Below are 72,089 nucleotides of genomic sequence, written 5' to 3'. Positions count from 1 at the left end.
CCAAGTTGTGTGTGGAGGAATTGTATGATTTCCTCAGACCTAACACTTTAGTGCTGAAACCCTGGCCCTGAATCAAAATGAGGTTTGCAAGCAATATTGAAATGGAGATTCTTATATAATGTATATCTCTGGGAATCTGGGTAATGAATGTAATACAATTTTAATGAGAAATTCATTTTATGACTCAGGATACAAGAAGACATAACTTCTTCTAATATAATTACCTTTGATTAATCTGTGGGAGTTATTAATTTCAGACAAAACTTTTGCTTTTCTGAATGTCCAGACTAATGAAATTACTCTTATTAGTTTGACAGTAGGTGATGACACAGATACAATAGGCACTGAAACAGAGATGTATTGGACAGCTTACTGGAAATTGAAAATTCAACAACTGAATATTGCACATTGACCCATGAGCACAGTGGCCACTTTTTCAACAAGAATTCTTTTATCTCCCCTCTGTTTGCACTTCAACATACACACAGCACAATCTGCTCCAAGCCATCACCAAGCACCTCTCAGAAACACAAAGCAGGAATGAGATGGAAGCACTATTGAAGGAATATTTAAGTATTCCACCCCAGCATATCAACATTATAATTTATATTCTGTTATGATAATGGTCAAGGGAATGAAATAAAACTGGTGTCCATTATGAAAGGAGTTGATCTGACTCACCAGAAAATAAAGTCTGCGCTCACAAAAATTCAAAATCTTATTTCCAGCAAAGCAAAGAAATAAATATAAGAAATCGTGGCAGGGAATTCAAAGAGGTCTCTCTAGGGAGACAGTGTTAAGGAAGGACACAGTGATGGATTGAACTACTCCTTAATCTCCTTTCTTGCAGTCTGATCTATTCTATTACATGTACTGTTCTGCTGAAAAGGGGTGCAGGAAAGAAAGCTGCTCACCTGCCCGAGCTGACAGATACTCCCTGCATGAAATGGTGCTCTCTGGGTTGAGGGGAATTTGTGCCCTTCCTGAGAGCAGGCTGAGTGAAGCAGTTGGAGTGCAGAGACTGGTAAGGGCAGCAGGAAATCTGCAACAAAGACTGAGACTGGTAAACTTCTAGAGAATGAGTGAAAAGATTTCCAAGAACCAAATGCAACCTGCTCATGTGGAGCTTGTTATAGCCCAGAAAGGTTCTGAAAACCACTGGGCTGAGGCTAACATTTTAAGAAAGAATAACAGAGGAATCTGATTTGTAAATCCTTTAATTTCTAATGTATTTTGCCCAAAGGAACTTAGATCTGAAATATCATTTTAAAATTTCACTTTCAAAGTTACTTCTTTCTTGTGTTTCTGTAAACACATCTGTAATGATGGAGAGCATACTGGGTGTTTGTGGTGTGCTCCAAGTCCACCTCAGAGCTCTCACTTACTTCAGGTCCCCTTGTACCCATGCAAAATTTAGGGACAACAAATAATGAAATAAAGAGTTTCAGAATTTTTGCACCATACTTGCACATAATGAATGTAGAAATCAAATAAATTTTATCTATTTTATATATAAAGGGCCAAAGAATCTGGTTAGAGGATGAAAGGCCAAATGAACATGTTACTAGATGAATTAGTCTCTGAAATAAGCTAAATTCTCAAGTTGTCCCTTACACAAATCTTGCACTAAATTTTAACAAGTTTGCCTATAAAGGGCTGGGAGAAAATCAAATATTATTATATTGGATTTAGCAGTGGATGAATATTTCTCATTCTGTCACAATAAGATTATTTACTCACAAAGAGCTACTAAAATAAAATATTATGAAAGATAAATGCTTATATATAAATGGCAAATACTTTCCCTATATATTTTTACTTTGGGGCACAAACATTACAAATATGTCTTCTGTTTTAAGCATTATTTTTCCTCTAATGCTTTTACCATTATTTTCCCATATTTATCATTTCAAGCAAAATCCCTGTCCAATTACATTTGCAGTCCTGGATGCCCTGCTTCCTCCTTAGGTGAAGATAATATGAAAGTCAGGTACTTTTTTTCTTTCTGCCTTTCGTAGTAGAAGCTTTCTTTTAGGGTCTAAAACCAAATCACCAAGAGATATTTTCTGCAGGGACTATTACCTAGATTTATGCTGTTACATGCTTCTAGGTGCCTACAATGAAAGGTGAAACTAACCATCCTACTTGGAAAATGCAAAGATCTTTCATTTCTACCATTTCCCTAATAAACATCTCACTGGCATTCTCCCTCCTGAATTTTAATTATGGGTCTTTTTCAGTTCATAAGCCTTAAACAGATACAATTTCTTACTTAGGAAATACCATTACAAGTGATTCACATATACCTCACAACTTTGTGATTAAAGCAATTGTGAATTTTCCTTGTCAGATTTGAAATAAGCATTGTATAGAGCAGTCCTACTCTGTTTTCCAAATTACAGTGCAATAATTGGCTCGTGGTTCCAAGTCACGACTGAGTTTCTGTATCTCCTACATTGTTTTTTTCTCTCTTTCATTTCCATATCTACAACTTTGCTTTAAGAAGAATTATTCAGCAGCATAAACCAGCAATTTCCCTTTGCTGTAAAACTTTCTTTGACATTTTAACACAGTATTAAAGATGCTGAAAAGTGTGCATTAAAGACTATGTACAGAAAAATAAATCTATTTTGCAGAATTTGTGCCTGTTCTTCCACCCCAAAAAATAACTGAATGGCAACACTTGATTCCTGAATATAGATGGTGAAAAGTAGAATTAGCTGCAGATGATGTAGATATTAGAATAGTTAAAAGCATAAGAAAATATGCTACCTTAAGATATCACACTGATTAGGATGGCCCTAAGGCTAACTCAAGATGATCCCTAATTATAAAAAAAGCACTGCTATGTATAAGAAATCTTAATGAGCAATGAAATTAGACAGTGCAGCTCAAAAGAAAATTATGATATATATGCACAAATCTCATTACGCTACTGGTATGGAACATTCAACATAGAAACATCTGAAAGTGAGAAGGTAATAATTTATCTCTAAGTTTTCCCTTCAAATTAAAACTTTGTCACATACTGATTTTTTAAGACATCCTGAAATGCATAATTGGCATCATATCATCAAATGTGTAATGCCACTTGTTATAAAAGGTGTATAATTTTTGTGTCCCACAGTGTTGCTCTGCATCATAAAATTAGCCAAGGATTTTGTCTTTCAAAGCAAAGGACTGAGCTCCAGCACATCGAAGCCATCTGCTCAAAGAATCAGACAGGAACTGCCACAATCACCAAACCCGAGATACTGCCAGCTTTACCTAAAAGGAAACACAACATGTCACACTCGTCTGACATTCCCTGTTGTCAAAGAATATGGCTTGCATACTGATCCAGCCAGCATCTGAGCAGCTCCAGGCACAGAAATGATTTAGACTGATTTTGTCGTTTGGATCAAAATAGAAGAAAAGGAGAAGGATCTAGGATCAAAGTGTTCCAGCACCAGATTGTGGAGCTACTATTCTCAGCAAAGGCCATTCATCTTGCATGCCTTGGTTCAGGCAAAGGTCCCAAAAATGAAACTCTAAAATAAGTTACAAATTCATCACCTTTGGAAAAAAAAAATCTATTCTGTAGTGGCACAGTCACCAAAGAGAGTCTGAAATAAAAGCACTGCACTGAAAAGAAATTGTCTGGCTTCATTATGAGAGGTTTACAGTGTTGGTTCTTTCAGTTTTGTCTATACTATAGACTACCCATGGCAGAGACACGGAAACAAAGCTGGTCCATACTTATCCACACGTTTTAATGTTGTAGTATTTTTGTGCCAGCTGGCAAGGTTTCCTTGTTAAGCTTGTTATTAGCATCAGTCATGGTCTCTTCTTGTCACTCAGTACAGTCATCCTATTTGAAAGGAGAAAGAGAATGGCTTTATCAGACAGGTATGATCTGTGCCATGCTATCTGAAGACTCAACCCAAAACCAACCCCTTCTTATCAGATGTGTAGCCTTTCTGTCCATAAAGAGAGGAATTGCACACATTGTTCTGTATCACAGCTAAATGATATCCATGTGTTTCCAGGGACAGAGAATCCACCACCTCTCTGGACCACCTCTTTCATTTTTTCTCCACCGTCACCATACAAATTTGTTCCTTGTATTTAGTTTAAATACACTCTCTTTTAGTTTGAAACAATCTGCCTCTTGTCCTACAGCAACACACCCTGCCAAAAACCTTTTCCCTGTCTTTCTTGTAGGCCTCCTTTAGTACTGAAGGACTGCAGTGAGATGTCCCCAGAGCCTCCTCTTCTCCAGGCTGAACAACCCCAACTAGCTCAGCTTTTCTCCATAGGACAGTTGTCCTCTGATCATTTTTGTGCCCTTCATCTGGACTTGCTCCAAGAGATTCAAGTCTCTCTTGTGCTGGGGACTCCGGAGCTGGATGCAGCACTGCAGGTGAGGTGTCACCAGAGCAGAGGGGCAGAATCTCCTCACTCACCTGCTGCCCAGGACAGGATGGGTTTCTGGGCTGTGAGAGCACATTGCTGGGTTGTGTCCACTCTCTCATCCACCAGGTCCTTCTGGGAAGTGCTGTTCCAAATCCCTTCATTCCCCAGCCTGGACTGATAATGGGTTTCTCCAACCCAGGTGCAGCACCTTGCCCTTGGTCTTGTTAAACCTCATGAGATTCTTGTGGAACGCTTCTCAAGCTTGTCCAGATGCTTCTGGATGACATCCTGTCCTTCAGGTGTGTCAACAGCACCACTCAGCTTGATGATGTCTGCAAATTTGCTGAGGGTGCACTCAATCCCCTTGTCAGTCGTTGATGAAGACCTTAATTAGCACTGGTCCCAGTGGGGACCTTTGAGGGACACCACTTGTCACCAACCTCCATCTGGGCAGTGAGCCACTGACCACTACCCTCTGGATGTGACCCCCAACCAGTTCATCATCCACCAAACAGCCCACCCACCAAATCTCTGTCCCAACATGGAGTGAAAGTTGTTGTGCAGGGCCATATCACAGTCCGTGAATGTCTCAGACAATATCTCTGACTTAAGGAAAGTTTGTGCCCAGAGTTTTTAATTTAGAGAAAAAAAAAGTTTCTTGCATTTTCAAAAAAAATATTTCTTATCTGTAAATCAGTAAAAAACTAGAGACTTTTCCATTCCTTATGTATTGTTCCAGTGGCATTGCTATATGTTCTTTGGAAAACAGTGACAAAATGACAGAGCAGTGAAAAATGGCTTTGTAAGACCATTGTTTTTCATCTGCAGCACATAGGTTGAACATGTTGTGTCTAACATGGTGCTGGACTATGTCTTCTGTATTGTGAGCAACTGTTTTCCCCAAGAAAAGAAACAGAAAAGAAGAAGAAAAGAAAAAGGAAATAACCTGTGGAGAAGCATCATTCAAAATGAAGCATCATTCAAAAGACACGAAGCAATGGGTTACAGAACAGTCCAAACCAGGGCATTATTGAATTTCAGGCATATCTGTAGCTCTCAATGGGCCAGTTTTGTACTCTTAGAACTCCTTGACAGCACATCATGTGTCTTGATTTTCTTCTCTCCATACTCCAAGTTTTCTTTTCTGTAGTTGCTCTTCTCATCATGTCAATGAAATAAAAGCATGGAGCTATTGCCACGTGCTGCAGTGCTGCCTATGCTGCCAGCACTATCCTCACTCCCCTGCATAAAGCTCTTGCCCTCACCCGTGTCTCTGCTTGAACTTCAAGTTCTTTGGGGCAAAGATCTCCTATCACTGTATGTTTGTAGAGTGCTTAACATAAGGAAACCATATCATTTATTGGCTGTTAGGCATGACTGTAATAAACATAATAAATAATAATAACCTTATTAACAGTCCACCAATTACCAGAGATCAGAGTAAAACCTTGCAGGAAATGGGAGAGCTGCCTGCCCTGGGGTACTTTCTGTGCCATTCTTAGCACAAATTATGACCAAAAAGAAAATTGTTCCTAATGAGATCTAGATGAAAGTCTTCACAGGGAGGGAAGAACTATACCAGAAACTGGGGGGAAGGTCCCTCCTGGCCTCATCTTTGCTATAGGCAAATGGTCTTGACCTAATTAGATTTTTTTTCTCTTAGAATTTGTCAGCAATTGTGGCAAAGAGCAGTCTAAATGGGATATTGTTAGTAATGCACTCTTCTCCCCTTTGCCCAGTTTGTTTGAAATAGGGTTGTCTTTTTTTCCCCCTCTGTGTTTTCTCGTTTTATCTCCCCAAACAGCTCTTGCCGTGTCCTTTCTTCTTCCCTCCTTGCTCTACTTCTTCCTCACTTCAGTCTCTCACTCTGCACCCCAAAATCATCAATCACACCTCCACTCACAGCCTCCTTCCCTCTGCTTTTCCTCACCAAAGCTCACATACGCCTGCTCTGAGATGGTGTTCCCAGGTGGTGATTGATGAGAGCTTTAGCTGGAGCTAAAAGCTGGGATGAGTGTAGATATAACAAACATTAGTGCAGGCGAGGGAGGCAGAGGCACACGTTTCTCTTCCCCGGGCTGCCAACACTTTTATTATTTCACAGCAACTGGTTTGAAATACTGAGTTCCTGGGCCTCATTCCAGCCAAAGATGCCTAAAGGTCCTGATAACTTCTGAGGTGCAGGAGAAGACCCATATCACATTTTAGGAGAGGATCTACATTTCCCCAGATTGGCCATCGTGTTAACTCTGCAACAGCAAAGGGATTTTCTTACTGTTCAAATGTGACAGAAAAAAGCAGGAGAAGTTTCTGCATCTGATGGTGTGGTTTAAATCCAGCTGGGAACTAAGCCCCACAAAACAGCTCACTCACTCCCCACTGGGTGGGATAGAGAAGAGAATCAGAAAGGTAAAAATGAGCAAATCTGTGGGCTGGGATACAGACAGTTTAATAGCCAAAGCAAAAATCATGCATAGAAGAAAAACAAAACAAAAAAATTCATTTACTGCTTGCCATGGGCAGGCAGGTATTCAGCCACAACACAGCCTAATACTGAATACTATGAATAAAATTAACTTTATCCCATTTAAACCTAGCACAGATGGTAGCAGTCCAAGTAGAACATCCCTCCTTCCACATGCTGCTGCACAGGGCCATGTTCCAGGGGTCTCTGCTGTGGCAGAGGTGCCTTGACCTGCCCCAAACACCCTCCTGCCAGTCTCTCCCAGTGTTCTCATTCAGTGAGCATTCCTGCATTTCAGACAGAAACCACTTAGGTCCTATCATGATGGGCTCCGAGGAAAACGGAGAAGTGTGCAAACTGAACAAGTGACATTTAATCTCCACTTCTGCACTTTTATCTGAGAAGCTTGACAGTATACTGTGATTGGATAATGATTCAGGGAGAAATATTGGAGGGAGAAAGTACAAAGAAATATGTGAAAAGAAAAAAAAGAAAAAAAAAAGCCAAAGAAAGAACTGTGTTCTAAAGTAGATATCCATTAGGGCTAATTTTATGCTGAGCTGGGATGGAAAATTTTAGACTGTTATGAGACAGCCACAAAGCAACAGCTGAGTTTCTGTATCACAAAGAAAAGTTTTCCTGTGGTTGCACTGATAATGCTAAATTAAAGTAAAAGTCATGATGTGAAATGGTTATTTCTATTTAGATATTGGAACATTTAACAGGACAAAAAGCATACAAAGCCCAGACAAGGCTTGCATTTATAAAGTATTTTAGATCTGCACAGTTACAGAATATCCTAAGTTAAAATAGATCTACAAGAACTATAGAATCCAGCTCCTGGCCCAGGACACCCCAAGAATACCATCATGTGCCTGAGAGCATTGTCCAGCACTTCTTGAGCTCTGTCAGGCTTGGAGCTGTGTTGACTTCCTTAGGGAAGTTCAGTGCCCAATCACCCTCTGAAAGATTAACCCTTTCCCAACACCCAAACTAAATTTCCCCTGATAGAGCTTTATTCCATTCCCTTGTGGTTTGGCACTGGTCACCACATATTTGTACCTGCCATCAGGACTAGGGCCAGGCTACACTAAAGCTGTTCCAGTGTCCACTGTGGAGAGCTTGGTGAATAGCCACACTGCCCTGCCTGATATTCCATCCAGTTTATATCCAAATGAAGACAGGATATGAGTCAAAGCACTAACTATTGCTCTGGATTGCTTTAATTTGACTACGTTAGATACTCTCACATAAGTTCTAATCTTTTTTCCCCTATATCTATAGTTGTCATATGTGTTATTGGCCTCTTATCTTTGCAGTTTGGCCTCTCTTAGCTGACCCTTATGCCTCATTTTCTTCCTTCACTTGCACTCGACACTGACTTTGGAACATGGATTTGAGATAAATGAGAACTGAGCAGAGATCAGAATCTATTGTACTCATTAAAGAAACTTTCTGGCTGCTTTGCTCTTCAAGTAAATAGTGTATAACAAGTTGTCTGCTAAAAGTTGAAGGTCTGGGATAATGGAAGACCTTGTGCTGTTGTGAGAACAGTCAGCAAGATGATGAGTCAATGTCCCAGCCTGATACCAAAGGACACACACTCAGTTTAGTCTTAGTCCTTATGTCACAAATCACAAACGCTCATGGCTCTCCCAAGGCTGATCCTTAGGACAGAGTAAGAGCCAAATTACATCCTCCTTAAGGAAAGGTGTGATGGGGTCACTGCAAACCTGGCCTTATTATCCCAAGTAGTGTAACATTTCTTGTCCCCTGTGAATGTGTCTGGATTGATTCTGATGTCATTTTGCTTTCCTGCTCCTAAATAACCCCATTAGGAGACGACTGCAAAAGGAAACCTGGGTGTTTGGGGCTCAGACTCCCTCTGCTCCAGATGTGGGCTGGATGCTGTAGCTGTGAGGGTCCAGGAGGGCTGAAGAATTTCTCTACCTTCTGCTCTAGAACTACTGAGTCTTTGCTACTCCTTAAAAACAGTCCCTTCCTATGTCCCACTCTTCAGACTGCTAGCAGAGGGATACTGGGATAGGAGAGGTCAGGAAGACAGGGAAATGGGTTAAGCATTACCAGAGGAGAAGATTGCTGTACTCTTCCTGAGGAAGCCACGGCCTGGCTTGAATCTGCAGGGAGGCAGGGAGAGGGAAATTTGGGAACTTCAGGGCCTATCTGGAGAACTGTGCAGTTTCCTTTTCTAATATCAAGTTTTTTAATCCATTTAAGGTCCAAAACTATTGAGAATGGTCACCACCTCAATTAAAATGCTTTATTCCCAAAAACTTCGCTGTGGAATTGTTCATCCAGTTCAGGAAAAGAATTTCTATCCAAAACTGAGAAGTATGGCCTTTCCAGAACAAATCTCATGCAAAGGGCTGTACAGCCTCAGAATGCTTTTATCTACATAGCATTTCACAGATACTCTGGTGCCTAAAAAAATATTTCCATGATTTTATTTAGACACATCTCAATTTAAAATCTGAATCTGATGGAAACATTCTCTTCAGGGCAGATATCTCCAAAGCACAGCTTCAGCCCAGTTGGATAATTTAGTTTTTCCCCACTGAGTTATATAATCTTTCTAATGGAAATGTCATATCCACCTTAATTGTTGCAGCACAAAGAGATTACATTATCTACCCATGACAGCAAGTAAAATCTACTAGGTTTAATAGATGGGAATATCTATTTTCTAAGATGATTGACCTCTGTGATAGAGGTTCTTGGCAACATCCAGTTCTGGAATTTTTAACAGTGAATTCCAAAGAAAAATAAACAGAGAGGTAAAGCCTTATTTAAGCATTTGCTTTTGAAGAATTCAATCAAAGACACAGTGTTTTAGTATTTGTTAGAATCAGACACTAAAATTCTTCAATCTTTTCCTTATGGCTTGAACCTGTTTTTATAAAATCTTCTTTTTACTCCACTGTATATCCATAGACAATAAATATCTACTTTTACTTATTTCAGAGCCTAAATTCTGCCCCATTTTATTGTTCCCTCCTTTGTTTAAAGACAATGGCAGATACTTTTACTTATTTTATAATATTATTTTATATTAATTCTTTATTCTTTGAATATTGCTGATTTTTTTCCTTCTGTCTGATGTAATTTTTTTTCCTTCCAGTATTTCAAGCTCAGTGTTTCTAATCACATCTTTTATCTTTCAGATTCTTACATTGCAATTAACCTTCCCCTCAGTCGTATAAAGATGTAACAATGCTGGTTCACTTTGTCCTTCTTCATGGACTATTCATTCCCGACCTCAAAAACCAGCCTGAAGCAGCTGACAAAATTGCCCCTTAATGAAACTGCCCTATGAAATTACTCTAGAATAAGCTCCACAGTCATAGGAGGATTCAAGCTTTATGAGTGTTTTGCGTTAAATTTATTTTTAATGTGAGCATTTTAAATAAATCATTAAAAAGAGAGCAGTGTATGGGAAATGGAAACTGCATTAAGGTTCGACGCTAGGAGAGTCATCCGACCATAGTAAAAGAAAATCAGCTCCTACTTTTTTGTGCAGCTTTATTAATCAGTTATTTGAATAACCTATATCAGAAGCAGCATATTGAATCTTTACTAAAAAGGTACCACAGACAAGCACATTACATTAACTGACATAGAAGATTCTCATAGATAAATAAATATTAAAATCCAATGGAGATCAAATACTACTTTTCACATATGTATAACTTATGCTTATTTATTGTCAGTATACAAGCTCTGCAAACAGGAGAGTAAGTTTGGGCTGGACACAGTCTGTATGGTTAGTTTCCAGCTTACGCTTTCAATTTTCCTAGATGGTAATTATTTAGACTTTTTCCATGTCAGGAAAAGAGCCATGCTTCCCACTGGAGAAAACACACATCTTTAAGAGGGACTTTGAACTTGTAAACCATGACTTCTCTCAGTCACCTTTCATGACAGCTATTTAGGAGTAGTCCATCAAAACACCAGGTTTCTCACATCAGAGGTTTAACCCTGTGTGCAGATGTAGTTTAATGAAAAGGCTCATCTAACCTAGAGAGTAATTTTTAATTGGTTGAAACCAAGCCATTAGCACCTATGAGGAAAGGTTAGTAATGGCTTTTTTTAGTATTATTTAGGGGTTTTTTTGTTTTGTTTTTTGGGGGGTTTTTTGGGGTTTTTTTTGGCCTGCTCTCCTTTCCTGAATTCCCCTTAAATCTGACCTTATACAAGGAGACAAGCAAGATATCCTTCCCGTTATCCTGTTTGCTTTGCACTTTTAACAACACTTCACCATGTGTTTGCACTGTGGGGGCATATCAGGTCGCCAGTCTATCACCTACTGTGCTGAACAAAAAAAGAAAAAAAAAATAAATTGTGCCCCATATTTAGCACAGGTACAGCACAAATTACACCAGGTATGTGGTCTGGAAAAACAAAGCAGGCAACAGAAGAAATGGCAAACAGAATAATGAATAGGCTGTATCTTCTTCTGTCTGCTTGATTTCCCCTCTTGTCTGTGCAGGTCTCCAAACATTGCTAAAGAATAAGAAAATAGGATTATGAAAACCTGCAGAAGTTGACTACAGATTTTAATGAAGACCTGTCAAAGCCTGAAATACATATACAACAAGCATGGGTCAGGTACATAAATATGAATGTAAAAGACCACGTACATCTTTACACAGGATTTTCAGAGGTAGAAATAACAGGTGCACTCTTATTCATGTGCACACACTGCTGTACCTTTGTGTGTATTTACCAGAGGAACTAACACAACAGATATAGAAAGTTCTCATAGACAGGCATTTCAGTGGCCTCTGTGCCTGCACTCCCAATTTATCCTGCAATGCAGTTAAAGTTGTACCAGCAGCTCTGTGTTATCATCTGCTTACTGGTGAGTAACAGAGACACACTCTTCTGGCTGTTCTTATACCCCCTGGACTGGAATATCAGACCTGCATGTTTCTGCTTGAAATGCTTGAAATGCTGACAAATTGAATCATTATGAACCACCCTCAGGAATTTCATTGCCTGAGTCCTGACAGCTGCTGGTGACATGCAAGCATTAACTCTAGCAAGAGGTGTTTAAATGGTTTTAAATCTCCAGTTCTCCCTCCTTCTCACTTGAAATATAAATGGTCAGCTGAACTTTAGTGCAGACATAATCAATAGGAGGCGAGCAGAAAGGGGGAGGCTGTGGCAGAGTGGATGGACACTTCAAAAGAAGCCATGTCAATATGCTTATCTTTTCCTCACACTGCACAAAGACCAATCTCCCTCATGGATAACAAAGTATTCTCCATCATGAATTACTGTCTCTTATAGTGTGCTTCAGCACCTTTTTGCTAGTGCTGTGATAGTGTTTGCAGTCATGCTTGTTTAGCCTTTGAAAATAGGGAGCACGTACGTGCTTTGTAACACTCCAAGTTTCCTGAAAATACTCAGTTGAAGCTTCAGGCACTCTCACTGCAAACAGAAATCTCCAAAACTGTGGACAGTTTCGAAGAGTGTGGACTGTATAAAAAAAACCAGATGAGCCAGTCTTGCTCTTTAGCTGTCAAAGGATGTAAAGTTTCTCCTTTTATATATCTATGTTTATTTCTACCTGTCAAAATCACTTTCCTGCTATACAAAGAGATTAATCTATGAGAACTATTAACAGGAAGACTTTCTCCCATGTTCCAGTTGGACATCCATTGAAAATGAGGCATGTTTGGCATATGTACAGAGGCAAGAGAAAGTACCCTTCAGTGGTTAATGCAGGGCAAAAATGTTTCTGCACCAAAGGCATCATCCAAAGCAGCTCACCTGTAGATCAAGGTGTACAAAACCGCTGTAGACCAGAACAGAAAACTGAGAGATTTTCCAGGTTAAGGATAACAGATCCTCTTTTTTCATCTGCTCCCTGACCAGGCAGAATAGTTTTTTACCAAAAATTCTTTCCTGTTGCTTGGGAGCAGGCTACAGGTACTCTTAGCTTTCCAAATGCTTCTGAAAGATGAGTTATCCTTGCACTTCTCCCTTCCATGTTGCCAGAACTTTAAAGTTTAGAATTCCAGAAGACAAAATTAAAAACAGCTAAATAAGAGCGAAGTCTAGCCTGAATTGATCTACATACTGCCTACAAATGGCTTCCAGTTTTACCCCAGCATGGTTATCTGGAGCTTTTAATTCGGGCTGTAGGTGTCCACCATAACTGGCTGGGCAAGTAGTGAAGTTCATAAAATTGCCAATATAAATGTGAACTGGTTTTTCTCTCCTCATAAAGCCTTAATCTTCTTCCTCTTCAGTGATCTCATCCTCCAGAAACATAATTTTATCTTCCTTGATAGTCTCTCCCATCTAATTCTTGTGTTCCCTGTCAACAAATTCTTCACAGTATCCAAGTCACTCTAGCTATTTGTAACATCTTCCTCTGGGGAGAAAATTTCCAATATATTTTTATTATTTCTTCATTAATAACAGCATATTTGGAAAATTACCCAATCCCTCCTATTTAATCTTGGCTTACTTTTCTCCTGAGAAAGGTGACTGCATTAGGAAAAGAACAAATGAGGTCTCTCTGGCTACCCTGCACTCCATCCAAAGCTCAGACTGTGCAATGAGAAGGACTGATCTTCCACCAGTGAGAGATAAGGCCGTGGAGGTTTCTCTGCAAAGGGCAGGACACGAGCTTTGAACACAAGAGATCAGCGTTTGATCTTCCCCTTTCATGGTTTTAAGAATGAGAATGAAATAAAAATGCAGGAATGGCTATAATGGGTCAGACTACAGGTGTGTCTGGTCCAAAATTCTCTGTCCAACAGTGTTCAAGAAAGACAGGGACATGCAGAACAGTATAACATGATGTTGCCCAAGTAGAATTTTACAATCTCTAGTCCTTTGTAAGTCTCAGACTGCCTGAGACAGCTTACTTGCATTTCATAATCCTTGATTTCTGTTGGTGTTTTTTCCACTCCTGTTAATTTTTCCAGTGGTTTAATTAAATTTTTAACTTTTATGATCAACACTTCAATGAGGAGCTCCCATACTACAGAAATATTCAGATTACTTTGGTTTCTGTCTTTAATCTGTGAGTTCCCTTTGATGTTTCTTACAGCACTCAATGGAAGGCACAGTGAACACCATTCATCTTCTCCTGCCACTCATGGTTTTACAGACCTTTATCACACTTGCTGTAGCTCACCTGCCTGCCAGCCTGAAGAGCTGCCAGAAAACCCTTTCTCTGAGTGACGCAAGTGCTACTGTGACAGGAGCAGAGAAAGGCAGGGCCATGCTGGGACAGAGGTTCCTTGGCACTGGGCTGTGCCAGATGAAGAGCAGGGTGGGACTGAGGCAAGGCACAGCTGAGCCCTTCAGCCAAGCTGGGGGCACAGGGAGGAGCAGCCCAGAGGGGCTGAGAGGGACTGAGCACAGCCCCCATCCCATATTTGCCCATTCCATCTTTGCCCATCCCATCTTTGCCTGTGTCTTGAAGCATGAGATTTCTCATCCTGCTTCCCCCCAGTTCCAAGGGAGAAGGGCAGTGAGGGAATCCTCAGCCCTTAGCCAGGGTTAACAACCACAAGGGTCAGGATGAGACCTAGTGAGAGGAAATCATGTCAGACAGAGGCTGGGATGGCTGGGAAGAACCCTGGGGAAGAGACTGTTCTCTTCAGTCTGGACCACAATGGGGTTTGGCACCCACAGGAAGGGATGTGAGAGGCACCAGGTGAGGCAGGCCAGGGCCAGCATGTCCTGGGAGCGCCCTCAGAACCAGGACACACGTCTTGCAATTTAATATCTCTTGGAAGTAACCCAAGCCATGGCCTCAGAGCTCTGCCCAATGCAAATCAAAGGGCACTAAGTGGAAAGAATGAGGACATTTTCTTCAATGACACACTCTAGATGCAAATCTGCTAAGGTCTGCACTCCAAGATGTTTGGATATGACCTCATCCATCCACCCAAGTGCAGCCACAGCACCTCCCAGCTGCTCTGGCCAGAGCTGTGCAGTTTGGCACTAATTCCTTACTCAAGGCTAGGTTTATGGAGCATCCCCATGCCCCAGAGCTGTTCAAATCCATTTGGAAAACCAAGCATGTTCCCTTAATCTTACCTTCCCTAACAAAGATGCAACATAGTTCTTCAAAATAAATTAAACAAGACAGTAGCAGCAACAACAAAATCATCAAATATCAGAATAAAATGGAAAAAAAAAAAGAGAAAAAACCAAAAATATACCACAACACAAAGCCATTCACCAAACACTGCCCTGAGAGGGAGGATAAGCAAACAAAGAACTCATGAAAGGTAATGTGCTTCCCAGTGTATTCCTGGGAGACACTCATGCCACAGGGAGAGTGGTCTGGATGCTGTGGCTCACACGCCTGCTCTCAGCAGAGGAAAAGTGAGATGATAATAACCCCTCTCTGATGTATAGGCAAGGGACATGAGCTGACAAACAGTGTGATTCATGATCCTTGTGTTAGAGGGGAGTGACAAATGATTGATAATATATTTCCACATTGTTTCTGACAGGTGGCTTGTGGAAGGAGAGATCAATCCCTGGTTCTGAAATGCACAGAGATCTCAGCACAAAGTAAGAAGGCAGCAGCTAACACGTGAATTATGCTCCACAGTGCTGGAGATTGTCTGAGCAGCAGCTATGCTTCCCTTTGGGCATTTTATACAGTAAATGCTCTATTTTCCAAAGCATTCAGCATCCTCTGCTTTTCCCTGATGCTCCTGTGTGTTCAGGATATTGAATATCATACTGGAATGGACCTTCAGAAGACCATGCATTTTTTAGCAGGGATTTTCAATAATTCACAGGATCAGGCCCTAAGTATGCACGGTATTAGACAAGAAATTTTCCAGTCTCTTTACCACACAATTTCAAATGCAAAGAGCCTCTGGTTTCCATGTAGTAACAGTGTTTCAATCTCTCAGCCATATAAAATGCCTGGCTAATTGGACTGGTAGAGGAGAGGGGGATTTTTATGTTTGATAAATTAATCAGTGAGCACTGCTGCACATTTCCCACTAAAATCCTTAATTAGACATAAAATGCGGAAGAATGAGATTCTTTCTTCAGTTTTTAATTGAAGGGATGACTTTTGATCCTCCATTAGTGAGAAGAGAAGAAAGCTTTTCAAAAGGAAGTGGCACCCCAGCTGTTGCTCAGCGTCTGAGAGGTTCAGCACTGCACTTCCAGGATTCCCAGGAGCCTATTGATACTTAGCATAAACATGCTAAAAGGATCAAATTGACATTCACACAAACTAGAGTCCACAAAATCACAAAAAGCTCTTAATCCAAGCCTCTGTGTAAAAGGATCACTTCTAATTACCAGTCTAGACTAATCATCAATGTTTAGTTAATAAAAATGAATCTATCAATAACAAAAGCAAATTCTGAAATGCTGGTAGAGTCCAGGCATAAGCTAGAAGATGATTTAGTCATTCATTGCAGCATTTCTTTCTTGCTCAGTTTTTTCAGCATTTCCAGGGCTTTTGTTACCAACGAAGATGGAAATCCCTGAGGCTTCATTGGTTACAGGTTTCACACAAACACACACACACAAAGGCAAGCAGGGCAAGAAGCAGAACAATTGAGGATATCCTGTTAGAATTCTCTGTAGGTCCTTGCTCCTGCCCTGCACTGCTCAGATGGAGCTAACACTTAGCTGGACCCTTAGGCAATGTTATAGGGCAGCTGCAAGTCAAGGTGAAATGCCACTTCTGCTCTTTCATTAACCCTCCCGGGCCTGTCATTAAATATGGCAGGCTTAGCATTCTTCAGTTCAGATGGAAAAGCACTGCCAGTCCCAGGAGGCAGAATTTTTTCGATGCCTGAATTGATGAACAAGACAAGGTCAGCAATTTTCAGTTTATTGACAGAAGTCTATTTATCTTTAGAAGTATTGAAATGGTATTTCAGGTGCCCTGGAGCAGAACTGTGACCAAACCAAAAAGAGAGGGTTTATGAGAACCAGTACCACTTAATACCTGAAGTATTGTGAGTGGCTTTAATTTACCTTGCTGCACTGGGACTTATTTTGTGATTAGAAACATATTCATAAGAAAAGAACTTTAATAAATGAAACAACACACGATAGATGGAGACAAACACAGAGAAGCAGAATAATAAAGAGCAGAAACTGCAGACAGCCACCCATTTAAAGTTAAATATAGGTTCTGATGCAAAAATTGTGCATGAGCTTTGTTTGAGGTTTGTTTGTTTGTTTGTTTGCTTAGCAATGATTATCACTAACAGATCTGACTGACTAACTGATCTAGATCTCAGTGAGTGAAACAGAACTGACCATTTGAAATCTGACCATCATCACAGCAATTCACTCATGACTACTGAAAGCCACAGCTGAGCTCCACTTTTTTTAATAAACCTGAATAACTTCAGTTTATTCATAATGAACAATAATAATACTGAGTAACATACTGTTGCAGGAGCAGTTTGCAAAAACTGTATTTTCCCCTTTAACCATTGCTGGAAGGGTGTTGCACTGAAAGACTCTGCCTTCAGCTAGAAAAAAGTGTCTTTTTTTGTCCCCCCAAACAACTGCAGATTATCTTAAAGTAGGCCAAAAGAGAAATGAAGGTAATAAATGTTTCTAGCAAAGACTAGAAAGTCTAGTTAAAATCTGGAGCCTACTGAATTTAGTTCAGCCCACTAAATCAATGGCAGACAGGTCTGACCTGAGCAGGGGACCTGCAGCAGAGATGGTGTGACTGCAGCTCTGCCACTTGGGCTGCTTCATGAATGAACACTTAGCCTTTGTTAAAACTGAAAATTAAACTGTTGCCTTCCTGGATTTTGCTGCAAGTGAACTAATTTCTGCTAGTTAAAATGAGTGAAGTGTTCCCAAGGAAGACAGAGTCTAAGGACATACCATCTTTTCATTATACAAACTTTATATATTTAGCAGGAAAGCCAGCTGGGATCCCACAGTACCACTAAGCTAACTTCCTTGGGTGAGGTTTTAGTTTTTGGAGAGATTGTGCTGCAGACACCCCAGGTCTCCTAACAGAAATGTTCTGGTTACTTAGACTTCGAAACAGGCAGCATCTCTGCATTCTGATTAAGTCCTGACATTAGAATGTCTGGGGAAAAAAATAAAAAAACAAAACTCATCTGGGTGCCAGCAGAGAAAGCAACACCAAAAGTGTATGGGAAAGTAGCAGGGATTGAAGCTCTCAAGGCTGAAGCATGATTCCAGGGCTGCTCTTCTGCTTCTCACAATGATCAACTACCTTAACTGGGGCTTGAAATTAATGTGGCTGCAGGGCTGCATCTCCAACAGCATCCTCAAAGCCGCTGAGGACATTCAGAGAGAAGGATGGGTCTGATGAAATTCTGTAGAATCCAAGCTGCTAAGAGCCACCAATTTAGATTTGCACAGAATCAGTAATTTCTTGCTGAAAATGTAGGCTTAGCAGGCATTGAGCACCCAGGGAACCAGAGAACCTGGCAGGACTGCACTTTTCCCCAGTTTGTTTGCTTAGGAATGATACCCCTTCAAGGACCCCAGATGGTTCTGAGTGATGTGTATGCATGGAAAATGCCAGTTGTCAATTAATCTCAGAGAGATTTCTGAGGAGGAAAACATTACTTTCATCCTGCAAAAGTAAGGATATTAATGATGTAAACTGAGTTTCTAGGTAACCCTTCAAAGTAAAATTCTTATAGTTCCTCCAAACTAGATTTGCAATTTTTAGAAAGTGCTCAAAGGATCAGTACCCGAGATGTGTGCTTTGAGCAGGGGGTAGCTAAGATTTTGTTGATAATCCTGGTTTCCTGATGACAGTTTCCTTTATGTCAATGATTCATGTCAATTTTAGCTAATTTCTCATTCCATTTACCCTAGAGTACATCTGTGGACTTAGCAAGTCCATGCATTTTTCATTATATTTTTCACATGTGTATTTCACATGAGCCTGCTCTCATCTGGCTGCAAATTTAACTTGGCAGTGCAAGTGTTAGCCAGCAAGTGATGTTTTTACCAGAAAACATGGCCAGCATCCCTCCTACTTCCTGACTCCTCTCCTCCTGCTGCATCAGCCTCCAGTCCCCACTCCCAGCAGCTGTGCCCTGGGTAGGAAATTCAGTGGCACCTTTAGGCACAACCTCTGTGCACAAGGATGGCAGGTGAAAGGCACAGTATCTCACAGATTCATTGATGTTATCTCAGCATCAGCCCCCAAATCAGCCACAGACCCTCATCTCTCACTGCACACAGCCCCTGACACCTTCACCCCAGTTTCCAGATGCTTTACTCCCCTCACCTCTTCAGGCATGTTGGTGTGGCTCCATGCTGTCCTATGTAAATTTCAGTTCTATGCAAATTTCTTATGGTATGCAAATCAATGCATTAAATAACTAACATAAAGTGACACACACAGAGATGTGCATAACTTGGCAGCTGTAAATCTGGAATCGTTCCACTGACGTCAGTGGTTTCACTTCAGATAGGCTCCAGCATGGAAGGTGTTGAAATCTGGCCCTGTGATATTTTCAGTTAGCTTCTAAACACAAACTCAGGAATTAATTATTTCAAAGGTGTCATTATTATTATTGCCTGTGGGTTTTGTTATTATTTAGGTTTGTATGACTGAACATACACCAAAATGGGGCTGCAGAATGTATTTAATTTCAACAGGGCTCACGTGGATGATAAATAGATCACCTGTGGTCGATCAGAACTTCAGGCAGTTGGAACCTGATCCACTTTGGTCCTAGTGGTGTAATAGTTTCTATTTTAAAGTAGCCAGGGCTTAAAATGTAGGATTTATGCCAAAAAGTCTTCAGAGGCAGATGTACACCCTAAAGTATTTCAAATCAATTTAGAATGGGGAATGAGTATAGATAGTTCTGTGCTACATGCTGTGTATTTTTGATCTGGGACTGGGAGCCTGGAAGCATATGCACCATCTTGTGTAACCACCCCCTGACAAGGATCTGCTGTTGTTGTGTGCAGGGAAAGCAGAACATGGTAAAGGTTAATGCTGCACATGGCAGAACCACAGTGCTGAGCAGGGCCCTGGTTGTGACTGCTCCAAAAGCGCTGTGCAGTCATTTACACATTCGCAAATGTCGCTTTCACATGGCAGAATTTCCACCCACTTTTGCCTGAATGTAAATGACTTCAAAAGATGCCAGGCATTAAGTGTTCTCACAACTGCCCCCAACATCCCACTGCTCAAAAACGGTGCTTCAAAACACTCCTAGAAAACCCTGTAAGACTTTCAAAATAAATCTGTTTGTGTTTCTGAGCCTTCTTGGTTGCTGGTGGGGCTGGGCTCAGATTTACCAGGATATACTGAATTACAGGACATGTGAAACGATGACAAGGAGATCCAGCAAAGCCTGATAATGAGAGACTGGAAGAGCCAAGCTCTGCTCCTGCTGTCTATTTGATCTGTTCGACTCACCATAAATTCTGTTGCACACTGCATGGGTAAAAAGCTACAGGAGGTTTGTATTGCATGAAGAAGCTTCCAGATTTCTTATTAGACAACTGAAATAACATCAGAGATTATGGATTTAAATATAGAAGCAATCTAAACTGGAAATATCTGTACCTAACTGTACAAACAATGCAACAAATGTGTATTATGTTTTTATCAATATTTTCTTTTGGTTTTGTGTATCGTTCTGGGGGTTTTCTTTGCTGACATTTTAATCATGGTATCTGCATGTTTGTGTTGCTACATCTAACTTCAACTGACAAAATTAGAAATGCCTATTATAGCCATTACTCTGGGAATGCTTTTTAGTTTGTTTAGGTTTTTCTTTTTTAATCCTAACAGTCTCCCTGCAGACCTGAACTGACATCAATTTACCAGTGTCTTGACATCTTAAAGTTGTTTCTTATAAAATTTGCATTGGTGTCATTTTGTTTCAAGCTGATATTGTGACAATGTCTCCCTGGATTTATACTGACAATTTATTTTTATTTTGACATCATGTCATCCCTATAGCCCTTCACTAGCTTCTATCCTAAGTCTGTGGGTTTAAATGAAAAGTGGTTTCTTTGTGCAAACTACAGTAACTAACTGAACTTTTTCAGTAGCTACTTTTCTGACCTCAATATCTAGCTATTGATTGCACTTGGGTTTTTATAGAAATGTCAAAAGTTCCTGCCTAGTGCTTTAGGCAGCTCTTCCATATGTACCAAATAAGGAAATTAAACCAAAGCTCCCCTTGAAACTAAAAAGTAATTGCCTATAAAAAAAAAAGGTGACTGCATGTTTATAACACCAACATCAAATAAACAACTGGGCCCTGTTGGTGGCATTGCCTGGAGAGCTGCTGATCCTCCTTTGCTTTCACTGAAATGTTAGAAACACCTTTTTGGGGCTGCACATAACATCTGCTTCCAGGTATTTCCTTGGAAAACACAAAATTATCAATATCTGTATATTTAATATACTGTTGCTTCTTCATTTAAATATCAAAAATGACATTAGGCAAGCTCTGGTTTGGCCAGAGGAGGGGAGATTTCAGGAAAGTTCCCATGTGATAGTTATAGCTTTGAACTTGGTTTATTTTTTCAGCTCTTTCATTTTTAAATTCAAAGAAGCAAGAAGGATTGTGAGCAATGTCACAAATGCCTTGTGACCCTTCCTGAAGTAGAGCCATTGCATGGTAGAGGTAAAATTCCTAAGGGGATATTTGTAAATTATAAAGCAAAGTCCTGCCAGTGATTATTGAGTGTTCCAAGGATTATCCATGATCCTGACAGAGTGGCCTGTGTATGTGATTTTGCAAAAGCTATTTTTCATCAGAGTACGTGCATGGTTTAATGAGATATTTGCAGCAGTAACATCATTTCTGTATTCTGGTATAAATGGTTCAGCTTCTATATATCATACCTGGTAAATCAGAGTATGGGTCCAGAGAAAAGGAGCCTTCAACAGCAAAATTTTCTCATTTTTATTGGATCAGAACATCAATTCTGAGTGATGGTTATGGTAATTTGCTTTCATTAATGTCTCACCAGCAGTGCCTAGGCAGAAACCCCTCATGGTTTAACCAAAATGAAGAACTCAGATGTGAATCTTACGTGTGTGGGAGAGTTTATTTATTCTGCCCCATTTCACAAAGAAGAGTGAAATTTGATTGTCTGAACAGGGTAATCAGGCATCATTAGAAAAAACTTCCAGCTCCTGTTGTAAAAGCAGCCAGGTCTGCCAGAGGTCCTGTGTGATACCTGTCAGCCTCACGTGGAGGTTTGGAAACCACAGCAGCAGATCTCACCTCCAGACAATGAGATCAAGACTAAGTATGACAACACCAAGACAGGAGACATTTTAGCAGCAGTGGAAATACAGACCTGAGAAGACAGTGTGTGAGGCTGGTCACAAAATTTATTTTTAAACTCATCAAAACAATAATTATGACTTCATTATAAGTTTAACTGACACCTTGAAAGTTAGATTGGAATTACTTTGAACTTTATCACTAGAATTCAAAGGGGAACCTTGGGCTTGAAAATACATAGACAAAAACTGAATGCAAGACCTGCACTAAATGTGGACAAAATTTCAGATATCTATAAGAGCAGCATCAATTTCTATAAATTATTCAGATAGGGAAAAATCATAGTGTATAAAACTATCAGTGAAGTTTCTTCTAAATCCTTAACTTTTTATTAGGTATTCTCTTTGCACCCTTCCAATACTGAAATATGTTGCTGCTGCTACTGTTAGAATTAAATCTGTATATTTCTGTTTATCTGCAGAAATACTCAATCTGCCTTTGACTTCAGCAGAGTTTCATATGTAATTAAACATCTGTCAGATCGGAATGTCGTTTTCAATAATTCTTTGGGGAAGGGAAAGACCACCACTGGAAATAGCACTCTGTGCATTAAGCATGGCAATAAGCACTCATATTAACCTTGCATTTTAACTCTTCCAAGCACTTTTTACCTGACTTTAAAGCTGGTCTTACTGGGTAGATATTTTGCAACTAACTTTTGAGTTTTGGTGTCTGTCGTGTGCCAGTTTTTCACATCAATCCATCAGTCAATCATCCCTGAGTGATGTTAGCTCTAAACATGGTTTGGGGACTTCAGCATATTGCTCAGGGTGTTCAGAAATGTAGGACCTTTTTTGAAAATGTAGCTTTGCTCAACTGATATTGAGCTTTCTGCCTGTGGACCATGGTTAGTAATACTGATGTAATTGCAAAGGAAGCTCTGTAATACTCTGCATCTTGCTACGACCTGTATGTGTCAACAGAAACACCAAGAAATTTCTGGTATAAAAACCAGGGATTAGAAACTTGGAAAGTGTCTCAAAAGGTATGATTTCCTGAAACTTGGTTTTTCATTGCCTTGAGCAGTTGCCACAGCCAGACTCACTCTACCAGCGCTGGAGCAGTTCTGTGCATTCAGAACTGGTTAACAAGGGACCACAAATTGTGAATAGTCTGAGATCTGGGTTTCATACCTGTGTGACAAGATACAGGTGAGGCCTGGTCTTGTTATGCTTCCCACAGAGATTTATCCAGGCTTAGGGTTTATTATCCTCAAAATACACAGCTCTAGAGATTACAGTTAACTATTAATTTGCTGCTCTAAATTGGGAGTCTTTCTCACTGGCAGAAAAGAGCTGACAATGGTTTGCTTATCCTCTCTGCAGAGGATACAGTTCCTTTATAGAAATTCCATGGTGTCCTGTGAAGTGAGACACTGAGAGTTGCTGCTGATCCCCACGTTTGGATGAGTTTGACTACAGATTTCTGCTTCACCAAACATGAAGGGTCAGTCTGCTATTAAACCGAGGGCTAACACCACTGGCTGTGGAGGGCTGCTTGATGACAGTGGTTTGTAATGCTTGAATAAGAACAGAAGTGTTGCTGCTCTTTACAGCATGAAAAATCCAGACATGTACAAATCCAAGTACATACTCATACAAATGAGTATGCACACTGCACATCTGATGGTCATGTGATAAAAGGGAAAATCAGCTGTGAAAGAAAATTGCAGAAGGTGAGTTTATTTTGATGTTCAGACAGGGTTGGGAAAAATATATTGAAACCTTACATGCTAATTTCAATATGTAATTGGTAACAAAGAAAGTTTATGATGACCCTTTGAAGATCTAATATTTTTTGTTATAATTTAAATGTTAATCATAATTTTCAACCATTATTTATTACATTTTTAAGATGCATTTGGTGTTTTCAGCATGCTCTATCTTTTATTGATATTTAAGTAAAACTTAACCTATTTCTCAAGGATCTACATATTATACTCCATAAGTTTTAACCTTGTGAAACTCCTTTTTAAAATGTCAGCAAGCATCTCAGACAATGTGGAGGAAGAAGGGGAGTGTAATCCAATTCTACATAGTATCACTTCAGCTTCTCCTTATTCCATTACTTAAAAACTCAGCATCAATTAAGTGTTAAGAAAATATAAATGTCTTGGTCAAGAAGAACAAAATCTACAGTAATTAATTGCTTCAATATTTCTCGCAGCCATTCCCCCTCCATAGGAAATTAATTTTCATTCATGCTTCAGACAAGATACAGGACATGGTGAACATGGGGATACAAGGGGAGAAAATTAATTTGGTTGATGTCATTCTGTAGTTTAATCCCAGCATTAATATCCTTTGTATAGTGACTGGGAATGATATCTGAATTTAAAAGCAATTCTGTGAAATTTGAGGCTTTACAGATTTGATATTGTTCTGGGAATGAAGATGTTGCAATCTTCCTGCCATTTGCAAAAGCCAGTAAAAGTGAAGAATCAAATGAGACCTAAAATTCCTGTCTCCCTCTCCAAAAAACACAGCTGTCATCATCATCTCCCACTCCCCTTTTGTAATGATCACACAGACTTGCCAAGATAGTCACGTCTACGATTGTCTGTGTTTTGATGGATGAGCCCTTAAAGTAAAAGAAAAAAAGCTGAAATATGCCTGAAGGCGAAAAAAATAAGAACGTCTGTGTCTTTGTGCAGAACTTGCACTGGGCCCTAGATGAGAGAAAATTCTGACCAGAAGAGAACTTCAGAGATATCTGAAGCATTTTCCAACCCAGGGAGGGAATCAGGAGAGATGGGTTTGGGATCTTACCTGCATCCCAGTCCAAAGAAGCTTCCTTAGGAAGGGAATTCTCCCACTGCTGAGCAGTATCTGAGCAGGTGATGTTTTGCACCATGCTGGCCTGATTAACACTGCGGTTTGCACCTCAAGAGTGAAAGGATTCCTCTGCAGGCTGCTAGTGTTAGGCTGGGGCAGCCAGATCACAGAGGGGAAATGGGCTCCAGTTTTAGTACTTAAGAATTTTAAATGCCCCACCACTGAGTTCACCAGAAGCTTCATACTGTGAATTTGGTGCAAACTGATGAAGCTTTCTTTTCTTAACTCTGAAGAGAGCCTTAGCTCGGACTTGAGTCTGCTTTCAAATCCATTTATTATAAAAGCTAGTTTTTGAAGGGTAACTCTAAAGGGACATCACTTGTATTTGCTGAAGAGATTGGTGTGTCTGCTTCTGACATTCTGATTCAAAAATCATCTTTGGACCCAAGGTATCTATTTCTGTGTTCCTTTTATGGAACATTATGGAGAATAATTGTTTAGTGAAAGCATTGTCATTTACATTATTGTATGTTATTCGACCTTCCTCAAGAACAGTGGGACACCTCCAAGCACAACACTTAGCTTTGAAATTGGCACTTGTGAGCTTGTTCTTGCACTCTGGTAAGATGATTAATGTACCTTGGAAATTACCTAATGGCTCGATACACCTTCTATCCAGCCTCTTGTAAGAGAAAAACAGGATAATGTGAGATACAATTTATGGGTACGAAATGGAGGAGTTGAAACAGAGAAACTCATTCAGAAGTACTGACAGGATATCTGTAGTGCTGAAGATCCACACAGCAGAATTTAAAAGCATGCATGAAATAAAGTGCTGTTGGAACACATCCCAAACAGATGGAGACACCTGGTTGACAAGGACATTCCCTCTTTAGAGACTGGTGGAAGGAACATGGATAGATTTATCTGGTCAAAATATTGACATGGAACCTTGCCTTTTGTTAGAAGATGTAAAGTATTGGATGTCTATGACACCAAAATGTCCTAAATTAACTTTATTGGCCACTTCGAAGGAAGAGATAGGCTAAATGTTTGGAACTGTCATTCCTCCTTTTTGGACACTAGACTAAGTTTTAGCAGAAGGGAAGGATGTTGTCTGGCCCACATTCTCATTAACAGTGTGAGTAATGGCTAGAATACAACTGTAATGGATAGAATACAACTGTGTTTATCTGTATATTTCATTTTTATGCTGAGGTTCATGATCTCAATGGCATTTTTATTGACATTTATTAATTTGAGTGGCTCTAATCCTACAAGTTTATAATGGTAATATAAAAACATCTGTTCTAAGTAAAAACATATTTCTGTGATTCATTTTTTAGTATTAGGACTTGACAGAGACTGGCTGGTTATCTGCACACTCTGGATGTCCTTGATGTAACTTCAAAGTACAATTTAAGTGCAACAGTACAGTAAAAAAATATTCCAACAGGAAATTTCAATCTCAAATCTCTCATGTGCTCAAAATTTTCCCCACTGTTGCTATTACAGTTCCTGTCCTCATTTTCAAAAGCCTAAGAGACAAATGAGCTTTTGTTAAGTGCCCTAAATCATCACTTATTTGCCTGAAGGTGTTAATGGTAGGTCACATTCTTTTCACACACAGTGTAGAACATTATTTCTAGAATTCTCCTATTGATTTTGGTGTTGGCAATATACAATGATTGCCAATGAAAATTTGTCACTAATCGTAGAATCTCCAATTCTCTCTCCATTGTTCCAAAAATAATATCTTGCAGGAGTGCTCATATCACTGTCAGTTTATGGAAGAACAACTTCCAATTGAAAAGCCATGAGATGTTATTAGCTTATATTGTACATGAAAGTTAAAAGTAGTGTGTCATCTGGAAGGCAGAATACATTACACTCCAGCAGTGTCTTCAAGAAGGGACATGAAAATACACTCCCAAAAATAGTGCAGTCAATGGGCTTATTCAGCTGATCTCTGAGTATTGTCAGTATCTTTTATTATTGCCATTATTATTATAGCACATTGGGTATTTTTTCTTACATTTGACAAAAAAATATGTAATAATCAGTTTCTTTTTATTGGCTTGAGACTATCTAGGAGCGACACAGAGGATCTTTCATAATGAAAAACTACTGAGAGGCGCAGCCACTTTTGGCAAGGTTAAATTATTAAAGCAATTCTACCAAACAAAATTCATGAGTCACAAACATGCTGCCACTGCAAAAAAAAAAAATTAAAAAATAAAAATAAAAATAAAGCCTCCTCTTCCCCTACGTCTAACATACATACTGATACAGATTTAGGGATTCAACTCTTGCTGCAGTCAGACTTCTGGAACAGCAATCACTCCCTTGAGATTGGAGAGAGACTATTTACAAGAGAATGTAGTGACAGAACAAAGGAGAACGGCTTCAAACTGAAAGAGAATAGTTTTATATTAGATATTGGAAGGAATTCTTCACTGAGAGTCCCTGGCACACATTGCCCAGAGAAGCTAGGGCTGCTCCATCCCTGTAAATGCTCAAGGCCAAGTTGGATGGGATCCTGAGCAACCTGGTCTAGGGGATGGTGTCCCTGCCCATGGCAGGGGATTTTGAACCAGATGATCTTTAAGGTCCCTTCCAGTCCACAGAATTCTATGTTTATATGAGAATATTGGAAAGGGAAAAGGAGTGCAGTTTTCGTCTGGCTCTAGCTGAAAAGATGGCATCCTTTGTTGGATGGGAGGAGGTAAATTAAAGAGAAAGCAGCTTTTGTTTTTACAACAGATGCTGATATGTAGTCAGTCTGGAAAGCACAAGAGTTTTAAAAAGACAAAGCTCTGTGCCCTGTTATGGTTCTAGTGTTTCTATGGATTTCAGAATGCTTTCTTCACCACAGCAAGTCGATCTCTGTGTACAAAACACTAATTTGTGCCAATGGATAACTTCAGTAGTGCAACCAGTGGGTGAAGCCAGTTGAGAAATTTGCACTACGCAACAGAAATTGAGTTTTGGCATATTTCACATGTCCTATACAATCTTTCAAATCTACTGTTTTGCCCTCTCCCTGTCCAGGTATCCCAAGATCAATGCTCCAGGCTTCCCACAGTGCTCTACCACCTAACAAAAAAAAACCAAAACCAAAACAAAAAACAAAAACAAAACAAAAAAACCCAACCCAAAAAACAACAACAACAACAACAACAACAAAACCACAAGGCAAAACAAAAACAGGCAAAAACAAAAATATTTTTAAAAAGCAGGAAATTGTACCCATTTTGCTGAGAATCTTTTTTCCTGAATGTAGTTAGAGAAAACACAGACAGCTATCTTCTGCTTCACAATATGTAAATATACTGCATTATATTGAGTAAAACAGAAAGAAATTACTCATCAAGAATTTTCTCTGCAAGCATGCAATTAGAAATGTTTTCCAAATTAAAACACAGCCAGAAACTGCAGAAATCCACATCTAGAAGTAAACATCTTACAACTGCTTTAGGATAAATATTCTGTTACACTGCAGGAATTTAAAGAAATGAGAAAAAGGGGTGAGAAACAGAGTGCACTGTACCTGTGGTTATATGGACTGTAGTTAAGCTGATCTTATGACACTCAAAAATTCTGTTTGTGTTTAGAGATAAGTGTTTGAAAGAAGAAGAATTGATCTTCACTGATATCCATCTGTGAAGTTCTGACCTCTGCTTTCATCAGCAAGCCTTTCTGCCAGGCATCTGAGAGTCAAAAGAAAGCCTTGCTGTGAGATCTACCAAATTCACTGTGACCCTAATTCATCCTGTCTTGTGTTGAGAGTTTAACTGCACCACCTTCACAAGGAGTGTAGTCCCTCTACACTCCCTTGAAGATCTACAGAAAGTTGTAGAATCAGAACAGGCATCTGACAAAACTCTTCTGCTCCTAAACCATAAAAGATGCCTCTGTTTGAAAATGCAAAAACAGAAACAAATTCCAAAATTTGCTTTAACAAGGACAAAGTCTTTAATCAGGAGTCTCTAGTTTAGTTCTGGAATGAAGATTCTGGTGAGTATTTAACACTGTACAGTACCATTTGCTTTTGATATATCCTCTCATCCTATTCTCTTCCCTGGCCATGGTGTGCATTAAAAACCATGGGAAGACTCTGATGTCTGCAAAGAAAGGCTTAGAGCTGCAACTGAACCTTTCAAGTCTGTAATTAACCCAAACTGCATCTTCAGTTTATGGAATTGAGCTCTGTGGAAGGATCCTGTTCTGCAGAAAAGATCACATATCTACAAAGGCTTTTCAACCATCCATCCATCCATCCATCCATCCATCCATCCATCCATCCATCCATCACCACGCTTCATCAAGCTCCACCCACTGATTTACTGGGAAGCTCTTGGCGTCTTACAAAGTTCTCCATCTCGGATTTGTGAGTCTCACCTACATCCTTCCTGATTTGTGTAAGAAAATGATGAGCCACTAATGCCATTTCAGACCCATGCCTCAGCCTGAGGGATATAATTTCCCATCTTCAATCAAAAATATTATAATCCACTGAACACTTAAGTAACTTGTGCTGGATTTATTGGCTGTAGTACAGTGTCAAGTACTGTGTTAAGTCCACTACTTGTGAGAATACCCACAGGTAACTCATGGAAAGGCCAACTTTAAGCCTTTCTAAGTAATAAAAGCAGAAGTAGTAATACAGACATAGTTTTGTCTGGATGCAGGCAAAGGCATGGAGTTGTATAAACCATTTTAATAATACTGGCTAAGGAAATTTTTCTGTCAGCTGATTAAAGATTTTATTAGAGGCCTTCCAAGTCCTTTTGCAACCTCTGTTATTGTCAAACATAAAATACTGCTCCACACTTAAGAAACATATTCAGAATCCAGAATAATGTATTAAAATGGCTTGACATCTTCCCACTCTGTTGAGACAGAAACTGCTTTTCCATTTCTATGCAGCTTACTTGCAGTTCTCCACCAGTACCAGTTCTTGCTTTAGCTCTAAACAGCAGCCAGCTGAAATGGACAAGTAGCAATAACTTTAGACTCAGAAATATGGAAAGGACAAAGTGTTCTCGTTGATCATTCCGTATGAATTTACCACCATTAACAAAATTTTACATGATGGGCAATTGCATCAGGAAGAAAAGAAAGTAGTGGAGCGCTTTCTTTTGTTTTTTTCTAGGTATTTTTGGGTTTGGTTTTTTGGTTTGTTTGTTTGTTTTTTGTTTGTTTGTTTGTTTGTTTGTTGGTTTTTGTTTTTGTGGTTTTTTTTTTTTTTTGTTTCTTTTTTCTCTAGCTTCATGTCAGACATACATGGGCATATTTAATACTCCCTGGGCTGGAAAAGAAGGTTTATGAAATGTGGGCTGGGATCCATCTGGCACAGATTAGATGACCCATTCATGTTCCAAGCAGGTAACCTGAAGGGAAATAGCCCTTGGATTTGAAGCCTGGAACCTCCACCAGCAGTGATGGGACAGCAGAGTGCCCTGCAGACACTGATTTCTGCTCTTTCATCTTGACCAAGCTCTTCCTGTGCTTGTTCCTATAGGTATACTTTGTATTTTCACTGTCTCTTGTGGAGATCTTAACAATATTTTTTATCTCTTACTACGCATCTCTTTTAAGAATATCTTTTAAGGATATTCATGTCCCACCACAGGGGCAATAAACCACCAACAGAGCCAAAAAGGAAACAAATTTTTGCTTTACTTTGCTCATTTAAAAATCTTAGCTGGGGCTCTACTTTGCTGTGCTGTGTATTTTTGCACTGTGGTTATCTTGATGCCATTTTCCCTTCTTCTCACCCAAAACAGCTGTCTCTCTAGGATCCTTTATCCTACAGCCAGTTGTCTTGCTGGGACCACAAATCCTGCTAGGACCTATCAACAGTAAACAAAATCCTTTGTGATTTCACATGTGCACTTTGTTTAGCTGTCTTTAGATATTGCAGGGCTTTCTTTCTGTCCCTTGACCTCCCTGCTTTTCATCAAACCCTAAACTGACACACAAGGCATTAATATGGCCCTGAATTTACCTAATCTACAGGGTAATTTTAATTTTTAATAGACTAATACAGCCTGATGACAAGTTTCCCAAGTTTGCCAAGGAATCTCTATTGTTAAATGGATATATCCAGAAGGATGTTCAACATAAATTTTTAAGGATCAGTTTGAGAAAGAAATTTAGTATTAGTGGGTCTGACATGCATGAAATGCCTACCAGGTACACATTGAGGAGCTGAGGAAGGAACAGAGTTCCAAGTTAATTTTGCAGAAGAGAGACTAAATCATTCCTGTGTTCCGGCTTTAGCTCCTGATTTGGTGCCCTTAAACAACAGGAATTTGAGTTATGCAAAAGCTCTGCTGGACAGGTGATAAAGCTTTCACAGTTGTGCACATGAGCTTTATACAGGTCAGAACTTCAGTCCCCAGCATGCTGCATACATGTATACAGGCTCTTTCTAGGTCTATTTTCATTAATAATATGCTTACCTCATTAAATTGTCAGAGAAAGTTAGAGAAAATTAATAAGACTTCTATTCTTTTAATAATAAAATGAGTTCAGAAAAAAATGTATTAGAAAATTATTTTTCTTTTTCCTTTTCCTTTTTCTTTTTCCTTTTTCTTTTTCTTTTTCTTTTTCTTTTTCTTTTTCTTTTTCTTTTTCTTTTTCTTTTTCTTTTTCTTTTTCTTTTTCTTTTTCTTTTTCTTTTTCTTTTTCTTTTCCTTTTCTCTTTTTCTTTTTCTTTTTCTTTTTCTTTTTGCTTTCTTTTTTATTCCTTTCTCTTTCTCTTTCTCTTTCTCTTTCTCTTTCTCTTTCTCTTTCTCTTTCTCTTTCTCTTTCTCTTTCTCTTTCTCTTTCTCTTTCTCTTTCTCTTTCCTTTTCTCTTTCCCTTTCTTTTTATCTTTCTTTTTTCTTTTTCCTTTTCCTTAGGATCTTGAGTGACAGTATTTGAAAAGGAAGCTACAGAGGATGTCCTGTACATACCCACCTGTATTTAACACAACTACACCTTTAGTGGTCTTCCAGGTGTTGCAATTCTCCCCACTCTGTTCAGCTCAGTGTTGCTTTATTACTCACACTGCTCATGCACTTCTAGTTTCCTCACTGAGGATTGGTCCAATGCACGGGCTGAGGCTAAGTTTACATCTTCTACAATTATAATAGGGCCATTAAGTTCAGATAATGTGAAATATAAATTTAAGAGGAATTCTGGGGAAATCATAATTAGGTTCAGAGACATTACATGAGTTTAATGACTGAGATTTAATTTCAGTTTTCAGGATTATTAATTGAGAATCCTTATTTAGCTCATCTTCTATTCTTTTTTTTCCTTAATTAATTGGAAATTTATTTTCAAGCAATTAAGGCAGAGATTCTTTTCAGCCCCTAAGTGTTTGTGAGCTATATACTAATGTTCTCTACCTTGCTTTCAAAACTCTGTCCTGTAAATTTCTTTGAGCTCTTTCTGATAACATAATAATACCTGCATGTGTTATTTATACAGAAAGACCAATCTCCAATTTATATATTCTGTAGGAAATTAAGTTACTTGGGACTCAGAGCTGAGCATTTCATAAATACTGATATATTAGAAAGATAGTCTGGCACAAAACCATACAGAAGGAAGAAAAATTAAGAAATAGCATCATTCCGTGTGTCTCTGCAAAAAATGGCTGAGATGTTCTGCTGTGGTGTTTTATGGATTCTAAGTTGCATGATCTCAATAAGTAAAATCCATTTCACTTGACTGTAGCCACACACACGAGATGCGCCCACCCTAAAACAACCACCTTCACTCTCAGGGAAGGATCACATCTCCAAGTTAGGGAAGCTGATTCCTTTCAAAGAAAATTGCTTTTTGCATTTTGTATCTTGATGGTAGAGAAATGGTTCCTGTGCCAAACCTGCACACCAGCTGGGTGCTGAGGTGTGATATCCAGTGGGTTGGTACATCCATGCAGGAATTCAGCTGCTGTTTCCCTGTTTGGCACCATGTAAGAAATCCAACATTCTCCCTCCAAAGCTCTGCATCTGGATGCATTTAAAATGTGAGAGCTGGTGCATTAATTTGTTTTTTATTCTTCTGAAACACTGCTCTAATCAAACGTGAATGCTCACTACAAACTAAGAATACAACATAGAAGATAGCACCAATTCCTAAAGACTTAAACCTCACAAGAGGCTCTTTTAAAAACTACAGATTGTTTTTGCCCTTATTTTTCAGAGCTATGTCTTGCCTACAACGTGATTTCTCCCTCTAACTCTCTAATCTCATTTCTTTACTCCACAACACTAAAATGCCTACTTTTCATTATTCTCTTGCTTTCCAAAAATCACCATCAAATGTGCCCTGGCACCCCATGTCAGAATAAATTCTTTGGTCAAAAAAGTAGACCCATAACACAGGACCCTCAGGCTCTGAGACAGAGAGACTGTGACTTCAGAGAAAGAAACTTTATTGCACAGAAACACCAGCATCTTTTTTTCTCAATGCACTTGAAGAGGCCTCTTGGGAGGAAAAACATCAGGGAAAAAAAAATCTTAAGGTAATTTCCAGCCAAAAAAAGTCAATGAAAATGCACCTTAATAAAAAAACTATTTATAGAACTGAGCTGGTATCCCCTTTGTATTTGGATCTATCAAAAATGGAAAAAGTAAGAAAAAATAGTGATGTTTTAGATCAATAAAATACTATGCAGCAAAAGAAAGCACAAATAAATTCTGCTTTTTTAAAAAATTAATTTAATTGTTTACAGGATTAGTGGAAGGAAATATACTTCATGTCTAAATGACCAGATGCACTGAGAAAAATCAAGCTGGTCTACAGTGGATGAGTGTTTATATCTATAGCCTCTCTACCAACAATTCACCCAATTAATTTTAAAAAATTAATTAATTAATTAAATCTCCTGAGGCAGCTTCAAAGGAAAAAATTATCATTCAATGAAATGTTCAAGAAAGTGTCTCCTGGGGAAGCTCAGACTCAAATTATTTTGTGTTTCCAACTTCAGCTGACACTTGGCTGCTTGGCTGTGTCTTTGACTCATGAATTCTGTGTCTCATACCCTTATTCTTCTTTATAAATTGTGATTCCTGGATCAACCAGGAGTACAGCAGTGTGGCATTTCAGGGTCAAAGTGTTTTCAAGTTTTCATCAAAAGGTCAAAATCTGCCATAGGAAAATCTGATTATTATTATTATTTAAAATATATTCATTATCTTTTCTCAAGTGAAAAAATAATTTCTCAGACAGCTGAAGAGTGTCAGTCACTAAGTCAGACCTAAAGCAGGTTATGGGGCCTCAGTCATTGTAGGGTTCATTGTTTGAGTGTTCATATGGTCACAATGTGGAAAAGTTAATTGTGATGCATTATAAATGGTATCTGAATAAATAAACACATTCGGAGTCATGATAATGAGGTTTCTGCCTCAAAAGAAATGTAGAAAATATTTGAAATAAGTAATTATCTTCTGTTGTCTTTTTAAGTGAGACAGTGGCAAACAGGGGGTCTAATACAGCATGGCTTCTGTTCTTTACTGAGTTTCCAAGGTTAAGAGAGCAAATGACAAGTGTGATTGTTGTTTGCTATCAGCCTCCATCTCAGTGAGCTCTGTGAGGAACAACTTGCTTCTCCTGCCTTATTCACAACTTCAGCTCAATTAGCTGCGCCTTTCTCAGGCCAAACTCCTTTGTACAAACACACCTTTGTCCTTTAATTACTTTTTAAACATGGAGCTATCCCAATATTTCTAAAAAAATATCAGCTTTCTGAGAATCTGCTATGCATTGATACAAGGTCCTTATGTCTCTGTGAGGTTTTTTTTACAGACAGAGGTTTTAGTCATGTATCATCACAGTTATTTTTAAAGCACCTTGCACTGAGACCTGGTATCAGTTGCAAGATAGAGAGTCCTCACTTTTAATCACAATTGGCCTAATTTCTTGTTTTCTTTAGAAAGTACAAGTAGTTTCTAAGTTTAACTAGAATTTTTTCTCTATCTCTTCCTCTTTTTGTCTTCCATGACTTATTCAGATGATTAGCTTTCCCTCTTAATTAGGAACAATCTGTAATAGTAGTGCTAATATTAGCTGGGATTTACAATGATGGATCACTACATCATCTTTGTTTTGAAACATGGCTGAAAATATGCTTGTAGGTAAAAATAGGAGCCCTGCAAAGCAAGATTTCCAGATGAGTTATAAGGGTTATAAAGGTTATAAGGGTTATAAGGTAGGAAACAGCAGATGGATTTGCAAAGGAGAGCAGAAGGCAATGATGGCAGTTGCAGTTGCAACAGTCTTTTCAAATTCTCTTTAAATATAAGGCAGCCAATTTGTATTTTTTTGTTACATTTAGCACCATTTTTGGTGTGCCACTGGTGAAAGGTTACTAGACTCCATCAAGGAGATCATTAACTGATGTAAATTAGTGTAACTCCATGCATGAATATATTCCTCCTGCCCTCACGTCCTAACAAGCCCCTGCAATGCTTCAGTCTGGGGGCAGAGTGGCTGGAAAGCTGCCCAGTGGAAATCATGGGCCAGAGTGTGCCCAGGTGGCCAGGAAGGCCAGTGGCTTCCTGGGCTTCTGTCACCAATGGTGTGGCCAGCAGGACCAGGGTGGTGATTGTCCCTCTGTGCTGGGCACTGGGGAGGCCACACCTTGAATCCTGTGGCCAGTTCTGGGACCTGCAATTCAAAATGTACATTGGGGTGCTGGAGCAGGTTCAGGGAAGGGTGACAGAGCTGGGGAAGGGTCTGGAGCACAAATATGATGAGGAGCAGCTGAGAGAGATGTGTAGCCTGGAGAAAAGGAGGGTCAGGGATGACCTTATTGCTCCCTACAGCTACCTGCATGTTGTATCCTGCTAGGAGGCAGTCTCCTCTCCGAGGTGAAAAGTGAAGGACAAGAGGAAATGGCCTCAAGTTACACCAGGGGAGGTTTAGATCAGATATTAGGAAAAATTTCTTCACCTAAAAGGTTGTCAAATACTGCAACAGGTTGCCCAGACTTTTGGTTGGATCACCATCACTGCAGATATTTAAAAGACACGTGGTATGTAGGGACATGGTTTCATGGTGGACCTGGCAGTGCTGGATTAAGAGTTGGACTTGATGGTCTTTAGACGTGTTTTCAAACCAAAGAATTCTACAATTCTGTGACTCTATACTGACAGAATTTACAAATTCTCTGAAGATCTACATGTCTGCTTTTAATTAACATTTTGTGATTTTATAGATTTCCAGAGTCTGTGACTTTCATGTTTTCCAGTTGTCATGTGCAATCAGATAAAGAATCAAGTTTTTTCCAGGAAATGTATGAATTTTATCACAGAACATAAGATGTAGTCACATACTCTCAGACTTCTACAACAGCAGTTTGCTAGCACTGTTCACCTCTTCATTACTGTGCCCACCAAGACATAGAAGCTGAATATGTGGGGTTCCTACTCTTCTCAAAAGCAAAGTAAAACAAATCAATTCTCCTCTTTGCAGACTGGAGCAATCACTGTTGATTTCTATGATTCTGGTTCAGTTTGCACTTTAATTTGGAGAGTTCAAGCAACCATTTCTATGTTAGCTGTGAGGACTTGCTAAGCATCGAAAGGTCATCAACTTCAGAAACTATTGCAGATGTTCCAGGGAGAAGAAAAAAATTGGTGATTATGTGTTTAGGAAAGGCATAATAGCTGTGCTTGCACAGTGAACATCACACATAAAAATTACACCAACTAAATGTCATGTAAATGCAAATGTGAAGATATAGCAAATTTTCCAATAGTGTAATTTTGGCAGTATTAGTTAAAAAAATATTTTCAATGGAGTCTAACTAACATTGCTGAAAATACATGTATTAATGAAAATTAGGCAACCTATGGAAACCAAAACTTAAGAGTTCAGAGACTCAGCCAGGGAACTGTCAATCTGTTTTCCCATATAATCAATTTAATATCCCTCCATCACGTGTATAGTTCATCTGCTTCATGGAATCAGACAGTTTGCTTCCAGGTTTTTTTATGAAGTTTACAGTAGGTTTCACTTGCTTTTCTTCTTCTTGGTGGAATTTTTGTTGGTTTCTTTAGCATCACTTACAGATCTCAGATTTTGCACAACAGGTGTTTTCCTTCAGCTATTGATCATTATACAATGACTCCATTTTAGTTCATTGCAGCAAATATGGTCAAAAGGCATTTTAGCTCTATTATTTGCAATTATGCAGATCCTAAGCATAGCGTTTCATAACACATCAGTGTTGGAATTTCATTTTTGTTTGATAGACTGCTTGAATGAATCTTGAGGCTTGAGTCAGTTGCCTATTCAGAGGTGTCAAGTGTTATTTGCAGCGCCCACAGATAGCTGAGACATCTTCCCAGGACTGGCAGCTGCTGCACAGAACCTGTGCTTGCCTGGAGCAGCAGCTGGAAGTGGAGCAGAGCTTCATGAAATGGCACCAGCCACCCCTCCAGCACAGTTATCCTGCCTTTACCAGGTGGGATTCATTTTAATATTCCTAATTGCAAGTTTACAAATAGATGTTCACCTCTGCTTTTAGTGTCTAAGACTTCTCTGTGGTTGAGATTTTAGAGATGCACTTCAGTTGCTTGAATGTCATCTCCAGTGGAACAAGACATTTAGTGCACCCTGTTTTTCCTCCAGGTGCCACTCTCAGGAGCCATGTACTCTTAGAAGTTCTGTGTCATAGGTTCTTGGGTGGTCCTGGGTACCTTTGAGTGTCCCAGGTTCCATCAGACTCCCATCTATAGGTATCCCCTTGCCTGGCTCATCTGGCCAGCTCAGCCAACAGAGCCCAGAGAGAAATTCAGCTGCTCCATCCACTTTGGGAGCTAATGGCATCTCCCTCTCTGCTTGCATTGGGTAGTGGTAATATTCAGACACTCTCAGATAGGTATGGAGGTGTGTAAGATAGCAGAGGCACATGAGGCTGGCAGATACCACACTGGACTCACAACATATCCAGGACTGTTCTGGACCAGCAGTCAGAGCCCAGGCAAGGTACCCCACTGCCTCTCAGGTGTTTGGGTCATTAAGCAGTGCCCATAGACCACCACCAACTACAGTAAGAATCCAGTGCACATTAAGAAGCAGACCCCTGATGCATTAGTCTTAAATTGGATCCCAACACTGCTGCCGAAAAAAAATTTGGAAACATTAATTAAGGTGTGTTATGTACAAGAGAATGTGCAAGGTCTTCTGCTCTTGCCCAATGTGTTCTGTCTCTGATAACAGCCATAACTTTCCTATTCTCTAAGGCCAGTTGTGATGGGCTGACCCCAGACAGCATCCAAATGCTGACCCTGTCTTTCCCTCACTCCCCTCTTGGAAGTATGGGACCTGAAGGAAGTTGAAGGAAGGCAAAAGATCTTGTGAATCAAGATAATAATAATTTAATAAGAAAAACAAAAGCTGTGTGTGCAAGTAAAGAAAAATGTGAATAAATTCACTATTTCTGGTTGGTGGGCAGATGTCCAGCTGTCTCCTGGTAAGAAAAGCCTCAGCTTGCATAACAGGTGTTTGGAAAGACAAATACCATAACTCTGAAATTTGCCTCCTTCTCCTTATCATGAGTTTTATTGCTGAATATGATGTCATGTGGCATGGAATAATTCTTTGGTCAGTTTGGGACAGCTCTGCTGGATCTGTTTCCTCCCGGCCTGTTGCTCAATTCCAACCTTCTTACTTGGGAGGGTGAGGGAAGAGAGTGAGAAAACCTTGATTCTGTCCAAGAGGTGCCCAGCAACAGCCAAAACTGTTATCCACACTTTTTTTAATCTCAAAGGCAAATCCCCACACAGGCTGTGACAAAGGAATTCACCTGTGGAACTTCATCCCAACCAAACCCACTTACACCATTGCTCCAGGACATGCAGATTGTCTTCTGGGTCATCCCTATGCAATACTGCAGTAAGTCAAATATTCCACTGCAATTCTTTCCCATATCATTGTTCTCATTAATCCTGAAGGTCCCTGTCACTTCTAGGACACATTATATAGACAACTCTACTTTGAAGAACAGACCTGGCATACAGCAAAGCAAAAGAAAAGACTGGAGTGTTTCACTTAGGAAGATGGGAGAGAAAAAAAAGGGATTTTCAAAAATGACATAGCAGACGTCTGTCCTAGCTTGAATGTCCAGTCTTCAGGGCCAAACATCTCACTGATGCAGTATCACCAAATCTGGGTGTTGTGTTTAAATTGTCTCACCTGGGAATCAGTAATTTCTAATTACTGACATACATTTGATACATGCACTTTTCATTTTCCATATCCTTTATGAGCTACAGAGCATTGTTAATATTGTAGATTCAAAGTTGTCTCCAGGTCTTTTTCAGACCATCATAGCTGAGTAGAACAGAACTTTTAACAAAAGTTTAGATTTCAATCCTACACCACTACTGCCAGGAGCCAATTTGTTATTGTGTTGTCTAAGCATATTGAGATACAGCACAATAATCAAGTTTGAATGATAAAATTACAATAAAGATGGGCATAACTAAAATAAGACTTAACTAGAAAGTGTAATGAGCTCAAAAACAGGAGCTTTTGACCACATCAACAACCTCCCTAGAGCTTGTGTGAAAAGCATGTTTCACAGGGGATTTACAATTCATTGTTCTCTTTATCACTGCACACTGACAAACTTGCCACTTACCAGTTAATTCAGGCAAATTATTTCCTCTTTTAGCATTAAAGAAGCAGTTTGAATTTTCTTTGTTAATGCAAAGCACACTACTGGTTTGAGTGTTACTGATTGACCAAGTATCATATGACACATGAGAAACTTGGGAAATTAAAACTGGATTACCCAGTACACTCTTGAGTTGAGCTTTTCTGGCACAAGATTTCTGTTAATATTTTACTTCTAGTCTTTTGTGCCAGGGGTGCTAAAAACTGAAGACAAAAAAATAAGGAAGAAAAGAACAGAAAATGAGTTTGTATTGGATTTGGGTAACTGTCAGTGATCACTATCAAATCACAGATTAAATAATGTATTCCTGAACTGTTCAGTGCATTTATGTTCACAGAGTAAAATTTCCTGCCTCTTTCTCGGTCTCCCTCTCTGTCTGGAATACAGACACATACACTGAAACCATTTTTAAAGACAAAACATTGAGCACTTCAGTGGTGCAAAAATGGTGAAGATGGCTCACAGAGACTGACTGGATACCATATGTTGTTGTGAGAGGATGTTCCGTCCAAGGTTAAGGCAGTGATGTCAGTCCAAAGCATATGAAATTTCCTGAAATTTCCTGAAAATTCATGTGAATTTCCTGAAAAGGAAACTTCATCTTTAAACATCCTGTAATATTGACCATTGATCTATCCATGGGAGGGACATGGGACACTCTGTTAAGAAGGGGAATATCTAGCAGTGAGTCCTTTCCCGACCTATTCCTTTATCATTGCTAAACTGCCTGGTTTTATGGCAAAGTCTTAGCACAGTTCGAAGCCCTGATTCAGCTTTCCAATAACTGCCAGCTCCAGCAGAGCACTGCTGGCACAGGGCATGGCAGGTGAAGGATTTGCTCGCTGACTATGCAAGATGGGCAGATGTTGGGTGAGAGATGGAGAAGTGACTTGCCAGAGTCAAACACAAGACTCCATGTGGTGCCCTGCCAACTTTCCCTGCAGGATCCTGCCTGATAAACTCATTAAAGTTCACAGCAGAATTTGGAATTGAATTTGAATAGTCTTAGTAACACAGAAGTGTATTAATTAGCTGTGAAAACTGCATTAAATGTAGGAATGGTAACACCAAGGTTTATCAATTGTGACATGAATGTATAGGAACAACAGCAGTTTAGTAACATGGAAAAAAGTGAGCCAAAAAAATATCTCCTAATGAACGTAAACAGAGCAAGAGGAACATTATAGACTGGACCTTCTCTGTCTCCTGCATTAATCACACATAATGAAGAAACTCCAAATCTCTAGGGAACTGGCACATATCAGTGATATTTGATATAAATGGGATATATCAGCAGTAATAATACTACTGCTACTACTCTGGATATGAGTGACATGTAGCTCTCACATTTAAAATCCAGCCCTGGTGTCAGAGGATGCTGCTCTGCCTGTGTCAATGAGTTATGGATGGATTTTCCCATTTCAATTCAATATTCTGGAAAGGACACATTTTTCCTTATGAAAACTAATAGATATTAAAGTGACTAGAAGAGCAGTGTAGAGTTTTAGCCTGTTCTGTATCCTAGTACTTTCTCCTTTTTACATAAATAAAAATGAAAGAGAAGTTTAGGAAGTTTGGCTTATCTCCAACACATATTGACAATCCAGCCATGCAAATATTTATGCCCAAATGGTTTCCAGCCTGGACAGATTTACAGTGCTTACCTGTGCTCATCAAATGCCAATATCAGAGGAAGGAGATACTAAAATACCTGTTTATTTTGTAAAGCAGAGTCAACCCACTCCTTTCTAAAAGTTTATCTTGTAGTGAAGATTTGGGTACATAGTTTAATATTGTACAACAATTTTTATTCAAGGCTGACATTTGAAGGGGGGAAAAAAAGAAACAAAAAAGAAAATAACCTGACAATATGTTGACATTTAAATTAATTGACTTTATTTTTAAGTTTCTACTGTAAAAATTGTGATGATAATTATTTGCCTTGTATTATCTCTTTCTTTCTGATTTTGCTGGTGAAAAGGCAGTAATGGGCAATTTAATTTGCTGACTTTTAAGGCATTCAGAAACAATTTAAGCACTGAAGGTATCTATTAAGAAACAGTCTATTACATTTTTGCAATGAATGTATTCTGATAAGACAGCAGAATGCAGCACTCCTGAAAGCAAAGCAAAGTGTCAGAGACAGATAGCACAATCTAAACAAACTTTGATTACCAATGAAAGCCTACACTTCGGTAAGGGTACAATTAAATCCTTATGAGCAATTTCTTTTCAAATTTATGATAATAATAATAAAGGGAAAGTTAATGTCTTCAAAATAGTATCTCATAAGTGACATTCTGACTAGTTATAAGTGACAGTGAATTTTACAATTAGTCCCAGTGATAACTGCCAAATATTTACAATTTGGGTAATCTAGTATGTATAAATATTCTTGTTGCTGCTGTTTCACAGTTAAGACTTTTTTTCCTATCATGTTGTGAGCATGAGAATAAGTACATTTTAACCTACAAATAAACTAAATTATATTACTGGCAAAAGGTAAGCCATATAGAAGATAGGATGAGTTGTTTCTTTACATGGTCATGCAACTTACAAAAAAGCATGAAGAGGTCAATATTTTCTGGCTTGCAAACAGCTGGGGCTCTGTTTCATCAGGATTGAATAAAACAATATGAATTTACATGCTGAGGTTCCTCAAGAAAAAAAAAATCTGATGACAACTCAGATTGACATGGTTTCCTCTCCATGTCAGAGCAGATTTCAAGGAGGATCTCCAAATTTACACTCAGACAGAAAGGACTGAAGTCTTGTCTGGTTACTACTCTGTTCCTCCTCCTCTGAAACCACAGTGAATGGAGGCTGTTGGAAGTGGGCAATGAGCACATTCTGAAATCCAAAACTGTTGAAAGTTGAAAAACTACAGGCTATGAACTCATCCAATTGCAATGCTGCCCACTGCTCCACACACACAGACTGAGGGGATCCGGGTATGCATGGAAATGAGTGCAATAAAAAAGGAATTTGTCAAGTGTGAAAACTGTAAAAGACCAGACTTCCTTCTTTTGGCAAGGAGAAAAAGGAAACACAAAAAATATTTGGAAAACCAGTAGGATAACCGAAACTGGAGGAAATAATGGTACTCAAAAAGGGCATGAATTTCTGATTGGGCTATGAAAACCATTTCCACAGAATACTATGGAAGCAAGGGTACATCAGGGCTGAGAAAGCAAGATGACATTTCAATGGCCATCAGAATAACCACAATGCTAATTGTTAACTTGATTAATATTTTATGCTGCTTGATAACTATTTATTCTGTAATGGATTATTGTTAGCAAACATTTGCCTTTCAAAATGTCTGACATCTCCTGTTATTTTCCCTGGAAGTAAACCAGACCATTGGTAAACATACACCTTTTCAATAAAGACTTTGGAACTACCTTTCAAGTTCCACATGGAAATGAAACTACACTCCCTAAGGGAAAGATGGTGGACATTATGACTGAGACAGCAGGTGTTTAAAATTGTTCCTGCTGAACTCAGTACAAGATTAAAATTTTTCTGTTGGGAAAGGTATAAGAAAACATTTTGCTGAATAGAGAACCAATATGATAAACTGAGACCTTTTCCAATTATCCTGAGGTCAATACAAGCTACAGCTCCTTCCTAAACCACATTTGAAAGCTGCACTGAATATTTCTTGATGATCAAGTCATTTTTTAAGTGTACTGGAAGGCAAGTTTTAATTTTTTCACTTTCCCTCTGTGTTCAAGGATAGATGTCAGTATGAAAATACAGGGACAATTACTAACAACCAAAAAGGTAATTAGCTTTCAGAAAGGTTGGTAGGTTATTTTTTTTGTTTCTTACTCTGTAATGAAAAAAGGGCTAATAAAAATGGTCACATGGCTGCTCAGAGTGTTTTGAATCTTGGTTTAGTAAGTCAAACACAAGGAAGAAACATTTTTCATAGACACAGTGAGGGTAATGTGTTGTGAAGGGTTTGCACAGATACATCTTCAGTAAGTAAGGTCAAACTATGTGCAAAGCAGAGATGTTTAGCATAAAACCAGTATTAATAATTCATGTGCTGAGCTGAATAGTGGAATGATAAGATACAGTGATGGGGAAAAAATAAAACAAACCAACAACAAACCTGACCACTACACAGAAACAAGGGAAGAAAAATCTCATATAAAACAAAAGGACAATAGGAGAGGTGAAAATACCAGTTCTACTGATTTAGACTTTTCTTATAAGTGTACACACAGATTAAGTGTCACAATATGACAGTGATTCTGATTTCTCTTATTTGCTTCCTGGTTGTCTCAAGCCAGAGTGACTCAGTGCAGAACCTCACCTTGTATCTCACCAACCAGCCACACAGTGTTTATCTTCACTGCAGCTCAATATGGAGAAACAAAGCCCCCTGGATAAAGGAATATGTTAGTACTATGTGAGGAAGAGAATGGACAAGGTGGTCCAGGCCTAAAAAAGATTTTGAAGTCTCACATAAAGTATCTTGCAAGAGCTGAGTGAGCTGGCACCTAATTAATGTTATGCCTTTCTGGGATTCAGAAATTATGCCTTTTCTAAGCTTGCAATCCTGAAGAAATATCAGGAATACTTAGTGTATTCCTGAAACTAAAATCCTCATAAAATGCAGTTTCTTCCAAGTGACACTTGGGCAGAGCTACAGGTCATAGTGTCAAAACAGCACATGTAAGAAGAGCAAATTAATGGGAGGGAAGCCACTAACAGCAGGTGGGAACAGTCAGTGAGAATGACCAGGGTACAATAAACTCCTTTTCCTGCTCCTCAGGTTTATATATCAATAGTCTTTCTCACTCAGCTGACTAGTGCTTTAAGATAAGGGCAGAGATGAGGAGAAAACAGAGACGAGGATCCACTTCAAAGAAGTAATATTTCTGGCCCTTGTGTGCCTTCTTTCATGTTTCTCTGAGACAAGTAGTAACTCCCGGCAGTGTCAATTCCAGGGTAACCACATTGTGTGACCTGCTGAGTCTCCATTTCATTAGAGGTCTCTCATAGAATCATAGAAGAATTTGGGTAGGAGGGGACCTTTAAAGGTCATCAAGTCAAATCCCCTGCAATAAGCAGGGACATCTTCAACTAGATCAGGCTGCTCAGTACAACCTGACTTTGATTGCTTCCATGGATGGGGAAACTACCACATTTCTGGGCAACTTGATCCAGTGTTTTACCACCCTCATTGTAAAGGATTTATTCCTTATACCTAGTCTGAATCTACCATCTCTTAGTTTAAAAACAATACCCCTTTTCCTGATGTTAGCATTCAGAAACACATAATCACTGAATGATTTTATGCAGGTGCTTTTATTGAAGAGCTCTGGGTGTCAGTGATACAGACCCAAATCTGACTCTGACACGGGTTGGGGATGAACATGTTTTTATACCCTTATCATTATATAACTACATATTAACTATTAAACTTATATTGTTCTATTGTATACATTGATCTCATCCAAGCATGGGGTTTTGTAATTTCTCTCAAACCCCCAAACACAGTTTCTCATGATTCCTGTTATGATTAAACAATAATTATATCCAATTACCAAACAATCATAGAATTTAGCAATCATATCATTTATCATATAACAATCATATAATTTATCAGTCATTAAATGATTATACAGGTGCAGTTTCACATGATCCAGTAAAGCCTAATGTTTTCCCCGGGCCTACCAGCCCAACTTTTCTTTTCAACTCCCCTGAACATCCCATGATTTTAGAAACATTTTATCTTTAGAAACATTTTATCCCTATACTACCACTGTCACAACAGTCTCTTCTAATAAGTCTGTCCCAATCTTTCTTAGAAGCCTAACTGAAGTATTGAAAGACTGCAGTGAGGGCTCCCTGGATCCTTCTCTCCTCTGAACAACCCCAGCTCTCTCAGTCTGCCTTCACAGCAGAGGTGTTCCAGCCCTCTGATCATTTTGTGTCCCTGCTCTGGACACACTCCAACAGGTCCCACATCTTGTCTGCTTTGAGGAGTGCAGAGCTGGGTGGATCCTGCAGGTTGGGTCTCACCAGGGTGAAGTGAGGGGCAGAATTCCAGCCCCCACCTGCTGCCCACACTCCTTTGGATGCAGCTCAGGATTTGTTGGCATTCTGGGCTGTGAGGGTGCTTTGCCAAGTCATGTCCAGCTTTTCATCTACCAGTAGCCCCAGGTTCTTCTTCTCAGGGCTCTTCTCGATCTGTTCATCCCCCAGCTTGTATTTATACCAGAATCTTGCACCCAGCCTTGTTAAATCACACGAGATTCCCATGGACTCACTTCTCAAGCTTGTCCAGAGCCCTCTGAATGGTATCCTGTCCTCCAGGTGTGACAACCTCCCCACTCAGCTTGGTGTCATTTGCAAGTTTTCTAAAGGTGCACTTGACTCTTCTGTCCATGATATTGAGGAAGAAATTAATTATCCCTGGTCCTAGTACAGTCCTTTGAGTGACATCGTTTGTGTCCATCCAGACACTTTAACATTGACCACCACCCTCGGGATGCAACCACCCATCCTGTTCCTCATTCACCACAGTCCACCCATCAAATCCATCTCTCACTTAGAAGGAAGGATGTTTTGGAGGACTATGTTAAAGCTTTTACAGAAGTCCAGGTAAATGACATCTGTAGCCCTTCCCTTGTCCACTGATGTGGTCACTCCCCCTAGAAGACCCCTTAGTTGGTCAGGCAGGACCTTCCCTTGGTGAAGCCATGCTGGCTGTCCCAAATCACCTCCCTGTTCTCTGAATACCTTTGTATGCTTTCTAGGAGAGTCTGTTCCCTTATCTTCCAGCATGGAGAGGAGTCTGACAGGGATCTCCTTCCTACACCTTTTAAAAATAAGTGCACTTTTTTCAGCCATCAGGGTCTTCACCTGAGTGTCAAGACTTTTCAAACATCATGAAAAATGACTTGGCAATAATATTAGAAAATTCCTAAGGACAACAATATCAGCCAGTTCCCTCAGGACTCTGGGATGCACCTCAGCAGGTCCCACAGGTCTCAGCTTTCTGCCTCCCTCTTTTAGCTGACCAGAAGCTTTGGGACCTTTCATTTTGGGGCTGGAGGACTCTTTGGGCTACATTCTTGCTTACAAAATATTTACAACCACAGATGAACGTAGAGTGGAGGGATTTCTGCAGGTTGTCTAGACACCACCCCTGTCATACCAAGACTACCTTTAAAGTTACCTCCAGCTGTCAGTTGGATCAGGTCCTCTTCCAGCTGAGCTGTGGCAGTCTTCAGGGATGGAGAGATCACAGTCACTGTGGTCAACCTGTGAAGAATGGGTCTGTGTGAGTAATCATTCCCTGCATTTAGCTGAAATCTGTCCTGTGGCAACTGTGACTATTTCTCTTTTTTTTCTTGCTCTGCATCTTTGAGAAAGGCCTAACTTTGTTTTTCTTATAGCTACCCTTCAGGTAGTTGAACACAGCAAATAGGTCTCTTCCTAGCCTCCTCTTTGAGGCTAAAGAAACCTCATTTCTTAAGCCGTTCTTTGATATTGAAATCCAGAATCACAGCTACACCTTTGAGCTTGACAATCTGGTAAATTTCATACTCACCAAACAGTGCATACATCAAGTGCATACATTCTCAATATGAATGCAAGGATACTAAAGAAACTGTGTTGCAAGTTTTCTTAAAGCTGATGTAAATTATTTAAATCCTACTCTACCCATGCTCACAGACACTATTATTTCAACCTGGAAAAAAATCAGTTTGATCAGGGACAATTTACCCTGATTTATTACACATGATTTATACAGACTCTGTTCCCAATTATCTTGTCCCTCATGTGCCTGGAAATTGCTTTTACGTGTTATACTTTTTTATCAAGAAGCCCTGCAAAATACCTGAAGAAGCAACCTCTGTGATCCAGCTCTGATCCATGTGCACCAGCAAGAAGATTTAACACTTCACCTCAGCAGAGATGAGAATAGTAGAAATGTTTGGATTGGAAAGAATCTTAAAGAAGTATTAGTCCCACATCCATGGGTAGGATTTCTATCACTAAGAATTTCATATAAAGTGGAATACCAAGAAGGGACAAGCTGTATGAAAACTTGCAGTTTGACTTACAGTTTCTCAAGGAATTCTGTTCTCCACAGCTCAGGAGCTACAAGGAAAAAGGTGTAATTTATAACACACCCTCACCTGGATCATTGTTTTTTGTGAATCCTGGTTTTGGATCTTGAATTCAATGTGCACTGGCAGTGACATTAAGGCTGTGAGTCCTCTAAAATGGTTATTATAGTGCCTAAATTTGTCACTTTAGTCATTAACTAAAGGATTTGTGTCCCACATTAATACTGGGAAATCCACTGTGTGCTTCAATGGTACTCACAGAGTAGCAGAATTGAAGGTGACACAAACAATTATTTTAATGATAATGGGAGAAGTTTGAGGCTGGAGTCAGGAAGATCTGACATAAGTGTGCCTCAGTAAATTTGCAGCCTTGAGTCACACCCTCAGAATTCCCACACATTGTCAGGCAGAGAGTACATCTCAAAAGCAGTAAATACAGACAGAAAAGTTTTTAAAATAGCAAATAGGAAATTCAAAGAAAGTAGCAAGTGTTAGTTACCACATACATTTTTGTTAGCAAGGTGACTCAATACAGGATGATGAAGCTCAGTTGTTATGATATATCTGAAAGAAGGCTAAGGAAAAATTTCTTGTTATGAAAACCTACTAAAGTCCTGGATTTGGTTTTGAAGTTCCCATGTTCTGTTCTTGCTCTGGACTTAGATGTTCACAATTACAGACCATTGCTTGTGCAGAGCAAAAGATTGTGCATTTCAGAATTTTTTTTGGTAAGAATATTCAGAGTATGTAATAGTGATAAAATAATTAGAGAACTATTTTCTAGCAAGTGTGAATGCCTGGACAGTAATCAGAGGAGACATGAGTACAGGGAGATGTTTCTTCTTATTTTCAGTGGCCTGGGATTATTTGGGTTAAAACTGAACAAAAAAGAAGATATGTTTTTATTCCTTTTCTTCCTCTGCATTCTGGGAGTGATAAAACTTGAGCTGTGCTGCCAAAATAATCACAGCTTAAAAAGCTGCTTTAAGGGATGAGGATTATCTCAATTATCACAGCTCTTCCAAAGGTATGAGCATAGAGGACATCAATCTGATAAGACAAAAATCCTTGTATGTTGTGTTCCCATATCTATAAATTCTATAATACACCCAGAGGCACCAATTCTAGTCATGCTCATGCTGTGCCTTACCCGTTCAAGTAAGAGATCAGGATAATTCTGTGTCCTGAAGCCATAGAATTGTGATAGCAAGAGCAGACTGTAAATTATCTGCCCCTTTATGGGAGGTTAACAAGGGGGCAGCTCTGTTGCAGCTCCACCATGGCAAAAGAGACACCTTGACCTTCCTGAATCCTAGAAATGCTTCTGGTGGTAGGCCAGGGTGTAGGCAGCATGCAGAGCCATCCTATAGCAGCACACCAATCACTGAATGTGTGCCCTGCAGCATCCACCAGTTTCCTTTCCAGACCCAGGTACAGACTGTGCTGAAGGGACTACCAAGAGGATGGATCTCACAGAGAGCTCAGCTGTTCCTGAGCATCCTGCACATCTCTGACTGTGACTGGAACTGCTCCTTGATGTGCAGTGGAAAGATGCACACATTGCTGATACCCTGTCAGCAAAGTGAACTCTTTCTGAGCAGGGGCATGTCTGCTTAATTGTATTATGTGTGCATGATTTTCAGGCAGCATAAGAGCACTTGACCCTGTGTCCTCTGTTCAGATACTTACAGTGTCTTCACAACACCCTCCTGATCCTTCTGACTTCTGCCCCGAGTCATTAATTCTTGCACCCACTCAAAATCACATTTTGACTCTTCTATAAATACCCCGAAAATCACATTTGTGGATGAAGTCACAATGTGATCTGTAGAGTTGGAGGACCAGTGATTATGTGTGATTGCAATACTTTTATGTTCCAGGGGCCCCACATCTGTCAGAGCTTGGAAGGTTTGACCATCACACCACGACCCCGAGCAGGCTGACTCAGGCAGAAGCCGCATGGCAGGCTCACTCCAGCCAGCAAGAAAGTTGGGTCTTGCCTGCCTGTTGCATTTCTTCTGTTGTTATCCTTTTTCAATTAAATAACTATAATAATGGGAAATTACATAATTGGTTGATTTGGTTTCTGGAAACATAACACATGTGTCTTTTGAGCTGACCAGACTCACAGAGCCAGCAGACAGCGGAAATGGCAACAAGAGACAGAATGCTGTATTAGACTGGAGGTGGGACAGTTAAAAACTTTAACTTTTAAAAGTTAAACAGCAAAGAAACTTCCTCTATGGACTCAAAATATATATGTGGGTGTTATTCTGATATCATTGGTAAATCCTTTGTGATCAGGTTCCTCAGTTATACAAGGCTGACAAATTAAATATTAGACTAATTTACTAATCCTGTCTCTGTTTGGCACTGAGTCTGTCTGGCTGAATGTTGTAATCCTGTTCTCAGGTATAACTGCTCTAATGTTGCTGTGTCTTCTGAGTAACAGAAGTTACCTTAGTAACTTATGTTACCTTAGCCATTATAAAATGAGCTGATTTTGAAAACAAGAAAAAAGATAAAATAGGCTGAAGATTGCAATTCATAAAGCTGGGAAACCTGATGAACTGTCTTTTCAAAGATCAAGTACAGCTATTTGCAGCAAAATTGCAGGAAATAAGTAGGTTTTACTCTCTCCTGTGTGGTGGTTCTGAGCAAGCATCCATGCTTGAATAGGGTTTCACACAAGTGCATTTTCTACCTTTGCAGAGGCTGCTAAACTAGTTGGTAAGCTGAGGGGCAGTGTGGGAGTAATTGTTTAAAGCACCAACATTGTTCCCTCTGCCCTTACTCAGCCAACACCTTTCTCTCTCACACTTTGCAAGGAAGGAGACAGGCACAGGATGGAAAAGAAAGAGAAACTGCATAGGTCATTAAAAATATAATGAGGTGAAGCAAAGAGCACTTGAAAGGTGGGATCTGGCAGGCAGGCCAAACTCTTGAAGCAGCAGAAAGCATTATTGATAGGTGATATCAATAATAAATGTGAATAGGAGGTAAGAAACAGCAAGGAGGATGAGAGTGCAGATCTGTACTTAAAGAAGAGGGACAGCACATGCTTGGGCTAATGAGACAGTGGCTGCTGCACTAAGGGCAGGGGGTTACTTTCTGCAACTTCTCTTTTGGCCTTGAAAATGCAGGAAGGAAGTGGGAAGATTATGGGATCTTCCTTTCTTTATCTCCTGCTGAAGAAATCTCTCCTTTTCTCTGCTTCACTAAGGTCAATATATTCATTTAGTAACAGCTTTTTTAGAGAAAAAGCAATGCTAAAATCTCCAAGAGCAGAAGATAGAAGAGCAAAGTCAAATTGTAGAGCTGGAGACGCAGACACAGCACCAGCTGCAGTTCATGTTCAGGAGAGGAGTGAAGGGTGGCTCTTAGGGCCAAACCATGCACACCATCTTAACCAGAAAGCAATGCTTGCATGTTTCCTTCAAGCAGGACAACCAAACCATCTCTTTTTGTTTGTCTTGTCTTCTATGTTTGTGCTAAGCACATCCTAGTATATCTCAAATTAGTGTTCATGCAAAGGTAAAATAAGATCATTATCAATACTGGCCAACTAAGATTCACAACACTGTACTGATGAGAAATTGTTGCTAGTCAGATAGAACTTGATCCTGTTGCTATTGACCTTTGCAGAGCTGAGGAACCAGTGTCTGTAGTTATCTTCACACGTCATCTCAGTGCACTTCATCAAGTATCACACATCTTTTAGGAGCATCTCTGGAATCCCTGAGTGTTCCAAAGATACAAAATGTCCCTGGAAATCTCATGTGATTTCCACTAAGGATTTCAGAACCTCTTCTCAGGATGGAAAGGTAATGAGTAGGTTGCTATTCTTGTCTTGGTTTTGTATTTCTAATCAGGAATATGAAAACAAAATTGGCTGATGTCTTCTTCAGAACTCCCCAGAAAGCAGGATTAAAAACCAGAATATTGGTATCTTGGGAGAAAATATTCTAACTCTTTAGTGAGTCACCTCTATTTAACTAACTCATATGCTTTTGTTTGTTTGTTTCCAAGCAACGCTGACCCTTCTCCTCCACTCCAGATCACAGGAGTGATTCTGAGGAGGAAGGGACCCACAAGGATCATCAAGCCCAGCTCTAAAGTGAATGGCCCATGTGAGGATTAAATCTACAAACCTTGGTGTTATGAGCATTGTGCTCTGTCCAACTGAGCAAATCTCAGGGTCATTCTCTTGGTAAGTACTGAAGATGTGGGTTCTAAAACAGAGTGGGTGCACCCATCAGTCTCAGACAATCTGTGACAATTAAGGATGAGTTCACCTCCATATAAGTGCAAGGCATATCAAGAAAGGAGGATTTGAAAATATAATCAGTCTTTCTAAGGACTGAAACAATTAGAAGTGATAGTAATATATAAAGAAATAAAAAGTTGCTTCCAGCAGCTGTTGTAAACAGATATTATTCTCAAAAAAACATATTAAAATCAAATATTTTTAATAGGTGTTTAGTTTAGATATATTCATTGTGATTTCTGCCTTTCTTTTTTTCTTTATCCTTAAGCTCAGGAGGGAAAGTTTGATATAAGCATGATTTTTTTTTCTGTTTACAGAGTATTTGCAACTGGATATCCTTCAGGGGAGTTTTCTAGGGTGTAATTTCCATGAAACTAGGGAGAAATGGAATTATTTCCTGTCTCAAACTAAACTGAATTTATCCGTTACAAAAATCTCAGTTGTTTCTTAGCGTTGCCTCCAGGTGCTGCAGTACTCTCTCCTACTTGTGAGGGCTCATTTTCACCCTTGAGAACTTCAGATAAGTTACCCCAGAGAAGAATTAGGTTATATAGGTTTTAAACAATGATTTAGAGCCTAGTGCCTGGAATAAAGGGCAGCAAACCCTTGCAATATCATTTAGTCTGGGCACCAGTGAGTGCAGTGTTGTGCCTTTTAGATATCGTTAAGTGCACATTATGTAGTGTCCATCCCCCAAGAGCCTCCTCCACAGTCCAAGTGCCTGCACTGCCCAGGAGCATTTCTTGACACTCACTGTACCACTTGTCTCACTTAATATCATCCCATTACTCTTAGTTACGGCCCCGTGATTCACTTCTTTTAAAACCTCACATTTTGGCTGCATAAACCTGCCATACATTTAGAGGCAGATTCATGTTGTGTTAACCAACACACAGAAAGCACAGCACACACTTTGCAGGGGCAGCGTCCTCACTTCAGGTTGTGAAAAGAAGCAAAGAATAAACCTTAACAGATTGTGTTTGGCCACAGGTGGTTTAATGAACTGAGCCTTGGGTGCAGTTCCTCTGGTCCCAAAAGACACATCTGAAGAAAGTTGAGAAGTTATGTGAAAGTCCACGCTGCAGATACTTAAACCAAGGTGATATAGAACAAGGAAGAAATTCCAGTTTAACTGAAAGAAATCAGGTTTAGGTTGGATATTAGGATGAAATTCCTTACTATGAGGGTAGTGAGACACTGGCACAATTTGCCCACAGAAGCTGTGGATACCCCATCCCTGGGAGTGCTCAAGGTGAGGCTGGATGGGCCTGGGAGCAACCTGGAATAGTGAAAGGTGTCACTGCAGGGATGTTGGAACAAGATGATGTTTAAGGTTCCTTGCAACCTAAACATTTCTATGATTCTGTGATACATATTTCACTGTAGGTCACTGTGACAAACTATCCCCAAAAATGTCAGCTGTCTCAAAGGTTGAATTCTCTCCAGCACTGAGAAAAGCAGAGCACAGAGAAAAGGTCAACAGCACCTCATACCTCCCCATTGTCGCCACTGCATAGTCTGGATTCTCACCCAATTTCCATAATTGTGTCATCATTCTACAAGTTGCTTTGTGTTCTAATTTCAGCCTGAAAGTGCATACCCAGTTACTTTTCCTCTGAACTCCAAGTATCCCCTGGGCCACAGTACTTAAGGGACAATATGAACATCTTGCCTGATCTGCCTTTGGTCTCCTTCTTTATAAAGCCCCAAATGCAGCTTTGATGAGCACCCAGTGGTGCTTTCCCATATACTAAATATATGTGTATAGGCATGAGTTTAGGTATTCTTTAATCTTAATTTGATATAATAATTAATAAAGAAGGGAAGTTAAGCACCCATGTTTTATATCTTACAGTAGGGACTTAGTACTCAGACCTGTATTCTACTCTTGTTATCAACATGGAGAAAATAAACTGTTTTTTCTGACACTGTTTGAGTCATCTTTTTTCCCCCTAGCTGAGCTTTTTTTGTGACTGTTATCTATATCTTCAAGTGTAAGCATGTGTTATTGTGGACAGCCAGAACCAAATGTTTCAGTAATGCCTCAGTGTGCTTGCCATTCCTCTCTGACTTCAGCCTATGTATAGATTACAGCATTTGCTGCCATAATGCAATTTTAAAAGTAACTTTTTGCTTGCTGAAGGTCAAAAGGACAAAAGGTCATTCTATGGCAATTACTTTTCCATCATTTAAAAAGAAATATTCAGGTCACGTTACTTAAAAATTGCCCCCCGACCCCCCCACCCCAGCAGTATTTTTTTTTTTTTTTTTTTTACTTCCTGAAAATTGTACTTTGCCAGGGAGTTGCAAATATATTGTTAAAAAACTGTGTGTTGTGCTGTACATGTGACCTGTAGGCAAAAAGAAATTCTCATCAGAGAAAACAGCCTCCTTTTCTCTAAGAAAACATTTTCCTTAATGGGAAAAAAAAAGGTGATACTGGGGCGAGCAAGTGTTTTCAAGAACATATTGGATTTTCTTCTACAATCAAGAATGTATCATTTTTGAAATGAAAAGTTATATATGTCAGGCTTCTGGATAGGAAATGTCATATTAATCCTGACTTTAGATGGGCACTGTGACAGTGACTCCACCCTTGATAAACCGTTTAGTGTCTGTTCAGTCCAGTAAAGAATCTTCAGACTCTCATTCCACCGTGATGTGGCTTTTGCTAATAAATCAGTCAGAGAATCCTTTTCCTCTCTGCCCTCCCTTCACCACATTAATATTGATTATTTGGAGGTAAGGAGTCCCAAGGAGTGGAAGTGGATACGCCTCATTGCCTCGAACAATTCTTTTCCCTCTATTGGGACAGTACAAGGTAAATTAATAGTGTGCTTGCAGACACTAGATAATGTTAATGTACTTGCTATTGATAGAGTGAAATAACATAAGTAACTTCAGCTTTGCTTAAAACAAAACATTAATTTTCCAAGGCCACTAGGATTTATGCAGCTGGTCGGTGTAACACATACAATCTTTGCTTTTAAATATGCAACATTTGCGTTTTTAAACATGAGGCAGGATTTTATTGCCAGATGAAAGACAAAAGGGGATTTTACTTCATTGCTTATGCTCTCAGGCTCTTGTCTGCCTTTAATCTGAGTCCCTGCTCAACTTTGTGGGTAAGAAGATGCCTTTTCTACAAGGAAATAATACAGAGCAGTCTTATCCCCCTGTGATCCTCTGGATTTTTAAAAATGCATAGGAAATCTGTAAGTTCCAAATCTGTACTTTCATATATGTTTCAAAAAAGTAAAGTCAACTTTCTCATTTCACTGGGCTTGAGTTACTATTACTGTTAGTGTCTGGTACAGAGCTCTGTTTTGCACTTAATATTAGAATAACATTGATAACAAACTGATGTTTTGGTTGTTGCTCAGTAGTTCTTTCTCTAAATCTCTAAAGGACTTTGCAGTGTCTCCTGCTCTGACAGGGAGCGGGTGTACAAGAATCCCTGGGAGAGCAAGGCAAGGGGAGGTGACCTGAACAGGACAAAGGAATATTCCACAGCACTGAATGTCATGCCCAGTATATAAACTGGTTGTGAGAGGACAATTGCTTCTGGTGGACAGGCTGGGCAGTGGACAGTGAGTGGTGAACAATTTTTATTGTGCATCACTTTTTTGTCTTGGGTTTTATTCCACTCTCTCTTGTTCTTGTTCTTGTTCTTGTTCTTGTTCTTGTTCTTGTTCTTGTTCTTGTTCTTGTTCTTCTTCTTCTTCTTCTTCTTCTTCTCCTTCTCCTTCTCCTTCTCCTTCTCCTTCTCCTTCTCCTTCTTCTCCTCATTGTTCCTTTATTTCAATTATTAAACTGTTCTTATCTCAACCCATGAGGTTTTTTTCTTTTTTTTTTTTTTTTTTCCAATTTTCCTCCCAGTCCCACTGCAGGTGGAGGGGAGTGAGGAAGCTGCTTAGCAGTACTTAGTTGCCCTCTGGGATTAAATCTGACAACATGCTAAGAACAAAGGCAATGAGGAAAGCTCACCTTCACATCCATCCATTTGGGTGGTCTGGAAAATTATGACAGACAGTGGGTATTTCACAACAGCCTGGACCTCTGCTAGCTGGAAACAGTGTTTGAGCCACGAGGCTTTCTTGATCCTGAGACAGATTTGAAGTTCCTGCAGTCCATAGCATGGATTCCTCCCCGTCATCCTGGCTGTACAAAGAGCACCTCCCATGCTGTAATGACAAAAGCAGAGGAAACTGCTAGTGTGGAATGTAGGTGAATCTAATGTCAGGTTGGAGACGGCTGCAGATCTGCAATTCAGCCTAGCAGGGGTCACAGCACAGCAGCCTGATGGGAGGCAGGGAAAGCATTGCCATGCAGGGTTGACCCCAGGTTGCCATTTCCTTTCTGGTCCCACCAATTTGCTGCACAATTCCATGTGACTCACCTGAACTTAGAATTTACCTATCTGTAACACCAGCATAAACTAGGGGTAGAAATTGAATTCCAGCAATTTTGTCTCAGCTTTTCTCCTTGCACTCTGATCCTAATTTCTACAAATGTGTTTCTAGTTCATAAATACTCATGGAATAACTCATGTAAACAAATTTTGTCTGCACATTATTCATGCTCTGTTTGCTTTGATTGTGCAAGTTCCTATATATGTCAATGGTCATAGAAGTCACATACTGTTACTTCTGGTACCTGACTGGGTGACTGTGTTTTTAGACAGAAATATAAAAAATGACAAACTGTGGATAATGAACAGCTAGTAATAAATAACAAACTATACAGAGTGAATATTTGGAGGAATAATTATATGTGCTGGAAGTCACAAAACTTTCAGGATTTGCCAGCATTCTCCCTTCCAAACAAACTGGTATTCAGTTGAAAGCTCATGAATGATAGATAATCTCATCTCACGAATAATGACAGTTCAAACCTCAATTAAACAAGCTTCACAAAACCCCTGGGAAATAGACAGCTATAACTAAATATTTAGTTATATTACTAAAACTAATACGTGAATATTTTCACAAAGAAGTTTGGCATTTGAGGAGCATTTTAATACCATTGAAAGAAAAACACTATTGAAAATGAGTGAAAAAGACCATTATTATATTTGTCAGATTCCAGCATGCAAGAAAATTAGATGAAGGATACTCAAGGTACCAGCTCTGGTGGACTGATTAAGGAAAACAAAATCATTTACTTGTGACAGGTCAGCCCAGAGCCTCTTAGTCTCAATGAATTCTAGAGTTACTTGACAGTCTGCCAACCCGCAGAGCAAATGCCAAAAATTCCTTCTCACCATGTGCGAATTAAATCATGACTAAATATAGATTCAAAGCACAGGTAACTTGCACATATCCAGCTTGTCAGGAGAGAGCAAGACCTGGTTTCCATTTCAGTAGTTACAAATTTATAAGTAGACCTTACAGAATTCATTATTTTCTATTTTTGCTAAGGTACCACCTGTCTTCAGGGTCATGGAAATGGTGAAGGCTTCTTGACAGCTCTCTGATGGGTGAGTTCATCCCTGTACAGTGCTGGTAGTGCAAGTCCTAACCACAGCCACATTTTTCTGATTCCACATGTACTTCAGATGTCCACAGGAGAAACCCCACAGCACGAGTGGGGGCTGCAGAACATGATGTTTATCTGAAAGGACTTGTGGTCACAGGATCACACTTTTTATCATATTTCACTACTATAGAGTTTGAAGTGATGATGGATGCATGACAGAGTAAATTAAAGCTTCCTGCAATCCTTCCAGTAGTTAGAGCTCCTCAGATACCAACCTGCTATACTCTTACCATATATATTATTCATGGAAAGTAGTGGGGAATCTCATTCAAGAGTTCCTTAGAGGGAAAATGTCCTATAAGACACCACATTGCTCCAAGATGGCTTTGGACATTGAATGCACAAATGCAAGTATGAACTGCACTTTTGTTTGGGTACTCAGCAAGGAAAGAGAGAACACAAGCACTTGGTGGGCAGAAGGTAGTGAAAAATATTGAGTGAAGCTCTTCATGCCAGTGTTATTCTTGTTATTTTGATCTAAATCAGTGTTTATGTTGATAGGAATAAGATCTGTATCAGGCGTGCTTTCTCTACAGCTTTCCATCTTTTTCATCCTACTAAACAAAGATCTGTTCTCTATGCTGTCACATCAACAACCTTCCCCATAAAGCCAAAGGAACAGTCTCTGCAGCCTCATATTTGTCAAAAAACTACCACAGCTATAACCTTTGAATAAGCAAAATTACTTGTTAAACTAGATCAAGAAAATCCTGCTGGCCTCCCAGAGCCAACAGCAGTTCACTTTTCGATGCACTGCCAGCTCTCAAGAACTGGCTCTCCATTTTCCCTCTTTCCCCAGTAGGGAAGCACACTTAACAGCCTTCAAAGCAGCCAGACTTCTCCTTTCTTTCCTTTTGTAGGTAATGCTCCCCACTTTCAAAGTAGGAAAAAAGCTGGGGTAAGTTTCTATTAAGCCAACACAGCCCTTCTTTAAATCTCAAGGCATTGGTTCTCCTACCCTCTTGAACCTTTCATACTCTGAAAAGCTTGTGTTTTTCACTTTTCTTTTACAGCTGGAGTTTCTGAAAACTTACTCCTTTTTTTTGCTGCCTCATGCCTGGAGACATTTTTCTTCTCAGAATGTTTAAATTCCCTTGTACTGCAGGGTAAAGGAGCCGATGCATGTTTGCAACTTAATCAGGATATTGTCAGGTTTCTTCCCCAGTCCAACATGCACTAGAAGAAAAAGGCTTAGAAATGACAGAAAAATCTGTGACATGGTACATGGCAAGAAAGCACCTTGTGCTTCCAGGGCCACACTGGGAGTTAGACCCTACAGAGGTCTAGTTCTTTTTTTGGCATTGATTTCTGGTCTGACCTTTGCCCAGTTGTTAAATCACTGATTTTCAAAGGTGCTGAACGACTGCCAGTAGGTCTTTTGTGACTGAGGTCAGTAAGAGCCTGGCAGCTGGAAGCCAGAATTTCATCTACTCACTTCAGTTGCAGCTGTGGGTGTTTCAAAAATCATATAGCTGGAGAAGGCAGACTAGACTAGGGGAAAGGTTAAGTCAAAAACAAGTTGGAAGCAGTTTCAGCTGTGCTTAGTTACTTCAAGATATGATTCTGGTCCAAATGTTGTCAGACAGATTAGTGACTAATCTGATAAAGAAATTAATTATTTGTCAGTAAAAGCTGTTCTGTGGAATGAATGATTGATTAAAACTGAAATACAGGACATTACCACCTGACATAGCTCTTTTTAACAGAGGAGATCAGAATTATCAGATGATGTCACACCACAAAATAGAGCCACACAAACTGTGCTTCTATGTCTTTGGCGGGATGTCTTAACACAATTTTGATACCATCTTACACACTGTGGGTACAGTATCATCTGTTAGGGAATGGATTGAATTTTGAAGTTTGAAATCCAAAACAATGTGAAGTACCTGCAGTATTATGTGGAAGGTGTCACTAATCTAATTTAAAATAACAATTCAGTTGAAAGCTCAATTTCACATTTTTCTGCAGTCAAATACTGTTTGTCTGCATCTACTTCCTGTTACATATATGGAGATGTGAAGTTACTCTCAAGGAAAAACAGTATAAACCACAGCAGGCTCAAATCCTGTAACTTACCATCTTGTATTTAATGCCAGAAAAATACTTAATCCAGCCAAACACACAAATAGGTGTCTATAATTTTCTTTGACATTAAAATGACTGTATATCCTGAGAGCAAAGAATAAAATAAACTGCATTTCTGGATGAAGGATGAATGGAACTGAGCTGCAAGCAAGGAGAGGGGATGTAATGATTGACTTACATACACCCAAGAGTGCTAACAAATGGATATTACAAAAGGACTGCCCAACACAGCAGCTGGGCTGTTTGCAATGAACTTGCTCAAGGATGAACTTCCTTCCTCACCAAAGGTTGGGAGTGTTGGAGTATCGTGAAGCAAATCTCCACTGGCATAAATTGCCATAGGTCCAGTAACTTCAGTGTTCTTAAAATGGTTATGGTAGTAAGGAATTAGAGTCTACCTGCTTGCATAATGTTTCATTTTGGAGAAATCAGGCAGAGCCTTCACAAACTGCAGAAATGAGAACACTTCCTGCATCCACATTTAAGTGCATCTTTTTTGCCTCCCCCAGTTATAAATAGAACTGGTTTTGAAGAGTTTGAACAGTATGAACATTTCATTCACATTGCTTGTCAGTAAAAAAAAAGCCTTTCATTCCCCCCGCCTCCCCCCACCAAATTTTTTAGCCCTGTTGATGTTTTGATTTGTTTGGGCTTTATTCCATCATGCCCTCTCAAACAAAAATAAAAGCAACCTGTCCTTGACATGGACTTTTGTTTCATTTCTACAAAGTGAAAATCTTTTAATTTTTCACAAACATTTAGTTTTTCTCATCATCACAAAATGATGCAGGGCATTTTCCTATGCTTTCCTAATCAGACAGATCATAAATATAATTCCAAAAGGGATTGGATGTTTAGATAGCTAACTAGGCCTAGGCTAATTTAATCATTAGTAATTGATGATTTAAACTGGCAATTTCTAGTGAGGATGTTAATTCATATCAGATATCAGGAGAAAAACCAACTATGTGATGTGATTCTGGCTGAGGTGAAGCTGTCTTCCTTGGTGCCTGGAGGCCTGGAAGTCCCAGATATAAAGCAGCAGGGAAGGAGAATGATGGATCTGACCCTGAATAACATTTCAGATCAATTCTTGCAAGATTTTTGTTTTTCAAAAAGCTAAGCTGCCTTATCTTCTGACCAACTTGAATTGCAAATATCAGTTGTGTTCAGAGAACAATCTGTTCTATAGACTGTTTTCTTCTAAAAACAGCAATTCTGACTTCTTTTTCAAAGCTTACATTTCCTGTTTTGGTATCTATTTTTTCATCTTCCTCTTTGAGCTCTTTTTCACAATATCATTGCCAGAAGAATCACATCTTTTCCTTGTTGTTTCTCTAAGTCAGTGCTTCTCCTGATATGTCTTTATAATTACTGCTTGACCCTTACAATATAGAAAATTTAGTAAGGAGTCACCTGGGAGAGTCTCTGCGGGGGAAACACAACTCCTGTGTCGTGGGGAGGTGGGACAGCAATCTAAATGAAATTGCACTGAGTGGAAGATGAGTGTGTGCACACAGCACTTGCAGATGCTGGAGGCAGAGGCATTCTCCATTACCACATTCTTCCTCATCACCTTCCAGACAAACACATCCCCTCAAATTTCCACATTAGCAAGGTTGGGAGTACCAGGAAAGTCTCTTTACTTGTAGAGTGTTTTGTAGATTTTTTAGGTTCAGCTTAGATTTTTCTAATGCTTTTCCTTTCTGTTATGATGTGGATATTTGGAATGTGTTTTCCCTCAATACACCCAGATCAGATTTCACATTTTCCTCCATATAATTTGTTTCTCTTCCCATGTCTCTGTTCCATCAACTTCCTTCTATCATTGGCCTGTCCACTCTGGCATCCATGATTCCTAACCTTTTAACCCCTCTTGGAGATTTTATTGCAGTGCCTTTATTCCCAGTTTCTGACCATATAGACTGGGGACCAATTCCACTTGCTCCACAACTCTAAAGGAGTTTACCTAAACTCAAATCCTCAGTCTTTGTCCTTTACAAATCTTAGCAAGAATTCCAATTCACAAGTTTCCAGCAACCTCAGACATAGCCTCTGGTTGAGTCATTCAGAAAGCATTGCATCATTTTTGGGAAATTCAGCATTCACAGCTGACTCCTAAGTCCCATGGAGAGGAAAGGGTTTGGAATGGGTATGTATAGGAAGAGAGATTGGCAGGAGGCATTTGTGAGGTTTTTCACACTGGAAGGAATTATGGGGCATGAATGCAAAGAAGAACTCAGTATCTAAAAGGACTATGGAAGTAGAGCTCCTTCATGTACCTTGATGAATGTCCTGGGGAGGAGCAGTTACACTCCAGTGTGAAAGGAGGAGGCTGGAGGCAGCAAACCCTTGGAGCCACAGAATATGGAGGCAGTGAGAAGACCCCCACTGGGAACAGCTGTCCCTGAAGGGGACACAGGCCAGCCCACGCTGGGGCTGTGAGGGACCAACCACAGCCCCATCCCTGCAGACTCAGGGGAGAGGAAATGGGAAGGAAGGGGGAATGGGGGTGGAAGGAGGTGTTTAGTTTTTGTCTTTTTTTCTGATTACGTGAATCTATTATAGCTGATAATAAATTGAGCTACCTTTCCCAAGTGAAATCTGTTTTGCCCATGGTGGCAACCGGAAAGTGATTTTCCTGTATTTGTCTTAAACTGAAAGACTTTCCATCCTATTACTTCCACCTGATCTCTTGAGGAGGGGGAGGGAGACAGCAGCTGGATGGAGGCTTGGACCTTGGCCAGTGCTTACCCACCAGTGTCATCTTATGCATAAAAGAAAAAGGTTGATTTACATTCCTCCAAAAGTCTCAAAATCTCAAACTATGCAGCAAGCATCACCTCAGGCTATGAAAACAAGGAAAAGAAGACTTAAGGGGGCAGGGATTCAGCTTAGGGATGACAAATGGAAGGAGGATCAAATGAGTCCAAGGTCATGGCTTGCCTGGTCCACCTAAGTGAGCTCAGCTCCCCTTCCAAACCCTCTGTCAGACAAACTGTGCCGGTACATTCCAAGTAATTCTGCTTTACCTTCAAAAGCCAATGTCTATTGCTATTGTCAATAACACATGGGAGGAAAAAAATTGAATTATTGCCAAAATTGAGATGAGTTGATTTGACATAGAGGTTAGAAATGCTCCTACAAAAGAAACAGTTCAGAAAATAGCACATCTTTGCTTAATTCTGTTTATTCCACGTCTGAAAGGACAATGTCTGCACTTTTCCTGCACAATATATGCGAGAATGTATATCAGGTCATATCAAAGAGGTCATTATTCTTCAACTCAGAGACACTTTAAATACATCAGATGACATCTGAAATCATAAAATACCAATTTCAGGCACCAGGAGACTCCTCTTGATGGGGTGAAGATGCAGATGCTTTCCCATGTCACTCAGTGGCATTCTTGGAAAGAGATCTTTGTGTTGGTACCCAGCAGTCTCAAGTATTTACACATCTGTATGAGCAGGTGTGGGGTTAAGTCCCAGAACACATTTTACCAAGGCAAGTGATAGACCAAGACATATTTGTTTCCTAACTCCATAATTAGGCTCCCAAATGAGTGACTGCTGATTGCTTAGCACTTTTTAAAGCCTTAAGGCTGCAACTTCTGCAAAATTAATGAAAGTGGTTTCAGGGGAACTTTACAGCTTGCACAGAATCGAAAAGATTTGAGTCCTCAGGAATTTGTTCCTTCTAACAAAAAGCAAAGATCTCAATCCACAGAAAGATAAATGTAAAAATAATTCAGAGAAGCTACAGAATCTTTAAATTTGAAGTATATAGAGATCAAAAAAATAGTGGCTGACAAAATGTAAACTCACATTTTAATGTCTAGATAGCCAGAATATGACTTTAGTCAATGTTTCCTCATTTTGATTTATTTAGTCATAAGTTTTTCATGGATATTGATCTCAAAAAGTTTAAATGGGTTTCTTTCTATCTCAGGACAGATAGAACGAAGTAAGAGGCTTAAGATGTCTCAGTCCTGTTTTTCGTTCTTCTGCCATGTCAAAAAATAAAAACCCCAGCATGTTTTGGTTTTTCATTCATTTATTTATTGTTTGACAACTCCTGAAGTTAAAACCAATATTAACACAGGAGCTGCCAGACTGAATCCATCCAGCAATCTCTCTTATTCAGTTCTGTCTCCAGGGAAGCTCAATGCTGGAATATGAAGGTACAAAAAGACGTATGAGCAGGCAGGTAAGGAATAAATTGGTTTATTTTAAAATATATGTTATAATAAGAAAGATAGCAGTGATATCTAGCCAAGGGTTCATCTATTCAGTAGAATTATGCTCTGCCTTATTTTTGTCACCAGTATTCCTAGAAATTTAGAGAAGGAAAGCAAACAAGGATGCCCAGTGCAAGTGCCTCTGACCTTTGGAAATAATTGGATGTGGATCCAAACGTGGCAGCCCTATCATGTACTAAAGTCTCTTAAAATCATCCTATCCATCAGCCAGACAGGGAAAGAGAAACATGGAAGAAAAGGTCACATTAGCAGGAAGCAGCTGGCATGATTCCACAAGGTTCATATTATTTAGTGGGACCAGTTTCTGTTCTTCAAATTCCACATTCATGCCAAAATCTGGTGGCACAAACATGCACAGAATTTCACACTTTGATATGTACTGCATCAGGGTGACATTTCAGAAATGATATGCAAGGACTTGCACTCATGTGACTGTAAATAATAGCGGTCCAACTCCCCAGAGATGGCACTAAACTCCTACTACATCCTCGGCAAACACTGCCACGAGGCACTGCAGATTGGCTCTGCAGTGTACACACACATAAACCACCTTGCTTTAGTTGAAAGGCTGAAACATTTATTAGAGGAAAGGATTATAATGATGCAGTTTAAACACTGTTAACTAAACATGAACTGATGAAGGTAAAAAAACAGCTTAGTAAGAGATTAGTTCTTCCTTCAGCATACAGACAGCAGTGCTTCTACCATTAAAAAAAAAAAAAATTCATTTTGTGTTTCCACAGTTGTTTTTTCCTTGGGTTCTTAAGGAAAAGGGATTTTCCAAACCGCTATAGATAATTCCTATAACCCAAAACATTCCTTCTATTTTTGAGCCAGTACATAAGGCATTGAATAATGAGCCACAAATCTTCTGGCAGAAATCCGTGGACAGTAGTATGGAGATAGTTCAGCTGACTTTATGCCTGTATTACTGCTGGGGTGAAGACACTTGGAGGCCTTGTTGGAAGCCAGAATATCTGTTTCAGGAGGAATCTTGCATGCACAGAGCTAAGCCCTCCTTCAGCCTTTGTACTGTGAACTGACAAGGAGTGAGAGGAGAAAGGAAAAAGTAGATCAGAAAAAACATAAAGAGACAGTAAATCTTCAGGGGGCTTGCTGGTAAATCCCACTGACTGCATTACCACTCATCACCAAGGTCATTTATTATGCCTTTTTCCAGCAATCCCTTTACAGGAATGTCCTGAGTGCAGAGGGGTTATCTCTCTAGTATGGGGACTAGTTCTGTCCTCACCACAGCTAGTGAGGAATGGTGAGAAACCTCCCAGATCTAAGTAGATCATATCAGGAAATATGATATGAAACTTGAGGTATTCATCTGAATATCTGTGGTTTCCCAGATGAGTTGTACAAAACTCAACCATCTCAGAGAATCCTTTGCAAAACTCTTTCATTTTGTCTTCCTGATCTGGTATTTTATGGCTAGATCCATAGAATTGTTTAGATTGGAAACGATCTCTAAGGCCATTGGGTTCAACCGTTAGCCCAGCATCGCCGTGGTCACACTAAAAAGTGCCAATGACCAAGGATCAAAGGATCCAAATACTTAGAGGTCCCTTGGTGTGCATGTCCACAGAACCTTGCTGTTTCATCAGTCTCAAAGATCTCCTTCAGAGTGCTAACTGCCCCATCACTGCAGGCAGAAAAAAAATACCTCCAAAAGAAATCTAGAAATGCAATTTTTCATCAGGAGTGCTCACATCACCTTCCCATACAGATGTTAACCCAACATCTCTTAACAAGTAAAGACAGACTCAACAGAGTATTTTCTTCAATACACCCTTATAAACACCACCAATTCTCCCCAGAGTAGCTTCCTGTTTAGATTAAACATCTAGTTTTTGTTTTCTTCAAGTAAAAAAATTCTTCTTTTACACTGGTTTCTGGGAGTGGAGCCTCTGTGTATTCTCAAAGACATTTCTCTAGATCAAGCTATAGACTTAAGGATTTTTTTTTGTTCCGTGGGTTTTTTTTTTCCTCTTCCACAAGTTGATTAGAGACAAAACAGTCTCAAGATATACTGATCTGTCTGAAGACACTTTTTAAGCAGAAAGAAAAACTCATCAGTCACATCGCTTGATCTGAAACATTCACTCAACTCTACTGCTGACAACTTGGAGCTCATCCAAAGATTCTGTGTTCCATATTGTGTTCAGAAGCAAATATTCTCTAAAGAAATGTTTTTGCATGTTAATGACTTACTTGCCTTCAGTAAGCAGCTACACATGTCTATAGAAATTATACGAAGTTTAAGATTCTGTTGGTAACAGCTTTAATGCAACATCATACATTATATTTTCAGATGCAGCAATCTGTCTCATGCTAATTCTGAGACTGCTAAGATCATCCTTACTAAGTCTATAAATCACCGAGCAGCTGCAGTTACCTGTCAAACAAAGGCTGGGCAGGAGCTGCTTATGCTCCTCCTTCACAGCATTGCCAATGCACCTTAATAACAATTCCGAGGTAGAACTGAGAGAAATCACAAATCTTTTAATTTAAAATGTGTATTCTCCATTGTGAGAATGTGAGAAGGAGTTCTTCAAAACCTCTAGATGAACAAAAAAAAAAATTGCTTTGCTATTTGTTTAGGGAGAAAGCATATCTTGCAAGGTCCAAGTTCAATAAAATCATAATGAGTCTTAAAGAATTAGGGACTAAAGGAATGGGGTCTAAAGGAATAGGGAAACGCTTTCCTGAAATGAAACATTCCAATGCTACACAACATGCACAACAGTCCCTTATCTTTTAGGACAGTAAGCATTATGTGAAAATTCCTCTCAGATTCCTCTGTGTTGGGTGTATGTTCAGAGAGCAGTTTTGCTCACATTTTAAGCCAGCCCTCCATTCCTTGCATGATTTTCTTGAGAGGTGGTTTAATAGGAAACATTCCTGAGATATCCAGATTTATTTCTATTTCAGAAAATATTTCCCCCCACAAAATAGGTCTATTAAACTAAGCCCAAATGCAAAATCATGCTCTGACAAGTTTAGACCAATGATCTGAACCCATCTTTCCATCTCTAATAAGATTACTTTATGCTAATCAGAAAAACTTCTTTGCTCCTCTCAGTGGAGCAACTTCATTTCTGATGTGTTACAGAAATGTCCTATCCTATGCGTAGAAATTAGATATTCACCAGCAAAGAACTGTGAATAAGGCTCGGTTCACCTAATTGTAATTATCTCATTGACTCATCCAGGCATCTGTAGCAGAAAATGCATCCATTAGGGAAGGTCTAAACAGGAATAAAGAGTTTGGTTGTCTCCATGTGCAGTTAATAGCTCCATAAATGGCTTCATCTAGATGAAATATAGACTGTAAAGTACAGGAAACAAAATCTCTATCCTTGTTTTCATAGATGATAATTAATAAAAGGAAGGGGTTAAAAATGCTCAGTCTCTTTCAGTTATAAACATGCAATTACTTCCTTTTTGGATTACTCTTTGCTAGTACTGATTTCTATAATTGATGTATTCTAGTATATATATTGTACCATATTCTGGTAGCATTCTCCTTTCTCTAGAAAATGCACACTATGAATAAAAAAAATAAATTATACACTTCATTTCATTACATTAGGAATATTTAATAAACAAAAGCAATTCAAGTATAGGTAGTTAGGTAGATAGAAAGATGGATAGATAGATAGATAGATATATAGATAGATAGATAGATATGTAAATATAATATATGCATGACCTCTTTAGAGCCTAGAGTGTCTCATTTACAACTATATAATGAAATGGCTTTCAAGCTTCTGGGTTATTCCCTGAAAGAGAATGAAAAGTATAATTAGGGTTAATTTCTCATAAAACCTTTCTGTAACATTTTTATGTGCAAGGTAATAGGTTACTTTCCAAAAAGGAAAATAAGGAAATATAAGGCAACAATGATAGTGGAGACTCATGTGTCCTAGAAGACTTTTTCTAGGTCACTGTGAGAGGACAGGACATTACAAAGGCAAAAGAAACACTTAGATTTCTTCAGGGACTCCCAGATGTGTCCTTCCAGCACAGAATGCCTCATTATACTCTTGCAGCACTATGTGCATGCGTGGAGGGTTCCAAGGAATTGATACCATTGCTGGGAACAATGGAACAGCCTCTCTCATCCCATTGTTCTTTCCCCCGGACAACAGCTCTGGTCTTATTCTCTGCTAATGTCCTGAGTAGTCTGCTAAACACCTGCTACAGCACATGATTAAATTGTTCTGTGTTGGCATTAAATCTGCAATGCCATGGGGCATTGCAGATGTTTCTTTTAGACATATCAGAAAGGAGAACTATGACGCAATAGGGTCTCCAGAGTACTCTTTCAGGCCCTGACATAAGGATCTTAAAATTTCATAGTGTTCTGCTTTATGTAATATCTAGAGGCCACATCCAGAACACAAACAAGGGATATGTCTTTCCTTACTCTGAGACATTGTTAATGATTTCAGGCATTATTAAAAACTCTCCAGCCCTTGAGGTGTCAAGGCCAGATTGAATGGGGCTCTGAGTCTAGTGAAAGTATCTCTACCCATGGCAGAGGCTTAGAACTAGATTATCTTGAAGGTTCCTACTAACCCAAATCATCCTGATTCCATGATTTTCCAGAGTCTTTCTTATTCAATAAAGAATTTTAATTTATTTTAATTTATTTTGCTTTCAAACTCTAGTTATTCTTTTATTGGCAATGCCCTCATAAGTTCTACTGGTACTGTTATGCTTTAAATAAGTATATAACTTTAGTAAAATTTTATTCAATCCAGAGTCTTGGATAATACGATGTCCAAGGCATGATTAACTCTGTGGGAAACTGTATTGACTCTCCTTACTGCAGTTTAAAAAAGGAAATATATGGGAAGTATTATTATCCATCTGGACAGATTATTCTCCATTTGTTTTTAGAAGAATCTGTATTATACGTAGTTTAATTTGATGTAATTTAATTTTGATCCCAAAAGTTAGACCCCAACTGAAAACTCCAAGTGCTAATATTATGGATTTTGTAATCACAGCTCAAAGCTCTGTAAGTTTTTCAGCTTTAGCCTTCTGGGATAAAATCTGGGCTTTACTGAAGTCAACTTCCTCTGAGTTTCTCAGAAAGATAGTGTCAATCCCACAGAACAGTGCAGCAGGAGACAAGATGATGTTGCCTGAACTCCTTTGTTCTCCTCCATGAAAAATATCTCAACCAAGTAAGTTTGTCACTCCAGGTGCTTAGAACACACCAGAGGGGAAGTGAATCACCTAGACTTGCTTATCTGATGTGTGTATTCAAGCTAAATAATTTAAATAATTTCCATAATACCTTTGATGTTTTCTTAAGACAAAAACCTCTCGCATCCCTTGGAAAGTATTACAATACACCTCAGTGCAGGGCATCAGGAAGAGCTATGATTTACTGTCCTACTAACGTAATTTAGCATCAGCAGGGACACCATGGTTTTAGCAGGATTCTCAAGTATGGTTACTCAAACATGGATGTTTCTAATTCAGGTGGTCAAGTGCAGGTGTCAAAGTTATTTCAGAAGTGTTGAGAGCCCTTAAGATATATGAAGTAGAATTTGTTTAGCTAAATGAGAATATAGAGTTGGGCTTTTATTTCTAAGCAAGCCAGTCTGGGATGCCTTTGCAGCCAGCAAAGAATTAGTAGAATTACTATAGTTTGCAGCATGATTCATCTCACTCTCAGTGAGATAGCTGCATTTGTTAGGATGAATCATGCACTAATCTCCATGGACTATACTGGTCAGGCCACCACTAACTATAATAAAAACCCAGGCAAGTGGCAGACACCTAATGTTAGGTCAGATGAATCATCTAACTAGCAGGCTTCCAGCCTAACCTTCCTGGGGCATTATTTGAGTTCCCCTTAATGCTCCACTGGGAACATCAAGGCCCCTTAGTCCATCATCAGAGATGAAGGTATGTCTACATTAATCCACCAAAAATGGGAAGTAATAGAGGTAATGGAGCTGTGTCTTTGACCAGGTGCAGAAAATGTGGAGAACTGTCAAGGCACTCAGCTGACCTTGCTGTGGTTTTATGGCTGGATAAGCCACCTGCTGCCAGATCTCTACATTGATGAAAGGAATGATCCTGCACACTGAACTTTGGTAATCATCACAGAGGCCTGTAACTTACTTTCACTTCTGTGAAACACTTCTTCACTCTCTGGAGAAGCACCAAGTTTGTTTCTCAGACTGTCCTTCAATGAGACTCTATGGTCAGAAGATGCAATGACAGGAGATTAATGCTGTGATGAAGGTTAACACCACAGCTCCCACTCTGCTGAGAATACACATCAAAATAATGCATTGATAGCAACATTTAAATATTTGATTCTGAAAAAAAGTCAAAATGTCAGAAATTTTCTCCTGGGTTTTCTTCTAGAAGAGAATTCCTGAGAAAGAAGCTGAAAAACACGATCTGCAAAGCATTTCAAGTCACAGTGTGTTCTGACAGAAAAAGTTATCATCAAGCTTTTTCTAACCTGAAGCTTTTTCTAAACTCTTTTGATGTTAGCATACTTGTATATCTCTCTTCTTAATATGTAATCTTGTTAAATTATTATAAGTTAAAATTAATGTTATTGTTAAGGACAACCAGACCTCCCTCAGGTAGGATGGCAGCATGCAAAGCCAACTTTATTCTGGCTTATTTATATAAAATTTTCATTTTGATTTATTATTGCCTGTGACATTTAAGCAGAACATGTTCCAAGCAAGTCTGTTAGTGTGGACTTAGTGCACTTAGAAAGAGCAGGTGGAGAAAGGAAACAGTAAAATTTGTCCCGGCTAAGTTAATTCAGAAGGGACATCTGCAGTTTCTGAATACTCCACTCATACAAGTAATTCAGTCTCTGAGTTTAATGATTTCAAATACTTCTATGGATATCAGTCATCTAAAAAAAAACTCAGTAGGAAATAAAACTGCTGGGACAACACATAAGCTCTGCAGAGGAAATACATAATTCTGGAGAAGACTTGGAAGGATCAGAGAGACTTGATGTCTTTCAGTGCTTCAGGGTTTGTGAAAAACTGAAGAAAATAATTCTGTACTGGAAACACACTTGGAGGTATCATCTAGCAAAAATGCCCTCAAAGTATAAGGGTTTTCAAAGGATCCCATTGATACCTAGACCAAGATAAGATTAACGGTTAATTTTCCTCATTCTTCCATACATGCTGCATATCTACACAGCAAACTAATACCATGAACTCACATCAAGAGTGAGAGATTAATTTTGAGCTCTGAGCCAGTGCACCAGAGCAGAATGAACAACAACCACATAAGAATGACACATCTGTGGTTCCATTATTCTGCTGGTTTTCCACATTACAATCCTTGGCATGGCTGCCCCAGTACAAACCACCAGCACAGGCTGGTGGCACAACTGCTGGTACAAAGTTTACAGCTGCTCCATGGCAGAATCACATCACCCCAGCTGCAGAGGCTCCATCCATTAATACTTGACTGGTATTTTGAAGTGGTGCAGTTTAATGAACTGATGGTAGCCACCTGTTAATACCAGGACAGAGCTCTAACATGACCAGCACCTTCCTTTTGAAACAATGGAAAAAACAGTCATTTAAAAGAAAAGAAAATAAAGCTGCATTGATGAAAGAACAGTCAGTAAGTCATCAGCATGTTCTTACCAGTCATGAGTTTGCACTCTGTTTTCGCAGACAAAGCTCCTGCTTTCAAACCAAGGTTCATCTCATCACTTAACTCCTTCTTATCTAAGATCTAGTCTTCCTGAGATATTTTTGGATAGCAGCAGCAAAGTTTGGAACGAAACATTGAGATTATATTTTGCTTTGGGTAAACATGTAGGAATCAGGATGCATAAACTTAATTTATACTAAGAAATTATGCTTGTTTAGGATGGTTCTCTGTCACTGGGACACCTTGGCATGGAAAGGACTACTCTAACACATCTAAACCACCTCGCTCTCTTACCCTCCTGTAAAGTGTAGCTGCATAGAAACTGCTTATTAGGAATGGTTACTTGCCTGTGCTAATTATTGAGCTGTGATAAGGAACAATTTGGGACAGTGCTTGTTGGCTAAAAGAACACCAGGAAAAATGCCAAAAATCTAACAAGGTATGCAACTGAGTTCAGGGACAAAGGACAGTTCCTGACTCTGTGCAATTTGCTGGCATAGACACAGTCTCAAGTACTTAATTCTTGGTCCCACAGGT

General features: G+C 39.4%; 1 long non-coding RNA gene across 3 annotated transcripts; it reads left to right on the top strand.

Annotated features, from left to right (window-relative positions):
* The first annotated feature begins 23,160 nt into the window (after window positions 1-23,160).
* LOC135285594 (uncharacterized) lies at window positions 23,161-54,188 on the top strand. Of its 3 annotated transcripts, none has more exons than XR_010350397.1 (6): window positions 23,161-23,610; window positions 23,720-23,839; window positions 28,553-28,955; window positions 30,327-30,462; window positions 51,751-51,931; window positions 52,306-54,188. It is a non-coding gene; the product is annotated as an uncharacterized LOC135285594 (long non-coding RNA). The 3 variants fall into 3 exon arrangements; XR_010350399.1 differs by having other exon boundaries at window positions 23,162-23,610; window positions 52,979-54,188; XR_010350400.1 differs by lacking the exon at window positions 28,553-28,955.
* The last annotated feature ends 17,901 nt before the right edge of the window (window positions 54,189-72,089 follow it).

Source organism: Passer domesticus, chromosome 1 (genome assembly GCF_036417665.1).
Source record: "Passer domesticus isolate bPasDom1 chromosome 1, bPasDom1.hap1, whole genome shotgun sequence".
Lineage (NCBI taxonomy): Eukaryota > Metazoa > Chordata > Aves > Passeriformes > Passeridae > Passer > Passer domesticus.
Note: the sequence above shows the minus strand (reverse complement) of the source record. Positions and strands in the feature narration are given on the sequence as shown.